Below are 69,919 nucleotides of genomic sequence, written 5' to 3'. Positions count from 1 at the left end.
GGGGTGTGGAGGGTTTGTTGGGTGTGTTCAGCACTGGGGCAGGACCCAGACTTGGGAGTTGTGGGAAGGCTTCTCCCTCTGCCTGGGACATGAGGCCCTGCTGTCTCTAGCTCCATGGTCGCTGCTCCCATGCAATCCTCCTGTTAGGAGATGTTGCCCAGAATTACTTGCAGGCCTTTCTGCAATTGCTAAGTTTCACAGGCCAGGTGTAGGTGCTACCTCGGCAGAGGCTGATGTTCTCTTGGGACAGTAACTGGTGCGTAATGGGCGTTTTGCTGCACTGTGATTGTTGTGAGGCCCCGGGGTGAATCAGGCCGGCCGCTCAGGAGCTGGCTGAGCCTTGGGGGAGGCAGGGGCAGCTGCAGGTGGCAATAGCCGCATGGCCGGGCTGCGGGCAGGGAGGTCACGGCTGTCTGCGAGAGCTGGGCCAGGAGATCCCCAGTGTCAAATCAGCTCTTGGTCAGTAGCTGCCAGGCCAGCAGGAGCCACGTGGCTCAGCTGTTGATGATGAGGTCACTTGTGCCGGAGTCCCTGATAGGCCAGCAGCAGGCAGAGGGGTGTGGAAGCAGACTGTGAGGGCTCCTTGATCAAAGTACCTGGTAGGGCAGCAGCATGTTCATGACAGGGCATGTTATTTCAAGGAAAATTGTGTCTCTGAGGCCCTTAGACCATCAGCAGGCACCTGGTGGGGGTATGGACTTATGAGGTCACTTCTATCTGAGCAGCTGCTAGGCCAGGAGAAGGCCCATGGCTTGGATGGTGGTGGTGAGGTCACTTCTGGGTTTGGTGAGTGTGCCGGGAGGAGGGATTGACACCTGCAGAGCTCTACAGCAGTATAGAGATGCAACTAATAAATCAAGCAGAAGCAGATAATATTCCACACCATCTGTCACAAATGTTATCCCACTGCCTCATCATGAATTAGTACTGCTATGTTTAAAATGTGGATGATGTTCACTGGTGAATGTAGACGTGGACTTTAACCATGCACTTCTTCCTAAGTACAGGCTTACAGCCTGCTGCCGGTGGGTGAGGGAGTCCAGCTAGAATTTTTACGCTGCTAAATGAGTGAAGTGCTGGTGTGAGCAGTGACATTGGCAATCTCTGATTTTATGTGTTGGTGTGCTGTGGAATATTCTTCCCCATCAAAATACCAGGGGGCTTCCGAGATTTTTCTCCCAGATCTGAAGGATATCTCTGTCCTTGGATTCCTGGAGGTGGGAAGTGAGCAGGGCAGGGCTGTTCGGGACTGTTCAGAGGAAGTCCCCGTTGGAAGGTCTGGGAGGACTGGAAGGTAATGGAAGGGCTGGAGAGTTGGTCTGTGTGTGTTTAGGGGCCCTGGGGGTGCCCTGGCTGCTGCCCTGTGTGGTGCTGTGCCCTGTGTGTCCCTGCTGCAGAGGCACGTGTTGGCTCTGGGAGGCGAGGGGTCGGAGGTTCGGTGTGTCACAGTGGTGGGGTGCCCTGTGCTCGGGATGGGTGGTGGCTCCAGTGTCTTTGTACTTATCATGAGAGGAAGTGTCTGGAGAGAGCAGCGCTGTGCGTGGGGAGTGCTGCCAGGCTGGGGAGCTGGGGAGCCCTTGGAGGGGAGGAGGTGACTTGGCTCGCAGGGCCCAGGCTGCCCTGGTGGCCAGAGCCAGGGATGCTGGCAGCCTGCTGCCTTCTGTGCACTGAGGTTCAGGCCTGGATTTTCCTCTGCTCTTGCCAGGATCTGCAGCCAGATATCCCACACAGACTGTGAAATACATAGAAATAAGGAGATTAGAGTATTTGGAGTACAAGAGGTCATCTTTCAGAAAGGGTTCCTTGTTGGAGATTCTTGAATTTAACACTTCTGGGATCTGTCCAACCATTTCTTTTTTAGGCTAGAGGCATAGCAGTTGCCTCCCTCTCCTATTAGCAAAGGCTACGGGGGGATACTGCCTGTATGCCTAATTGTTGCAGACACTCTTTTCTTCTCATGTGGCAGGATACTAGAAACGCTTTGCTAAAAATTCAGTAGTATCCCCCAATTAACCCTTACTTAACCACCCAATTATTCCCCCCCTTCAATCCAGTGAATTATAGCTGGGGGGAGAGGGTCTTGAGCTCTTCCTGCTGCAGGCCTCACTGCTTTGGGGCTCTCTGCTCTGCTCTGCACACTGTGCACTGCCCTGAGCTCTGAAAAAAAACATCCAGGGGCTGACAGCCAGCAGGAAACCTCGGAGAACAGTTTAGATCACATGGAACTTAACAAGGAAGAGGTCTTGGCACAGTGCAGCTCTCAGAGGCACCCTTTCAAGCAACATTGCCACAGTCATTAGCTTTTAAAGTGGGTAAAATAAGGGAAACCTCCAAAGATAAAAGATTTCCTCAGAAAATAATTGGCTTTAAAACCACTTCTCCCAGGTGGGCATACCAGAGTGAGTAGTGATGCTCAAGCACTTCCCTGCAAGTCAGCAGGAAACACTTCATGGGTTATAGTTGAGAATCAGCTTGCACAGCTGAAGTTGTTTGATGCAAATAACTTGAAAGCCCCCTCAGAATTATGTTCCTCACCTTTCCACATGCTCCTCAGCTGAGCATGTTCTGCAATGTGTCACTGAGCTGGTTGAGGCCTGCAGGTTCTGGAGCTTTTGCCAGGATCTCCAGCTGGAATGCTGACTAAATCCCAGTGTGTCTCCTTTCTCCTAGAGAGAGAAAAAAGAAACCCACATAGCTGGGTCATCATGTCCATCAGGAGGCTGAACGGCCAGCAGCTGGCAGTGAGCTTGGAAGGGGACTGTGAGGTTTTTTGTACCTCATCATCTGCTGGGCCAGTATCTGATGAGTATCTGATTAGAGAGCAGGCCCATCTCCTGCTGACACAGAGCCTGCAGGCACAGAGCCCTTGCCCTGCTGCCAGCACTACCCTAATGCAGCCCAGGAAGCCATGGGCTGCCTTTGCCATGTGGATGTGTTTCTGGCTTATGCTGCTGTGTGCTGCCTCCCAGGGCCCCCAAGTAGGTCCTTCTCTGCTGAGCTGCTTTCCAGCCAGTCAGCACTCGGTGTGTCCTGGTGCCAGACATTGCATTTCCCTTTGTGAAACTTCATGAGGTTTCTCTGTACCCATTTCTCCAGCCTGCTGAGGTCCCTCTGAATGGCAGGACAAACATCTCCTGTATCATGCCTGTACTGCAGGAGAGGATTGTCTCTCAGAAGCTTGTACACTCTTAGGAAACACAGGACCATGCAGGTGACTGTGAGGTCACTTTTGTGTCCGCAGGTGATGGGCCAGGAGCAAGCACATGGGTGGGAAACTGTCTGGGAGGTCACTTCTGCCAGAGTGCCTGATAGGCCAGCAGCAGGCCCATGGCTAGGATGCTGATTTTGAGGTCATTTCTGCCTCAGTACTGGATAAGCCAGGAGCAGGCATATAGCTTAGATGATGTTTATGAAGACACTTCTGCCTGAATACCTGATTGGATGGCAGCAGGCACAGGGCTGGATCATGTCCACCTGAGAAGCTGACATGTCAGCAGCAGGCACCTGGGCTTGGATGATACAATGAGGGACCTGGTATCTGACAGGCTGATAGGCTCTAAAGTTCAAAGGCCAGTTTGAGGCACATCATTGCCATGCAGGTGAGTGTGAGGTCACTTCTGTGTCTGCAGGTGATGGGGCAGGAGCAAGCACATGGGTGGGAAACTGTCTGTGAGGTCACTTGTGTCTCAGTACCTGATAGGCCAACATCAGGCACATGGCTTGGATGTTGATTGTGAGGTCACTTCTGTCTCAGCATGTGACAGGGCAGCCCCTGGCTCATCCGCAGAGAAGGTGTTTGTGCAGTCACTTCTGCCTGAGTACCTGATAGGCCACTTGCAGGCACATGGCTTGGGTGTTGTGATGTCACTTCTGCCTGAGTACCTGTTTGGATAGCAGCAGGCATATGGCAAGTCCAGTCCTTCTGAGAAGCTGAAAGGCCTGCTGCAGGCAGGTGGGCTTGGAAGAGGGCTGTGAGGTTACTTGTAAAGGATCAGCTGGTAGGCCGAATGAAGGCTGACTGGTGGGGACACTATGATGAGAGCAGTTATTTCTCAGAAGCACCTCGGATGGTAGGAGGCATGTCACCGTAAAGGTGAAAGTGATGTCACTTCTGTCTGTGCAGGTGATGGGCCAGCAGCAGGCACATTGCTGGGAAAGTGGTGGTGAGGTCACTTCTGTCTCAGGCTGTGATAGACCAGCAGCAGGCTCATGGCTGGGGCATGTGCATGTGAGGTCCCTTCTGCCCAAGCAGCTGGTATACCAGTAGTAGGCACGTGGATTGGATGCTGATTGTGAGGTGAATTGTTTGTGAATGCCTGATAGGCCAGGAGCTGGCCTTTGGCTTGGTACTGTCTTTGCCAAGTCCCTTCTTCTTGATGACCTGATTGGATAGCAGCAGCTCATTTGCTTGGATGCTGCTTGTGCAGAAGGGTCAGCAGCAGGCCCCCTGGCTTGATAGATGATTGTGAGGTGACTTCTGTCTGAGCAGCTGATAGGTCAGCCTGTGGCTCAGGCCTAAGGCAGGTGTTTGTGAGGTCACTTCTGCCTGGGGATCTGATTAGACAGCAGGCACACAGCCTGCTGACACGGAGCCTTCAGGCAGAGAGCCCTGGCCCTCCTGGAACGCTCTTCCTAATGCAGCCCGGGAGCAGCTTTTGTCACGAGGACACTTCTCTGCCTCACGCTGCTTCATGTTGTCTACCAGAACCCCCAGGCCCTTCTCTGCAAAGCTGCTTTCCAGCCAGTCAGGCCACAGCCAGCATGTCCTGGTGCATGGGGTTATGCTTCCTCATGTGCAAGATGTTGCATTTCCCTTTGTGGAACTTCATGAGGTTCCTCTGTGCCCATTTCTCCAGCCTGCTGAGGTCCCTCTGAATGGCACGGCAAACATCGATTGTATCATGTCTGTATTTTAGGACATCATTGTCTCTCAGAAGCTTGTAGGCCCTTAGGAGACACAGGACCATGTAGGTGACTGTGAGATGACTTCTGTGTCTGCAGGTGATGGGCCAGGAGTAGGCACATGTGTGGGAAACTGTGTGTGAGGTCATTTATGCCTGAGTGTCTGATAGGCCAGCAGCAGGCATGTGGGTTGGAATTTGATTGTGAGGTCGCTTCTGACCTCACTTAGTACCTGACTGGATGGCAGTACGCGCATAGGTGGATCATGTCCATCCAGGAAGCTGACATATTAGCAGCAGGCACCTGGGCTTGCAAGATGATGGTGAGGGTGCTGGTTTCTGACAGGCTGATATTCTCACAATCTCAAAGGCCAGTTTGAGGCACATGGCTGTGAAGGTGACTGTGAGCTCACTCCTGTCTCTGCAAGTGAGGGGCAAGGAGCAGGCACATGGGTGGGACCTTGCAATCAGCACGGCAGCTGTGTCCACTTTGCATGCCTCTACCAGTCCTTCCACCCCTATCTCATCTTGAGTGGGATGAGTGGTGGTGTGATGTGCTTCTTGTCCTCAGAATGGCTCCTTCCAGATGCTGGCCAGTGAGGTTCCTGTAAAAGAAGTGACCTCACCATCAACATCACAGCTGTGTCACCTTTGCCTTCCTCTTCTGCTGCCCTCTTCTGAGGCCTCCTGTCTTCTGGACCCCACATTCAACATCCAAGCCATATCCCCTTTATTGGCATCTCCCTCTCCCCTGTTCCCATGGGATTACACACCTGTGGTGGACAGCTCATGTGGCAGGATGAAAATGGGCTCCTGGAGAAGGCAGGCTGGGACAGTGAGGAGGTGGAGGTGTGCTCTGTGCAAAGGGGTGTCTGGAGTGCACAGGGCTCTGCCTTGGAGATGGTGACGAGCCAGTCCAAAGCACTGCATCAATGGATCATAAGTCAGGTGGAAAACGGGCTGGACCATTGGGCCAAAATGCTGTGGTCAGTGGCGCAAGGCCCAGCTGGTGACTGGTTGCTAGCAGCATCCCTGAGTGATTATCAACACATGGGGCAACACTGTTGAATGTCTTCATGAATGTCCTGGTGCATGGGATGGAGCACATTCTCAGCATGTTTGTGGACTATCTGCAACTGGGGCAAGCCCCTGAGCAAGTTCCTGTAGTTCCCTCTGAGTGAGTAGGGGGTAGGAGTAGGTGATGTCCAGAGGTCTCGTCCACCCCAAGTGCTGTGATCCAGTGAATCTTTCCCTGGAGAGCTCTGTAAAGATAGAATAGTGAGAGGAAGAAGAAAGGACAGGAGGCATAAGACGACAGAGGAAATACATGCTTTTAAATAAAGTAGTTCCTCTGAACAGAGTTTCTCCATTCAGCGTGCTGGTAGCAAATGTATTGGGATGAATGACTGGACACAAATACATCTACTCAAAGAGAAGGAGTCAATACTGCATTGCATGCACTTGGTGCTGCTAATAAGAAGGAAAGAAAAGACTCATTACAACTGATAAAAAAAATATTTGAACTTCTGGAAATGAGTATGTGTTCTTTTCAGTTTTTGCACAGAGTTATTTTTTGGACAGGTTTCAACTTATGGCTAATAATTTCCATTCAGGCCTTTATTTGTTTGCCCACATACAGAGGCTGTTGCTGCCTGAGATGCCTTGAGGTCTGTGTTCCTCGAAAGGGAAGTGCAGACAGCTGGGTTAGCCAGAGACATCTGCACTGAAGGGGTCTGGCATGGGGTGAGATCAGTCTCACCCTTGTTGTCACCTCAGATGGTGTCACACTTCATTGACGGCACAAGGAATGAAAAGGGAGTGTGGCTAGATTCACTGAGATACCTATAAGATGTCACTGTAACAGAGGTATGTTGAGATTTGTGCAAATTTGGACATCCAAAAAAACAGTGTTTCCTTGAAGCTGGTCACCCTCCTTTCTTCTGTCGGTCGAGAAAGCTCGCCATCTCAGAGTGTGACTCTCTCCGTGCAAAGAGTGAGGGGTGGCACGGACAGCCGTGGGCAGGGGGTGGGTTTGGGGGCCCTGGGTTCTGTGTGAGGCACAAAAATATCTTGTTTAATGATGAAAGCCATGTTTTTGTCTGAAAAGGAAAGTGATTTCAGAACTGGGCTGGGATGCAGTCACAGGGTCATGGACATGTGGTGTCACTGCAGGTTGCCTGGTGCCCTCTGCCCAGCCTCCCTCTGCAGCTCCCAGGGGCTCCGGTCTCCCGCAGATCCCCTGCAAGCGCTGCCAGGCCCAGGCAGGTGCCTCAGAGACACCGGGGCCTCTCCAGGTGCCACTGGGTGCTTGTGGTTGGACATCTGAGCTCTGCCTGGACAGGTGATGAACTGTTTTCAACGTTAAAAAAGAATATAAGCCCACTTTCATCAGCTCAAGTGATTGACTAATTTTAATGTCGATGTTATCCTACGATGAAATAGTGGAAATCTTCAGGAAGGATATTAGTCTTGGGAGAAGAAATGTTGATAAGCCCTTGACCTTGTGTTTCCACTTCTCTGTCTATTAGGCTGTGGATGTAATCTCAGTAATCTCTCATTATTTTTCCACATGCCCTGATTAACTTGATCATCTCTAAAGTCAACTTTGCATCAGATTATCCGGGCATGTGCAGTTTCCATAGTTTCCCAGTTTTCTTCTTCCCCTCATTCTTTATCCATTCAGATACCTCTCAACTCTCCAGTTGCTGCTTTACACTTCAGGGAGTCTAAAACTTGCCTCTACGTTCAGGAGTCTAATTGTCTCTTCAGCCAACTTCAGCCTTTCCTATATATCTGTCAAAAACATTTCAAGGAATGTTATTTCTTGTAGACTGTGGACCTCACCTGAGGCAACCTGGACTTGGCATACAGTTGAGGAGTGCATTTTATTTCTTATGACACTGGATTGAGTTCATTTTTGTTTGATTGCAATTGAGACATCTCTTTGCAGCTAGTTCTCTATGGAAAGCAGGTAGGAATTGATGCACATGAGCTGTAACATTTAGCTACAGCCTTGAGTGGAAAAAGGTTAGATTTTTAGCAAGAGTGCTCTAAGTCCCCAGTGGCTGATGAGGGAACTGGCAGGGCTGGGGAGGTGGGGAGGAATCTTTTCCATGCATGTCTAACATCAAGGATGCTGCTTTTCCTACATGTCCAGACTTCAGTAGGAGACACTCTGGATCAGTATCAGTTGGAGAATGTCATATCACTCTAATTTGTAAGATGAAAAATACGGAAAAAACTTTAAAACCAGAAATTCTTTCTTTTTCAATACACTCCTGAAACCTCTCCAATTAACCACACAAGAATTGAAGTGCTGAAGAAAATTATGGGAAGAGTCATGGCTCCTTAGGGAGCTATGCATTTTAATGACCCCTCGGGTGTATTTGGTGCTGAGTCCATGAACCTCACAGGCTGAGAGGAGACTGAACAAACCTCTCAAGAAGTTGAAGTCAGAAGAAAATCCCAAAGTTTCTTGGAGTGTTAATGGGTCCCACTGAGGGCCATTAGCAAGAAAGCCTCCCCAGGGGCTGATTAGAGCAGAAAGTTGGAGGCCCTGATTGCAGGCAGGCAAAGGCAATGTGCAGGTGGCTGTGATGCCAAGTCAACCTGATGTGTGTTATCAAGCAGAGCAGCCAGGCACTGACAGCCAGCTCCTGGGTAGGGTGATCCTTTCCCCCATGTGTTGCCCAGGGCTGTTCCTGGGGGCAGTGCACAGGTCAGGGTGTGCAAGGCCAAATGCAGGACAACGATACAGCACACCTTGGGTCCCTGGGGGAAGGCAGGCAAAGAGGCCCTGGTGCCATAAGAAAAAAGTTTCTTCTCATAGGCCTCAATGGCAGAGACACCAGCCATAGCCAAGAGGACAAAGACCTCAGTTCTGTTGGAGGCTTTCAGCCTTGGCATTGCCCTCTGTCATCTCCACCACAGGCTGTCCTAAGCTGTCCCAAACCTGCACCTGTTTCCCTGCAGGCAGTAGACACCCAGCCTGCTTCCCCACCTTGCTCTCATACTGGGACTTCTCAGTCTTTACTGATGTGTCTCTGTCCTCGTTGGCTGTTCTTTGAAATGCAAAGCCAGGGGCTGATCACAGACTCCCTCTGGGTGACCTGTTGCACCACAGCACTACCCTTCAAGTGACATTTCTTCTTCCAGACATCCAGTCTGTACCTTTCATCTGCAGTTTGTGGCTGTTTCCCCCTTTTGTGCTGTTTCCCACTACCAAGAAAAGCTCCATCATCTCTGAAATCACTCTTCAAGCAGTCACAGGCTACGCTACCCCTGTATTCCCCTTATCTCTAACACTTCACCAAGCTAAAGAAGCCCAGGTCCCTCAGCCTCTCCTTACAGGCCATGTGCCTGAGGACAGAAACCCCATCTTGGCAGACCTCCTCCGGACTCTCTCCAGTTGCTCCCCATTCCTCCAGCACTGAGCAGCCCACACTGGGACACACTGTTCCAGATGTGGCCACTCCAGTGCTGAGTTAAGGGGGATAAGAAGTGCCCTTGCCCGGGTGGCTATGCTCTTCCTAATGCAATCCTGTATGCAGCTGGATTCATCTGTGGTGAGCACACATCAGTGGCTCATATGGCATCCCTCGTAACGTCCATGCCCTTCTCCTCGGGGTCACTCCTCTGCCAGTCAGATCTCTGCCAGTCCTGATGCGCGCGTTGTTCTGCCCTGCTGATGAGCCTTTCAAACAGGACAGGACGTGGGGTATACCCCTGCATACTCCACCTTTACCTGGCTTCCCAGTAAAGCATGACCATTCATGAAAACTCTTTGAGCTCGATCATCCAACTTGCCCCTCTGGATGTCTGCAGCGCATCCACTGCCCTCCTCTCCTCCACAACTGCAGGTCTTTTATCACAGAAGGCAATCAGGTTACTGAGGAATGATTTACCTTCAGTTAATCCATTCTGACTGTTCCCAAGCATCTTCTTCATGTGCCCAGAAAGGTGATTGGAGAGGCTCCATGACACATGCCTCACCAACAGGACGCTGAATGGCCTGCAACTCCCTGGTTTATCCTTGTGGCCTTTCTTGAAGATGGGCACAGCATATTCCTTTTTCTGTTCACTGGGACCTCCCCGATCTCCACAACCTTTCAAAGATGACAGAGAGCAGCCTTGCTCTCATAGCAGCCAGCTCTCTCCATGTCCTTGGATGCCAGCCCTCTAGTCCCACAGACTTGTGTGGGTTGAGTTCTAGAGACTTTGGCTCTGCGGATTGGTTTTCTCCTCAGGACTCCTGAATCAAGGCACAACAGCTCGGGAGACCTTGCTGATGAAGGCTGAAGCCAGGAAGGACTTCCTCAGACCTATCTACATTTGCTTTTGCTAGAATCCCTGCCCCTTTCAGCAATGAGCCCATATTTCCTTTTTGATTCTTTTACTGTCACACTGCACTGAAGCAGTAGCAGCTCTTCTTCCTGTCCTTCACATCCCCTGCAAGTGTCTCTGTCCCAGGGGAGCTTTGGCTTCCTTAACACCATCCCTACTTTACTGGACAGTATTTCCAAATTCCTCCTTTCCAGCCTCTGCCTTCTTCCCCTTTCCATAGGCTGCCTTATTACCCTGGAGCTCACGTGGGAGCTCCCTGTTTAGCCACGCTGGGGTCCAGAGATGTCTACTGATTTTACAAACTGTTTGTATGGAGCATTCTTGTGCTTGAAGGGTGCTGTCCTTAATGACCTGGTGGCTCTCCTGAGCTCCTCTGCCCTTCCGAGCTGCCTCCCTTGGTCCATCCCATGGAGGAGCTCCATACATCCAAGATGCCCCTTCACATACAGGGCATCTCCCTCCTGATCTTCCCTGGTGGCCTCTCCTGAAGAACTTGTACCCTGCCATTGAAGACTCCATCCTGCGAGTGATCCCACCACATCTCTGGTATTCCAACCAGGTGGCAGTCCTGTGACAGCTTGTGCATCTCCATTTGTTCCTGCCTCCACCCCAGGTTGCATGTGCTTGCATACATTTTGGCCCTGGGCCTGGGCAGCCTGTGACTCGGGCAGCCTGTGACTCAGGCACCCTGTGCTCATCATTCGCCTAGTCCCTGTTCATATCATCTGGCAGGGTGAGAAGACGTTCAGGGGGAGGACAGCTAGAAGGATTTGAGAGGGCAGAGACTGGAACGGAGACCTTGGTGTGATGGGCCTCCCTTTTATGCAGCACACTTGGATGTAGACTGGATGGACTTTCCCTAAAGGCAGTGGTGAGATTCATTTGTTTGGGCACAGGCAGGAAACCCAAGATGCCCCAGGGCACTTGCCCAGCATGCACTCCAAAGGGGCATAGTCTTCCTATAGGTCCCATGCTGTATCTGCTAGAGACATGGTTGTGCTGGACACCCCAGACATCTGAAATGGCCCTGCAGGCTGATTTCTATGTCATTAAATCAAGTGTCTGCACTGAATTACGATAGCTGTTTGTAACATTGGAATCTTCATATGTCTCAGCTTCCTAGTGAGTGGTGCTCTTAATTGTAGTAGGCATCTAGTATCATTTCAGATATCCACTAAATTCCCCAACTGGCCCCCACCTGATGCTCTAGGAGGATGCAGGTCTGCCAGTTGCTCCATCAGAGCAAGCAGACACTGGCACATGCCTTCAACCACCTCTGTGTGAGCAACTGACTCTCATCCTTCATCTCCAGTGATTACAATGGGAGCTTAGACAAGGAGCTCACATCCAGACACCTCCGTTGTGCTCACTTCATTTTTGGCAAAGGCAATCCCACCTCCTCTGTGTTTGTGGAAGGATCTGATCCCACTGCAGCCCAGGAGCTTCTAAACCAGCATGTGATGTCCAGAATGACTCATCTGAATCAACACCTGAACCATGTGTCAATGAGCTCCCTTCTTGTCCCTGTCTAGGTGTCCTGCCTAGTGAAGAGATGTGAACTGGGGCTTCCAGAGTGGGACGTTTCCATCTCTCATAGACAGCCATCCTCTGAAGAAATAAGTTGCAATGTTGGAATCCATCTCTCTCCACTCTTTAGAAAAGGACAATAGGTGATTATTTTAGTCTACCTGAGTGAACATTTCCCAGGAGGAGGGAGCACAAGGGGGAGAGAAAGTCATGCCTTCAGCTGGGCCTCTGCTCCTGAGTGGGGCCAGGCTCCTGGGATGGAGGGAGCTCATGGCAACCTGGCAGCACTGCCCAGACACAGCTGTGTGCAGGAGCAGCTCCTCTGCCAAGAGCAGCAGGGCTGCGGGCACTGCCGGCTGCTGCTGACATGAGCTGAGAGAAGGCAGAGAGAAGTGCAAGGCAGTGTGGAGTGGGAGGACAGAGGAGAGCTGCTTGTGGGAGAAATCTTCACAGCCCTTGACACGGTAAGTCTCTGGCTGCAGGGCGATGCTACTGAGGTTCTTGGAGGGGTCTTCTGAACCCTGCCCATCTGCTGGATCACTCTTCTGGTTCCTCTAGTGCACAGCAAGAGGGGGAGATGCTTCAGAGCAGAGATTCCCTGCCACACTGTCACAGGGACAGGGCATCCTGCTCCCTTCTGCCAGGGATGGCTGCAGGGCTGTGAAGCCTGGGTGTGCACATATGTCTGACCAGGACTGTAATTCAGGGCAGTGTCCCTGTGCCCCAGAGTGCTGTGTGCCTGCGGCAGTGTCTTTGCCTCCTGCGAGGGTCAGCACTCAGCCTGCCCAGGGAGCTCCCCATGGCATTACGGGGAGAAGCTCTGGGTTGGAGGAGAGACCCCCGGCAGGGCAGGTTCATTCTCCTGCTGAGAGGGTGCTGCCTGGACCAGGGCTGCTCACAGCTCTAGCTCACCCTGAGCACAGTCCTGAGGGGACTATTCAAGAGGGAGCTCAGGCACGGGCTTCTTAAAATGGAAGGAGCTTCCCTTTCAGGGTGCATGCCTTCAGTTCCCTAACTTTTGCAGGGAGACGAAAGGAAAGAGTTTTCTGCTTTGACAAAGAACTGGGACTCCTAAACCTTCACTCTCAGAAATCAGTAGGTCTATGAAAAAACAGAAAAAGTCCCTTCATCCTCACCCAGCCTACAGACAGCATTGTCACCACCTTTATGGCATTATCAGGGTTTATGTGATGTGCTCCTTCAGACTTCTGAGCACAGCAATGCGCCTGGCCAGTGCCCTGTCCCGGGAGGCTTCTGTAGGGCAGAACTGAGCACACAGAGGGTGGAACAGGGTCTGGGAGCACTGACCGGGAAAAGATGTTGGGACAGAGAAAGAGCTGCCAGCAGGGACAGCTCCAGGCAGCAGAGACAGGCAGGGAAGGAGAGGGAACTGCTAAGAGAATCATCGTGGGAGGATGGATTTGGGCAAGTCATGGTGACTTCCTCTGCTGCAGATACCTTCCTTGGAGCAAGCTCCCTGTGTCTCCTCTCTCACCCAGCAGAGCCTCTGCCCTCACAGTCATGGGGTCCAGGGCATGAACCACCTCCTCTGCAGCCAGACCTCTGCCAGAGGAGAGGAGCCTCTCTCCTACCACGGGCCCATTTTGTCCTGCCTGATGAATGTGGCCATCTGCAAGGGGGCATGCCCAGATGGGTAAGATGAAGGCTTTCCCAAGTGCCTGTCTGTCTGTCTCTCCTTGCCTCTATTGGCAGCAGGATCACAGTGTTGCTCCTTGTTTCCCCTGCTGTCTGTGCTGCTCATGTTCCTCTCTTGGGCTCTCTGGGGTTGGTGGATTTCGGCTGTGGTTCAGACACCAACACTGCAAGTTGGGGAACAGCGGGGTCTGCATGGGAGTGAGCTGTCCCCAGCCTCCTTGAAACCTGTGGGGCTGGGAAATGAGCTGACCTTACCATGCTCTTCATCACTGTCTCCATGTATGGCCTGAGAGAGAACAGATTGGAACTCTTCCCTTAAAACCTGAAATCCTCCAGTCTCAGCTCAGTGTGTTTTCTTTCTGAGAGGAACGTCTGAGTGTGATTGTCCTTCGGTTGAGAGAGGTGCAAGCAGAGGTGGGTAAGGGGCAAGACTCATTGACAGACCACATCCCGTGACTCTGTACAAAGTCATAGCGAGCCCTTTTTCCCCCTTGCGATGCACAAGTGCTCATGCTGAGAACAATCAAGATGCCAAAGATTTCTGCCCTGTCAAGGAATGCTCCCACAGTGAGATGGAGGCATCTAAAAACTAAATCCACCTATGACTAGATCTCTGCTGCAGGTCGTTTTTGGTAAAAAAGAGGTGTCTAAAAGTGGAACAGCCCTTCCACATAAGGGTTGGACATACTCTGCTGCAGGATGTGTGCATCAGATCTAGTCACCTCCCACTCCCACTACGGTGCCTGGAAGTAAAGCACAGATGATAAACTGACCTGAGGAGAGGGTCCATCTCATTGGGACAGAGACATCTAGAAAGGGTCAGCTCAGCCCCTCCTTCACTTGCCTGTCTCTCTCCCTTACTCGAGTGGGATCTGGTGTGACTGATTCAGATACGGACACCTCTGTACATGAGGGCAAGGTTGGGCCAGATGAATGCCTCTGAGAGAGAGCTGGCATGACAGCTGTATTCATCTCTCATTCCAGTAAATAGAGAATATTCCCACTGTGTCCCTGGACCAAGTCCCCTTTCTGCATGTCACGGTGACCATTTTCTGTTATCCCACCAAATACATGCAGGTGACTGACACCTCCATTTCCATCCTCTAGCAGAGCAGAACTGAATCCTCTGGAGACCATGGGCATTACATGTCATGTTCAGTCAGCATGAACCAGAGCTCCAGACAGAACGCTGAATGAACGTGAGGTACAGAGAAAATGGGGGGATTTCTATTACAAATGGAATGGGTTTGGCTCAGAGAAGACTGTTGTAACTTGCCAATGTCTTTTCCCCCAAAGCTGAGAGGGAGCAAATGTCCAACGGTAGCTCCTTCAACAACTTCCTCCTCCTGGCATTTGCAGACACACGGGAGCTGCAGCTCTTGAACTTCTCACTCTTCCTGGGCATCTACCTGGCTGCCCTCCTGGGCAACGGCCTCATCATCACAGCCATAGCCTGCGACCACCGCCTCCACACCCCCATGTACTTCTTCCTCCTCAACCTCTCCATCCTCGACCTTGGCTCCATCTCCACCACTCTCCCCAAATCCATGGCCAATTCCCTGTGGGACACCAGGGCCATTTCCTATGCAGGATGTGCTGCCCAGGTCTTTTTCTTTGTCTTCTTTATGTCAGCAGAGTATTCTCTCCTCACTGTCATGGCCTATGACCGCTATATGGCCATCTGCAGACCCCTGCACTACGGGATCCTCCTGGGCAGCAGAGCTTGTGTCAGAATGGCAGCAGCTGCCTGGGCCAGTGGTTTTATCTATTCCATGCTGCACACTGCAAACACATTTTCAATACCACTCTGCCAAGGCAACACAGTGGACCAGTTCTTCTGTGAAATCCCCCAGATCCTCAAGCTCTCCTGCTCAGACTCCTACCTCAGGGAAGCTGGGGTTCTTGTGGTTAGTGCCTGTTTAGGCTTTGGGTGTTTCATTTTCATTGTGGTGTCCTACGTGCAGATCTTCACTGCTGTGCTGAGGATCCCCTCTGAGCAGGGCCGCCACAAAGCCTTTTCCATGTGCCTCCCGCACCTGGCCGTGGTCTCGCTATTCATCAGCACTGGCCTGTTTGCCTACCTGAAGCCCCCGTCCCTCTCCTCCCCAGCTCTGGATCTGGTGGTGGCTGTTCTGTACTCGGTGGTGCCTCCAACTCTGAACCCCCTCATCTACAGCATGAGGAACAAGGAGCTCCAGGATGCCCTGAGGAAAGTGATTTCATGGCCATTTTTCAGCAGTGGTAACACTGGCATTTCTCTCCAGAAGTGACTCCCATGGTATCCCATACCAGGACTGAGCACTGTTTGTTCACTATTGTTACTATGATTAGTAGTATTTGTTATCATGTTGCTGCACAAATGCTTGGATTCATTTGACCTTTACTGAGACTCCTCTGTCTCACCTGGTGCCCATATAGAATTGTTTCCAACACTGGGTCAGAGCTGACTCCCTCACAGTATCTCTGAAATAAAGTAGATTCTTCCTGGTGCAGAGCTTGAAGGCTGGGCTTCCTCCAAAGCTGCTGTCAAGAATAGGCCCAAGGAAATCATGACCAAAAGGGCTGCTGCTGATGGGGTTCTCCATGGGTTCAGGAGCAAAAAGCTCATAGTCATGTAATGATCTCTTAGAGACCAAGGGCTGGATTTAGGACTCACCCTTTGGTGTCCACTGACAGTGGAGGGGATGAATGGTCACAGATTCACATAGCCAGAGCTGTGCCACACGTTAAAGCACAGTGTCAGATGCCTTTCCTTCTGGAGGGGAAGCTGGAGGTGCCAGGAGAGCTCAGAAGCTCTCCGGGGACAGCATGTTCTATGGGTGGGCAGTGAGAGGAGCCTCACAAAGTGAGAGGCCCACCAAGGTGGAGTCAAAGATAAAGTGCCAGAACAAGGTTTCCACAGGCAAAAGAGAGGCAGTGGGGACCCATCTGGCACAGGGAAGGGAGCCTGGAGAGCGATTCATGTCACTCTCTGTGAAATACCATGGGTAGGATCTAGAAGCACACCTGGACACAACTAGTTCCCTTGGAAATGCTCCACAGTCCTTGCAAGCACCTGCCACATCTGCAGCCCCCCTGCAGGGATTAGAGGCTGTGATCCCCATTTGGTTGGGTCTGCTCCCACCCTGACCAGCACGGCCAGTGCAGAGTCACCTCATGGCCCTGTGGCCTCACAGCCTGCTCATTCTGCAGAGCAGTGCCAGCAGCTTGGGGCCCTGCAGAACAGGGGAGGGGGTGTGGGAATGGCCAGCAAGATCAGAGCAGTGACTGGGAGAGATGAGAAGGAAGTGGAACTGGGCTTGAAAGTGTCTTGGAGAGAAAAATGCAGACGCACATTTAAAAAAAACCAAACAAACGTTCAGAGTGTGAGTACACTAAAGCGAGTTCACAGTGCAGATCCAGAAGTCCTTGCTGTCCTGACCCTCCCCATGGCCTGGGCAGTGCCTGAAGAAGGATTAATGCTCCCCACCCTCCCAGCTCAGAGTGCCATCGTCCCTCCTGGCGGGTGGCACCAAAAAAAGAAAGGCTGGAACCCTTTGTGGGAGCCTGCATTGAAGGAAGCAGGACCCAGAAGCCATATCAGTTTGCTGCTGTCCCTCAGGCCAGGTCCCCAGCACATGACCTTGAGCCAATCTCCCTCACCCTGCATGCTGGTCCTCACCCCAAAAGTCACATCCAGAAAGGGGTCCATGCCCAGCTGGAGGACTGGGCGCCCTGCTGTGAGCTCTGGGAGGATGAGCCCTCTCCTGGGTCCTCTGCAGGGCTGGCAGGGAGCATGCAGAGGAGGTCCTGGGGCCACCTACTCGGCCTGTAGACCATCCTCCTCCCATGGGAGACCTCAAGCAGGGTGCTTCAGGGCAAAGATCCAGCACAGCTTGTTGCATGAACAGAGAGGAGAAGCTGTCCCAGGAAACTCCTCACATACCCAGTCCCTGGTACCAGCCATCTCCAGCACTGGCCATTCCCTGTGGTCCTGGTGAGGGCTGATCTTTGAATGTGAGCAGCTCCGTCTGCCTGCTGGGCTCAGCACCTGGGTGGGGGGAATGGCCACCCTGCCTGGCCTCTCCCTGGGCCCAGACCCCAGCAGACCCTGGAGCATGGCCTTCTGCTAACCCTGGGGGACAGGATCAGGGCTGGGCAGGGGCTGGGGACTGGTGGGAGGCTGCTGGGCAGGAGGGCCTTGGGGGAGGGGGCACTGAGGGCTGTCATGGGAACCATGCTGGGGGACATTTCCCCACCCTGAACGCACCCTGTCCTGTGCGGTGCCTGCACAGTGGGGCCATGGGGTCACATGGAGGGCAGCAGGGCTGGGCCAGCGCAGGGACAGGAGGGAGACAGGAGCCACGACACTCCAGAAGCTCCCGACAGTCCTGGAGGGGAACCACTGCTGCTAGCAGAGTCGGGGATTTCTCGAGGGCTGCAGCCACCGGCACAGGCTGCCAGGACTCCCAGACCCAGCACAGGTGGTTGGAGCCCGGTAATGCAGCTCACGGTGCCCTCCGTCCTGCGTCACTGTCCTCTCTCAGGTGCACTGTCAAGTGTGTCACTCCCTGCACAGGCAGGGAGAGGAGCTGCTGGAGGTCTTGTGTTCCCACCCCTGCTGATCTCGGCTCTGCCCTGGTGTCAGCCCACAGGCTCTGCCCTGGGTCATGTCATGTCTCCCTGCACTCTCCTCTGAGACCATGTAGAGACTTGCAATACATAGCTCTGCTTGGAGCTGGCCACCACAGCCCACCTGCACAGGGCCTGGAGATCCCAGCAAGGCTGTGCTTGGAGCTGAGGCTGTGATTGTCCTTAGTCAAAGTAGATGGGATGGTCTGGCTGGTGGCCAGGAGAGGAAAGGACAAGAGACAGCAAGGAGAAGATGCAGTAAAGCAAATTTCAAAAGAGTTTAACAAAAAAATAAGAAAGAACGATGATAGCTGAGCAGCACTGGGGCAGGGGCCCAGGGATTTTTAAAAATTCTCCTAGAGAAAGCACTTAACAACCTGATCTAACTGTAAAGTTAGCCCAGCTCAGAGCAGACTGTGGTCCCAGAGATCTCCAGCAGTCTCTCCCAACCCAAATCCTCTAGGAGGAAGGGGCTGAAAGGAGGAGACCCCACTCTGTTCCCAGCAGACCTCCTGCCTGGGGCTGGAGGGTGCCCAGCAGCAAGGCAGGCATGCCTGGGGGTCTGGTGCCATTGGGCTGGTGGCCTTTGGACCAACCTGTCTGTAAGGGGCTCAGGAGCTTCTCCACCTCCACGCTCATGGCAAAGTCAGTGTCCCAGCTTGTTCCCTCTGGAGAGCTGAGGATTTAATTCTCTGGAGAAAGCAAAAAAGAAACCCTTTTATGCATGAGACTTCTACTATGCTGTCAGCTCTCTACTGTCCTCTCCTGCTCTATCAACCCAGAAGTCCTTTGGCAGGGGCATTTTTTGGTTTCTGACCCTCTCTCTGGCCCTGCTGTGAGCAGCAGGTTGGACTACAGGCCTCCTGTGGTCCCTTCAACCTGAATTATCCTAAAAGCCTGTGACCTCAGGCCCCATTTCAAGCACAGAGCAAATGTTTCTGGGACAGGAGTCATTTGTGCTTTATGTGACCATCTAAAAGAAGGCAGGTGAACACCTCCTCCTCCCTCTTGACTGTAAGGGCAGCCTGGGAGGCACTGCCTCAGGCATGTCTACCTTACCCCAGAAATTCCTTGCATCTGCCTTTAACCACCTGAAAGTCCATTGCCTGGATCCCTCAGTGGTGAGGGGAGAAATGCAGGCTCTTCTGCCTCTAAGCAGATGGTGCCATCCTACCCTTTCCTTCTTGCCTGAAGCTGAGCCTGGTTGGGGATGTGAATGTGAAGGTTGTCTGTCACTGCAGTGACCATGAGATGGTGGAGAGGTAGGAGGAATAGCAGAATCACTGCCCTGGACTGCAGCAGAGGATCAAGATGATCCTTGTCAGGATCCCAGGAGTGACTGCCCTGGAGGGCAGAGGAGCCACGTAGCCCTCTTGGATCTTCAGGAACAATGTCCTCAAAGCATAGGAGCACAGGAAAATCTGCAGGAAAGTCCACCAGGGTCTGGCCTGAGGCTGCCACAAATGAACAGGGACTTTGCGATTTTGGACTTGAAAAGGCAGAAGGAAGTGCACAGAGGGTTGGAGGGGGAATGGGCTACCCAGGAAGAAGACACAGACATTGCCTGTGGTGGAAGGGATGGAATTAGGTAAGCCAAAGCTCAGCTGGAGCTGGAGCTGGAGCTGGAACTGGAACTGGGAAGGGATGGGGAGGGCAACCAGAAGGGCTTCTGTAAGGATGTTGGCAGCACAAGGAAGGCAGAGAGCCAAGGAAAATGTGGTCTTCCTGCTCAGTGGGGCAGGGGACCTAGTGACAAAGACAGGGGAAAGGCTGAGGTGCTCATTGCCTCTTACCTTGTCTTTTACTGGTATCATCTACTGCGAGGCCTCCCTGGTCCCAAAGTCCTTTGGCAGTGTCTGTGTTAGCAAAGCCTCACTCATGGCAGAGGAAGCTGCAGCTGGGGAGGACTTTTGCCCAGTGGGCACACACAAGTCCATGGCACCAGATGGGAAGCACCCCGGGGTGCAGGGAGAGGTGGCTGGAGTCACTGCAATGCTGCTCCCAATTGCCTATGAAATGTCAGGGTGATCAGGCAGGTTCCTGATGACTGGGAAAAGGCAGACATTGCATCCATTTTCAGGAAGGGCAAGAGGGAGGATCTGGGGAATGACAGGCTGGTCATCTTCCTCTCAGTCCCTGGGACGGTGATGGAGCAAATCCTCCTGGAAACCATCTCCAAGCATATGAAGGAGAAGGGTTGGAAGAGGCAGCATGGGTTGAGCAAGGGGAAATGGAAACCATGCCTGACCAACCTGATTGCCTTCTATCATCAGATGAATGGCTTTGTGCACAGGGGAAAGCAGGGGATTTTGTGAACCTTCTCTTTAGTGATGCCTTTGCCACAGTCCCCCATAGTGTCTTTATAGGCAAATTGTTGAGATCTGCCCTGCATCCATAGGGAAGGTGGCAGATTGGCTGGACCATCAGGCTGAAATGCTGTGCTCAGTGGTACAAGTTCCAAGTGACAGCTGGTTACTAGCAGCATCCCTCAGTGATCAACATGTGGGGCAGGACTGTTTAACCTCTTCATTAATGGCCTGCACAGTGGATGGAGCACATTCTCAGCACCTTTGTGGACAATGCATGACTGGGGGGAGCCCCTGGCAAGCTCATCTAGTTCCTTCTGCATTGACCAGGGGGTTGGGACCAGATGACATCCAGAGGTCTTGTCCACCCTAAGTGCTGTGCGATTCAGTGACCTGTTCCCTGGAGAGCTCTGTAAAGAGAGAAGAGGCAGAGGAAGCAGACAGGAGAGGGAAGCAGAAGAAGAGGTCTGAAACATGTCCATTTAAATAAAGTAGTTCCTCAGAACAGAGTTTCTCCATTCAGAGTACTGGTGGCAAATGTATTTTGATGAATAATGTGTATATATATACATATATATACATACATATATATATGTATGCTCACACAGACAGACTAATTCCTGTAGTGCATGAACATGGTGCTGCCAACGAATAAGAAAGAAAAACTATTTGGCAATGGTGAAAACTCTGTGAAGTTTTGAAAATGAGGATTCTTTGTCAATTATTGCACTGAAGATGTTTTAGAGACTCCTTTGAAACCTTGCTTTAACATGGGTATGTTGAGATTTGTGCAAATTTGGCCACCCAAAACCAGAGCATTTCCTTGAAGCTGGGCACCCTGCTTTCCTCATCAGTCGAGCGAGCCTGAGCGAGAGTGTGACGTGCTCTGTGCAAAGAGTGAGGAGTGGCATGCACAGCCGTGGGCACTGGGTGGTTTTCTGAGTACCGGGCTCTGTGTGAGACCCAAAAATATCCATCTATGACTAGATCTCTGCTGCAGGTCATTTTTTGTAAAAAAATAGGTGTCTAAAAGTGGAACAGCCCTTCCACATAAGGGGTGGACATCATCTGCTGCAGGATCTGTGGATCAGACCTAGTCACTTCCCACTCCCACTATGGTACCTGGAGATAGAGCACAGATGGTAAACTGACCTGAGGAGAGGGTCTATCTCAGTGGGACAGAGACATCTAGAAAGGGTCAGGTCAGCCCCTCCTTCACTTGCCTGTTTCTCTCTCTTGCTCAAGCAGGATCTGGTGTGACTGATTCAGACACGGACATGTCTGTTCATGAGGGCAAGGTTGGGAGAGATGAATCCCTCTCAAGGGTCTTCTCTTTCAGAGACAGCTGGCATGAGAGCTGTACTCATCTCTCATTCTGGTAAATAGACAATGTTCCCACTGTGTCCCTGGACCAAGTCCCCTTTCTGCATGTCATGGCATCCATTTTCTGGTATCTGACCAAATATGTGGGGCTGATTGACACCTCCATTTAGACCCTACAGCAGAGCAGATCTGACTCCTCTGGAGATCATGGGCAGAGGTCCCTGCATGGCATGTCATGTTCAGTCAGCATGAACCAGAGCTCCAGACAGAACGCTGAATGAATCTAAGGTACAAGGAAAATGTAAGGTTTTCTATTACAAATGGAATGGGTTTGGCTCAGAGAAGACTGCTGTAGTTTGTCACTGTCTTTTCCCCCAAAGCTGAGCGGGAGCAAATGTCCAACAGCAGCTCCCTCAACGAGTTCCTCCTCCTGGCATTTGCAGACACCCAGGAGCTGCAGCTCTTGCACTTCTCGCTCTTCCTGGGCATCTACCTGGCTGCCCTCCTGGGCAACGGCCTCATCATCACAGCCATAGCCTGCGACCACCGCCTCCACACCCCCATGTACTTCTTCCTCCTCAACCTCTCCCTCCTCGACCTTGGCTCCATCTCCACCACTCTCCCCAAATCCATGGCCAATTCCCTGTGGGACACCAGGGCCATTTCCTACTCGGGATGTGCTGCCCAGGTCTTCCTTGTTTTCTTCTTCTTTGGAGGAGAGTATTCTCTCCTCACAGTCATGGCCTATGACCGCTACGTTGCCATCTGCAGACCCCTGCACTACGGGACCCTCATGGGCAGCAGAGCTTGTGTCAAAATGGCAGCAGCTGCCTGGGGCAGTGGTTTTCTCAATGCTGTCCTGCACACTGCGAACACATTTTCAATACCACTCTGCCAAGGCAACACAGTGGACCAGTTCTTCTGTGAAATCCCCCAGATCCTCAAGCTCTCCTGCACAGATGCCTACCTCAGGGAAGCTGGGGTTATTGTGGTTAGTGCCTGTTTAGTCTTTGGGTGTTTCATTTTCATTGTGGTGTCCTACGTGCAGATCTTCACTGCTGTGCTGAGGATCCCCTCTGAGCAGGGCCGCCACAAAGCCTTTTCCATGTGCCTCCCGCACCTGGCCGTGGTCTCCCTGTTTGTCAGCACTGGCATGTTTGCCTACCTGAAGCCCCCCTCCATCTCCTCCCCAGCTGTGGATCTGGTGGTGGCTGTTCTGTACTCGGTGGTGCCTCCAGCAGGGAACCCCCTCATCTACAGCATGAGGAACAAGGAGCTCAAGGATGCACTGAGGAAACTGGTTCAATGCCAGCACCAATAACTGTCCCAGGGTATTTGACATCAGGCATATCTGTTGTTCATTTCTTTCTTACTTACTTCTTTTCTGTTACATTCTTGTAAAGGAAAGAAATGTTCTGATTCATGCTCCTTGTCCTCAGGAGTCTCTCATTTGAATGTGACCCAGAGAGCATGTTGGAGCAGGAAGCCAGGCTTCCCCCTTCATCAGCAGAGGTGGGGGAACCTCAGAGCCCGCTAGTCTGAGCTCCCTCGCATGCCCTCAGTGCAAGGAGAAGCATTTCTGTTCGCAGTGTGTCTTTCAGCGCTGACACCAAGGGAGCTCAGGGGGACACACAGAGGCTCAGACAAGTAAAGACGGGGCGACACCATGGGTCCCATGACCATTAGGCAAGCTCTGTTTCCGTAGCCACAGCCAGGCTGTGATCTCACCACCCTCTTAAGCAAGGGTGGCAGCTGGCTGTCCCCGTGGGCTTGTCCCTTTCCTCTACAGTGCTCCAATGCTCACAGAGGAGTGGGAGTGGAGGGGAGGAAGATCTCAATGCAGCCTGTGGGGACCGGCGCTCTGCTCCTTAGGACCATCCTCCCACTGCCAAAGCAGGCATTTCCTTGCTGCAGCCTTTGTGTGAGGGCTGCAGCTTTCCTGGCGACATGTCCACCAACAGCAGCAGGACTTTCTTTTTCAGAGTGGTTCTCATTTCCACACTGCCCTGCTGTACTCTAGTGGGTGTATATGGTCCAAGAGTTCTCCTAACCTCGTGGCAGTAGGGTTTTGTTGCCACGTGCATTCCTGTGAGTACAGGCAGACCAGGTAATGGGTGCCTTTAAAATAGAAGGGGATCTCCTCAGACACGGGCCTCAAGTCTGGCTTCTCTTCAGAAGATGGAGTTAAAAATACACCCAAGGGATTGAACCACAGACGGGCCTGCTGTTCTGCCTGTGTTCTCCGTGGGCTGCAGAGGATGAGCTCAGAGTCCCACTGTGATTTCTTAGGGACTGAGGACTGGATTCGTGGCTCATTTCTCAATGACCAGTGACCAGTGGAGATGGAGAATGGTCTCTGAATTGCCTGCCCGGGGCTGTCCCATGGGTGACAGCGCTGATGAGAGATGCCCATCCTTCTGGAGGGGAATCTGAAGCCCCAGGAGAGCTCAGGGGATCTCCAGGGTCAGCGTGTGCCTGGGGTGGGCAGGGAGTGGAGCCTCACAAAATGAGGGATGGTCCATGGTGGAGTAACCAGAAGGGAAAGCACTGAAACCTGGTACGCATGGGGAAACGAGGGCTCTGCAATTGCAGGAGAGGCAGTGGGGACCCAGGAGTCCCAGGGAAGGGGCCCTGGAGAGTGATTCCTGCACCCTCAGTGAAACACCACAGGCTGGAGCTAGTGCCCACCCAAACACATCTCCTGCCATTGCAAACACCTGGGGTCACTCTGAGCACAGACACCCACCAGCAGTGTCAGTGGTTTTGAGCCCTGTCTGGCTGAGTCTGCTTCCTGCCCTGACCAGCATGGCTAGTGCAGAGTCAGGAGTCACCCCGTGCCCCCACAGCCCACTCGCCCTGCAGAGCAGCACCGCCAGCCCGTGGCCTTGCAGGGAGCACAGGGCAGGGGTGCAGGAACAGCCAGGCCAGCACAGACACATCTGCCTGGGGAAAGGCTCTCTGGGGAGCAGGGATGTCCCAGGAGAAAAGCAGGGCAGCATCCAGAGAAAATGAGAGGGAGAAGCAGGTTTCTCTGTGCACCAGCTTGGGGCAGGCTGCTCTGTCCCCAGGGCAGCAGGAGCTGCTGGAGGGGCTGCAGGGCCAGGGCTCTCGCTGTGCTGGGCAGCGGGGTGGGCATGGAGGGGCTGCAGGCAGAGAGGGAGGGGGATCTGCTGGTCACAAGAGCAGGGGAGGCAGAGAGTGACCGGCCTCATTGCGGGGCCTCATCCTCCTTGCCAGGGAGCTGCTGCCCTTGTCCTTGGGCCTGGCCTGAGCTACGCTGTGGACATGCCTGTCCTTGGCCCTGCACCTCTTGGGTGCTGACCAGATCCTGTCCCCATCCTGCTGACCCAACTCCCCATCTCTGCCTCAGACCTGTGTCCGACTATGGTCAGGAAAGCCTTGGCAAGGGAAGCTGGGACCCAAGCAGATCCCAGAGAAGGTTGTAAGTAAAAACATTGGCCGTACAGGCACAGCAGCAACTCTTGCCTGACAACCAGTTAAAGGGGAGCTGGGAGCTGAGGGTGCTGGCAAGGCAGGCAGGGCAGTGACCCACCAACGAGAGGTGCCGTCCCGCTGTGACTGGACAAGAGGAGCAGAGCAGGTTTGGGGATGGTAACCAGGGTCAGGTGCAGTTCAGAGATCACAGACAAGAGCGTAGGGCTCTAAGCAGCCCTGCTGTGCGTGGGAGGTTGGACTGGAGACCTCCGGGGGTCTGATCCCACCATAACTCCTCTGCAACTCCATGAATGGAAAGACACCGGGCACAGGGACAAGATCTGCCTTTCCATGGGCTGGACTCCCAGCAGGCGAGGGGCAGAGCCCTTGGCCAGCCCCATGCTCCCTCGTCCTCTGCTGCTGAAGAGGACAGGGCCTGTGTCCACGACAGGGCCCCACTTGTGGCCCCACTGCAGGCTGCTCCCCGCAAAGGGTGAAACCCTGCTGTTCCCAGCACAGAGCTGATGTTGAAGCAGCCTCAGCAGCCTTGGGCCTACGTGGTCCAGCCATAGGGCCCTGAGCAGGGCTGCTCACCCTGCCCCACTGCCACCCATCCCCCCATGATCCCCATCCCCCATGCCCTTCCCACCCCCAGCCTTTGCAGTTGCATGAGCCTAGGTCTGCCCACTTGCCTTCACCACTGTCATGGCTGCACTGAAGACCATGAGAATCCCATGCTCCTACCCTTGAGCTGGCATCCACCCCAAACCTGGAGCCAGGATAGCCAGAAAGGCATCACCCATCCAGTGCCCCGGCCATGCAGGCGAGGGCAGGGGTCTTTGTCCCAATTTCCCTGCTCCTCCCCTGCTCCCAGCACCGCTGCTGCTGTGCCCATGTCAAACCCTCCTGCTGCCAGACTGCCCCAGGGCCCAAGGCAGCTCCAGCTCCCTCCAGGGCTGGGCTGGAGCCTTTCAGGAGGGGGCTGAGGTGGGGCTGGCACTGCCAGGGTGGGTTGGGAGAGGGCAGCTCCCCTCTGCCATGCTGGGGCTGGGGCTGAGGATGGGGCTGGGCACAGCGTTGCCCTGGGGAGCTCCCTGAGGAGCCGCTCCGGGGGATCCTCCACCTCTGCCCTGGCAGCAGCACCAGTGCTCAGGGCGCCGGGGTGGAAGTGCGCAGAGGGTGGAATGGGCATGGGCTGCCCAGGGGGAGCATCAAGACCTTGTCCGTGCATGCAGGGATGGAGTGAGGAAAGCCAAAGCTCGGCTGGAGCTGGAACCAAAGACCTCAGATGTGGAAACGGCTAGGGTATTCTTAAATGACTCTTAAATGATCCCCTGGAGTCTGAGGGGTCAAAGCACCCAGCCCCTGCCCAGCCCAGGCTGTGCCCAATGTGAGGATGATCCCCTGGAGTCTGAGGGGTCAAAGCACCCAGCCCCTGACCAGCCCAGGCTGTGCCCAACGTGAGGGTCAGCAGACAGCTGTGCTTCAGCGTCTGCGGGGTCTGGTGCAGAAGAGAGGCCATGCAAGGCTGGTCTTTTCCCCTCCATCGGAATACAGAGACCTGCAGGAGGATGGAGCTGGCCATGGACCACCCCACAGCTGGGTGAGCAGCCAGTGCTGGAAAGGGGTGATGTGAGGGGCTGCTCTGGGACGATGGCCCTGCAGCAGCTTCCCCACTGTGTCCAAGCAACACAGGGAACAACCTGGGCTCTTCTCTCCTGCACCCGCCATGTCCTGCTGCCTTTCCCAGCAGACCTGCATTTGCCTGCAAGCACATGGCTGCGTGCTCCCACACTGCCCTTCACACGCAGGAGCTGCCTGCTGGCATTTGTCCTCTCCTGGGCCCTTTCCAGACCAGACCAGACCCTCCCCAGCTCTCCCCACCTCCCCTGCCCTCTCCCCAGCCCACCCAGCACAGCAGACCAGGCTGGGGTGGCCCCACAGCAGTGCCTGTGGCAGGGGGCTGCAGAGCTCTGGGCACTCACCCCACAGCCCCAGCCCCTCTGCAGGCCACAGCAGCTGCTGGGGGGCACAGAGGGGTGTCAGCCTCCCCATCAGCCCCACACCTGGGGGCCAGCAATGGCACAAGGAAATGGAGGCCGGTCACTCCACGTCTCCACTGCTCTCATGACCAGAGATCCTTCACCCTGGCTGCCTGCAGCCCCTGTGGGCAGCCCCTCTCCCCAGCACAGCACAAGAGTCCTGGCCCCGGGGCTCCTCGGGCAGCTCCAGTGACAGGGCAGCCTGCCCGGAGCTGACACACACAGAAACAGGTTTTCATTTATTCCCCTCTGCAAGCACACAATTGCTCCTTTGTTCTTCTCTGGAGATGTCCCTGCTCCCCAGAGAGCCTTTCTTCAGGTCAGTGTGTCCGTGCTGGCCTGATCGGCCATTCCTGCACCTCTGCCCTGTGCTCCCTGCAGGGCCCCCAGGCTGGCGGTGCTGCTCTGCAGGGCAAGCAGATGTGCAGTGGTCCTGGGTGACTCCTCACTGGCCGTCCTGGTGAGGGCAGACCCAGCTGGACCAGCATCATTGCACCTGACAAACCCTCCCCAGGGTCTGTAGCTGTGGAGGGTCCTTGGAGCAATCACAGGGCATTTCACATTGCTCAGGATGGGTTCAGAGGTGTCGTTAGACCCAGCCCACTGCCTCTCCTGAGACTGCAGAGCCCTGATTTGGTGCATTCCCTGGTTTGGCCCTTTACCTTCGGGTGACTACCCCTGGTTTGGGGGGTCTCCACTCACTGCCATCCCAGGCAAACGCTGCCCCTGGAGATGCCCTGTGCTCTCCGGGTGGCTCCATATTGCCTTCCAGAAGGATGGGCATCTGTCACCAGCGCTCTAATGTGTGGGACAGTCCCTGGCAGAGACCTCTGGACCACTCACCCTCTCCAGGGGCACTGGGCACCCACAAGTGAGGGCTCCATCCAGCCCTCCTTCCCTCGCACATCACCCTCTGCGCACATCCCCCTTAGCCAAAGGAAATCCCAAGCACAGCAACAGGACCTTTTTGGGTGCAATTCCCTGAGTGCATTCTTGGCTCCAGGGTGGGAAGAAGAGCCTTTTGTTCAGGTACACTACTAAGGAGATCCCCTTTTATTACAGAGATGCTACTTGGGAGGCCACCTCTGACACAGTGATAGGCAGATTTACAGAAGGCCTCTGGGTTAGACAGATGGGTTTTGCGACTTTGGAGAAGTGGGAGGAATTCAAAGTTGTGCACAAATGTGACTATCACAGACAGAATGCACAATGCACAAGAGCTGCTGGAGATAAACAGGGAATTGCTTGTGAGGAGAGATGGGCAGCTCATTGCTGCTGAACTAGTACCAGCTGAAAGAGTTTCCTCACTGCCTCCTGGATCTCCTTGTTCCTCATGCTGTAGATGAGGGGGTTCAGTGTTGGAGGCACCACCGAGTACAGAACAGCCACCATCAGATCCAGAGCTGGAGAGGAGAGGGAGGGGAGCTTCAGGTAGGCAAACATGCCAGTGCTGACAAACAGGGAGACCACGGCCAGGTGCGGGAGGCATATGGAGAAGGCTTTGTGCCGGCCCTGCTCAGAGGGGATCCTCAGCACGACAGTGAAGATCTGCACGTAGGACACCACAATGAAAATGAAACACCCAAAGAATAAACAGGCACCAACCACGAGAAGTCCCACTTCCCTGAGGTAAGAGTCTGCGCAGGAGAGCTTGAGGATCTGAGGGATTTCACAGAAGAACTGGTCCACTGTGTTGCCTTGGCAGAGTGGTATTGAAAATGTGTTAGCAGTGTGCAGGAGAGCATTGAGAAAACCACTGCCCCAGGCAGCTGCTGCCATTTTGACACAGGCTCTGCTGCCCATGATGGTCCCGTAGTGCAGGGGTCTGCAGATGGCAACAAAGCGGTCATAGGCCATGACAGTGAGGAGACAATACTCTGCTGAACAAGAGAAAAAGAAGAAAAAGACCTGAGCAACACACCCTAAGTAGGAAATGGCCCTGGTGTCCCACAGGGAATTGGCCATGGATTTGGGAACAGTGGTGGAGATGGTGCCAAGGTCAAGGAGGGAGAGGTTGAGGAGGAAGAAGTACATGGGGGTGTGGAGGCGGTGATCACAGGCTACAGCTGTGATGATGAGGCCGTTGCCCAGGAGGGCAGCCAAGTAGATGCCCAGGAAGAGCGAGAAGTGCAAGAGCTGCAGCTCCTGTGTGTCCGTGAATGCCAGGAGGAGGAACTCGTTGAGGGAGCTGCTGTTGGACATTTAATTCCCCTGGACACAGGGAGATTCTCTAAGGAAGAAGAGACGTTGACTAGTTAGGACAGACTTCTCTGAGCAAAACTTTCTCATAACCTCCCCCAGACACACACACATTACCTCTCCCTGTCTCGGTAGTACTGTCACTGAGCTCCATGGCTTGAGCTGTGGTTTGTGCTGGCTGAGTTTGCCATGAGGAGCCGGGGCCTATGCCCATGGGATCCAAAGGAGTCAGCCCTGACCTACAGTACCGTGTACATGGAAACAAGGGTAATCAAAATTTATATTCCCAGTTCCAGTCATATTTAATCCACTCATAATATTTTAAGGCTTGTTTTCTTTAGCTGGCTCTGTCACATCTTGGAGGTAGAAATCCTCAGCATTGCTGCTGCACTCAGAGGGACCAGCTGTGATTCCAGAGAGGCAAAAGGATTCTCTCTGGCTTTAGTGCAGAGGCAGGAGAGCTGGCCTGTCTATCTTGTTCCCAGCTGCCCTGTGCTCCCACATCAGAGGTGGAGGATAGTTGTACTCGTGTTACCCGAAAAAGAAACAACACTGCAGAGAGCAGAGGAATCCACTTCCAAAGTGCCCATCAGCACTCTTTCTGAGGGTGTGTGAGGCAGGTCTCAGCCCTCCCCTTCCAGCCAGCAACACATCAGGCTCCTTCCAGCTGCCCACATCCAGCCATCCAGCAGCATGTCTGTCGCCTCAATATCAAGGTGGCTTCTCCCTGGGGCACCTAGATAACACCCAGCTGCAATGGGAGAGCTGGGCCCTTCTGGAGGGTAACTGCAGCCCAGCCAGACACCCCAGGGAAATGGCAGAATGTCCTAAGGATGGGGTGTCCTGATGAGAGAGAGTGCACACATTCCCAGCCCCCCACACTGCATTGCCCAGAGCCCCACAGGCTAGAGGGGCACTTGGGCACCTCACTGTCAAGGACACGTCTGCATGGTAGGACACGCAGGGTTAGTGTCTGAACTGCATGAGAAACGGCCCTGCCCAGAGAGTCCAAGGGGGAGGACAAGGGCAGCATGGGCAGGTGGGAAACACGGAGCAATAGCATGATATTTGTGCCCAGGGAGGCAGGGACAGGCAGGCACACAGGGTCACTCAGGAGTGTCTCCTCTCCTGCATGTCCAGCTGCCGAGGAAACGACTCCTGCCCTGGAGCCCACAGCCTTGAGAGGAGGTGCTGGAGTTTGTGGATTTCTCTCACACTTTGAGCATGACTCTGCTGCCTGGAGCCGTCCCTGCGGGCAGCTGTTTCTCTGTCTCCACGTCTCTCCCCTGCCAGTGCTCACAGACCCCATCCCACCCGCTGGGTGCTCAGCTCTGCCCTGCAGAAACCTCCCGGGGGCAGGACACTGCCCAGGGCACCTCCGTGTTTGCAGGTGCTACGGAGCAGGGGAGACAAACCTTGCTGAGGCTGGAAAGGTGCTGCTGGCTCTGTCTGCAGGCTTCAGGGTGGAGGAAGGCATTTGCTGAGTGCCTCCCAGAGCTGCTCCTCTCTCAGTGTCCCTGTTTTGGAGCCTTTGTCCCCTGCCGAAACCTGACAGACGCATTGCTATTTCACCCCACCCAAAGAGAAAAAAACTGACAACACACTCATGACACCTCCTTCCCTTTCGTGGTTCTCCTGCCTTGACCTTCCTTTTGGAAAGTCTCCTCCAGAAATGTCCTGGGAGTGAGCTGGAGCTGAGAGCAGCCCTGACCCACACAGCACCCTCTCAGCAGGCGAATGAACCTGCTCTGCTGGGGCTTTCTCTTCCCACCCAGAGCTTCTCCCCACAGCACTGTGGGGAGCTCCCCAGGCAGGCTGAGTGCTGACCCTTGCGGGAGGCAGAGTCACTGCTCCAGGCACACAGCACTCCAGGGCGCAGGGACACTGCTCTGGATCACAGCACTGCACAGACCTGTGAGCACACCCCAGCTTCACACCCCCGCAGCTGTCCCTGGCAGAAGGGAGCAGGATGCCCTGTCCTTGTGAGGCTGTGACAGGGAATCTCTGCTCTGAAGCATCTTCTCCTCTGCAAAGGAGAAACCGGGAGAGCAATCCTTAAAAAAAAATCATGTGACTGGACAGGTTTCAAGACCTTGCCAGGAACCTCAATAGCATTGCCCTGCAGCCAGAGACTTACCGTGTCAAGGGCTGTGAAGATCTGTCCCACAGTGAGCTCTCCTCTGTCCTCCCACTCCACACTGCCTTGCACTTCTCGCTGCCTTCTCTCAGCTCATGTCAGCAGCAGCAGGCAGTGCCCGCATCCCTGCTGCTCTTGGCAGAGGAGCTGCTCCTGCACACAGCTGTGTCTGGGCAGTGCTGCCAGGTTGCCATGAGCTCCCTCCATCCCAGGAGCATGGCCCTCGCTCAGGAGCAGAGGCCCAGCTGAAGACACAAATGTCCCTGTCCCTTGTGCTCCTTCCTCCTGGGAAATGTTCACTGCAATAAACTAAAATAATCACTGATGGTCCCTCTCTAAACACTGAAGGAAGACTGATTCCAGCATTGCAATTTGTCTCATCAGAGGGTGGTTATCTGCAAGAGGTGGAAACGTCCCATTCTGGAAGCCCCTATTCCCATCTCTTAGCTAGGCAGGACACCTAGATGGAGACATAAAATAGAGTTTGTTTTTCTGTTGTTCAGGTATTGTTTCAGATGAGTCAGTTTGGGCTTCTCAGGCTGCTTTAGAATGGCGAGGGATTCAGATCCTTCCTGTGAGCTCCACAAAAATACGCAGGAGGTGGGATTCCCCTTGCCCAGGCAGAAGTGAGCACAGCAGGGATGTCTGCATGCAAGATCTTGGTCTATGCTCCCATTATAATCACTGGACATGGAAGGTGGGAGTTAGCTGATCACACACAAACACCTGGAGACATTGGAAGAGACAGAGGTGGTCCAAGACTGGACGGGCTGCATCCAAGGCATGTGCCAGTGTCTGCTTGCTCTGATGGAGCAAGTGTGACATCTACATCCTTCTGGAGCATGACTTGGCCAGGTAGGGAATTGCCTTGGCTGCGTTAAATGGTACTAGATGCCCTCTGCTACCAGAGCTCCACTCACTAGGAAGCTGAGACACAGGCAGATCCTGACATTGCAAACAGTTGATGCCATCCAGTGCAGGCACTTGATTCAGTGACAGAGAAATAGGCCTGCAGGGCTATGTCAGATGCCTGGGGGGGTCCAGCACAACCACGGATCTCTAGCAGATACACCATGGGACCTATAGGAAAGCCCTGCCCCTTTGGAGTGGTTGCTGGGCGAGTGCCCCATGGCAACTCAGGTTTGCTACCAGCGCCCAAACACCTGGATCCTACTACTGCCTTTAGGCCAAGTCCATCCCATCTACAGCCAAGTGTTCTGCATAAATGGGAGAGGCATGTCACAAGGTCCCTGCTCTAGTCTCTGCACCCCTAAAAGCTTCTAACTTTCCTCCCCCTGAACCTCTTCTCACTCCCAGATGATATGAACAGGGAATGGGCTAATGATGACCTCAGCATGGCTGGATCACAGGCTGCCCAGGCCCAGGGGCTTTTTCAGTTGCACCTTGTCCTTCCTGCAGATCAGTTCACCTCTGTCACAGGCCCCATGGTGCTGTGAATCAGCTCAGGCAGCAAATCTCTCTCCTGGCATTCCTGCACAGCCCAGCTCTGTTTCTCCCTGGCCTTGGGCACTGCAGGGTTTGCTCTCTTAGTGGGAAGCTCCTTTCACCATTACATTGCCACCTGCTCTCTATGCCAGCACAGCTCTGCTCTGAAGTGGGGCCATTGCACACATGGTGTCTTTGGCTCTTGGTAACAGGTTTCACCATTACAAATCTGTTCTCTGTGCCACAGCTGAGGCTCTGCAACCGAAATAAACACAAGTGCATGCAGCCAGGGGCACAGAGATGAACAGATGGAGATGCACAAGCTGTCACAGTACTGAAACATGGTTGGAATAACTAAGATGTGGTGGGACAGCTCGCATGACTGGAGGGCTGTGATGGCAGGGTACAAGCTCTGCAGGCAAGACGGTTAGGGAGGATGAGCACAGGGGATGCTATTTGTGTGAAGGGACAGTTCAGATGTATGGAGCTCTTGTACGGGATGGCTAAGGGCTCCAGAGGAGAAAAACAGCCCGCAGTAGATGAGGGTTGAGTGAGAGATGACTTGCAGGAACTCAACCCATACAAGTGTCTAGGACTGGACGGGCTGCATCCAAGGTCACTGAGAGGGCTGGCCTATATAATAACAAGGCCAGTCTCTACCACCTTTTTAAAGGTTGCATAGACCAGGGGAGGTCCCAATGAGCAGAAGAAGAACTGCATTGTGCCCCTCTTCAAAAAAGGCCACAACCCAGGACAAGCCAAAGGGCAACCCAGGGAGCTGCAGGCCCTTCAGCCTCACTTTAGTGAGGAAAACGTCATGCAGCAAATCCTCTTGCATCACATTTCTGGGCACATGAAGAATGTGCCTGGGAGCAGGCAGCATGGACTTACTGAAGGTAAATCATTCCTGCGCAAGCTGATTGCCTTCTGTGATCAAAGACTTGTGATTGTGGAGGAGCAGAAAGTACCAGATACCATTTACCATGATTTTAGCAAAGTTTTGGACACTGTCTGCATAAATATTCTTGAATACAAGTAAGGTTTTACGATAAGATGGGTAGAGAACCGGGTGGGTAAAAAGCTGGTTGGATGATCGAGCTCAGGGGGGTTTTTTTGAATGGGTCATTCTTTACCAGGAAGCCAGGTAAAGGTGGAGTGTGCAGGGTCTACACTGGACCTGTCTATTCTGACAGGTTCATCAGTGACCTGCAGCATGCAACTCTCATCAGGTTTGTAGATGACATCTAATCAGGAGGAAGAGGCAAGAAGATTGGGCTAGAGATCTGCTGAGGTCCCTTCCACCCTGAAGGAGTCCATGATTCTTCCCACTCTTGATAGTCTCTTGTTGGTGCCTGGGAAAGGATGCAGGTTCCCTGTGACAGTGGAAGTAGGCCAGCTTTGTTGTCCTCCTCCAGGCAGAATTACTCAGCTGCAGGGCTTCTTGGCAGGAATCTTCAAGACAGCCCTGATCCATCCTTTGCTTCATGATTATTTTACTTTTTTTTTTTACCTTCCCCCCTTCTAAGTCTGTCTCTTTTAACATCCTGATCCCTTCTCATACAGTGCACACCTGCTTACCCTTAACCGACTGCTCCTGTTTTGGTTTGCTTTTGTTTTTGTTTTTGTTTTTGTTTTGTTTTGCTTTGTTTTGACACAGAGGAGCTTCAGTCCCAAAGGCTTTTAAGAAACTCGGGTGATTCGGACAACAGATATCTCATGAAGATTTACAAGAGAAGTGTCAGGTCCTGTGCCCAGGCAGGAATAACCCCATCCATGAGGAGAAGTTGAGGGACCTGGACTTCTTTAGCCTGCTGACGTGGAGGTGAAGGACAGTAGAATAGAAGCCTGTGACTGCTTGGAGGGTGGTTTCAGAGATGATGGAGCTTTCCTGTTTCATGGGAAACAGCATGAGAAGGAGAAAAAGCCACAAGCTGCAGCTTGTGGGGTTTAGATATGACATTAGGAAAAGCAAATGTCACTGGTAGGGTAGTGCTGTGGTGCTACAGGTCACCCAGAGGGAGTCTGTGATCAGCCCCTGGCTTTGTGTTTCAAGGAAAATCAAGTGAGGACAGAAAGACATCAGGAGAGGTAGGAAGATCCCGAGGTGAGAGCAAGGTGGGGAAGCAGGCCAGGTATCTACAGTCTGCAAGGAAACAGGCACAGGCGTGGGAAAGCATAGGACAGCCTGTGGTGGAGATGGCCAAAGGCACTGCCAGGGTTGAAAGCTTCTAACAGAGCTGAGGTCTTTGTTCTCTTGGCTATGGCTGGTGTCTCTGCCACTGAGGCCCACAAGAAGACACCATTCCTTAAAGCACTGTGGCCTTGCTGCCTCCTTGTCCCCTGGGAGCCCAGGAGGTGCCGTATCATGGTCCTGCACTCGGCACTGTACACCCCCACCTGTACGCTGGCCCCTCAGGAGGAGCCCTGAACAATGCACGATGGAAAGGATTGCGGCATATGACGACACGGATCTCAGATAGGGTGGTGCAAAGATCCTTTATTGAAAAACACAACGGCCGGTTATACAGCAACCAAGCCCAGCCAGTCCTCCTTTCGAGTGTCTCCTGAACATTGTGGCATCTCGTGATAGGTAGGAAGACATATCCTGATCCCAGGCAGGCAGGCAGGACAGGCCCACCGAGGCTGTTGGCACGTAGGCAGGAAGACACATCATGATCACTGGCAACTCACATGCACACATTCTGGCCACAGATCATAGTTACCACATCATCACTTTCTACCTTAGAGATTCTCTGCTGTCTTACACAGCATCATCCTATCTTGCTCCCCAACAAAGGATCACCCTACCCAGGGCCTGGCTGTCAGTGCCTGGCTGCTCTGCTTGATAACACACATCAGGGTTGACTTGGCATCAGAACCACCTGCACATTGCCTTTGCCTACCTGCAATCAGGGCCTCCAACTTTCTGCTCTAATCAGCCCCTGGGGAGCCTCCTTGGTAATTGCCCTCAGTGGGACCTGTTAACGCTCCAAGAAACTTGGGATTTGCTTCTGACTTTAACTTCTTGAGAGGTTTCTTCAGTCTCTTCTCAGCATCTGCGGTTCATGGGCTCAGCACCAAACTCACCCGAGGGGTCATTAAAAACCCCTAAGGAGCCATGCCTCTTTCCATAATTTTCTTCAGTTCTTCAAGTCTTGTGTGGCCAATTAGAAAGTTTTCAGGTGTGTATTGAAATTAGGCAGATTTCAATGAGCACCTGAAAACAAAAGATGTCAGCCTCTGAAGCTTTCTTTATACTTCAGTTTTCAGAATAAACGATACCCACATTCTCCAATTCAGACTGACCCACTAGGTCTCCTAATCAAGTCTGGACATGCAGGAAAAGCAGTATTTTTGATAGGAGACATGTATGGACAACCTTCCTCCTCAGCTCCCCAGCCCTGACAGTTCCCTCATCTGCCACTGGGGACTTAGAGCACTCTAGTTAAAATCTAAGCTTTTTCCTCTCAAGTCTGTAGCTGAAGGTTACAGCTCACGTGCATCAATTCCCACCTGCTTTCCTTAGAGAACTAGCTGCAAGCAGACACAGAAGGATTTGTCTTAATTGCGATCAAACCAAAATAAGATTTGAAACAGCTTAATAAGAGACTCTCCTCAAGTGTATGTTAAGTCCAAGCTGCCTCCAGTGAGCTTCACTGCCCACGAGAAATAACCTTTCTGGAAATGTTTTCAACAGATAGATAGGGGAAAAAAAACCCACCACCACCAAAAGACAGAACAAAGGAGCTGGCTAAAGAGACAATGAGACTGCCGAAGGATGAGGCAAGCTTCAGGCTCCCAGAGGCTGAGAGCAGCACCTGGAGAGTTAAGAGGTATCTGAATGATAAAGAGCAAGGGGAGGAGGAAAACTGGGAAATTATGGAAAGTGCATACGCCCAGATCATCTGATGCAAAAAGATGCCTTTAGAAATGGTTAATTTAATCAGGACACATGGAAATATGTGAGAAATCACTGAAATTTCGTCCACAGCCTAATAGACAGAGCAGTGGAAACACAAGGTCAAGGACAGATCAGTTTTTCTTCTCCCCAGATTAATACCCTTCCTGAGGATTTCCACTCTTTCATCATAGCAAAACATTGACATGAACATTAGCCAATCATGTGAGCTGATGAAAGTGGGGTCATAATTTTTTCAACGTTGAAAACAGCTCTTCGCCTTTCCAGGCAGAGCTCAGGTGTCCAGCCACAAGCACCCAGTGGCACTTGGAGAGGCCTCGGTGTCTCTGAGGCACCTGCCTGGGCCTGGCAGCTCTTGCAGCTCGCATGTGGGAGACCAGAGCCCCTGGGAGCTGCAGATGGAGGCTGGGCAGAGGGGACCAGGGCACCTGCAGTGGCACCACATGTCCATGACCCTGTGACTGCATCCCACCCCAGCTCTGAAAATCACTTTCCCTTTCAAAAAAAAAAAAAAAAAAGATTCTCCCCAGAAGACCAGCGTATCAAAAAAGAGCCAAACAAAACAAGATAATAAGAAAAAGAAAGTAAGAACATAAAGAAGTTTCAAAAGCTGAGAAGTGTATCAAAACATATTTTTTGCCTGAGATAATTTATCCAGTTTCTTTCTTGTTTCATTTTTATTCACAGTTTATAAAGATTTCTTTCATAATACGGCCTACACTATTAAAAATACTGTTTTTATATCTTGCATGAGTCCAGTGCCCCTCAAACCACTTCCTGTCCAGGATCCTTCTTGGTGCTCCTTGCTCTTTGCACACAGCAAGTCACACCATGAGGTGGCCCACTCTCACAGCTGATAGAGGAAAGCAGGCTGATCAGCTTCAATAAAATGCTCTATTTAGCAATTGCCTCATTTGCACCAATCTCAATGTACCTGTGTTAGAGTGATATCTTAAAGGAATCCGTAAACATCTAGCCACACTCCCTTTTCATTCCCTGCATTGTCAATGAAGTGTGACACCATTTCAGGTGACAGCAGGGATGGGAATTGTCTCACCCAGTGCCAGACCCCTTCAGTGCAGATGTCTCTGGCTAACCCAGTTGTCTGGACTTCCCTTTCTAGTCAATGGAAAGAAATAAGTTGTCCAACTGAGAGATCTGGAGATGCTTCTGGTGACCAGCCAAAGCTCCAGAAAGGTTCCCATAGTTCCTGGGTCACATTTCCCAGCACTGCATGGGAACACAGCTACACAGGGCATCTCAGGCAGCAGTGGCCTCTGTATCTGTCTATAAGGGTCTAAATGTAAAGTTCTCGTCATAGCCTTAAATGTATTCAAAAAACAGCTCTATGCAAGAACTGAAACTAATCTTTGTTTTCAGAAATTCAAACATTCTTTATCAATTCTAATGAATATTGTCTTTATTTTTGATTGGTAACACCATATACATGTACTACAGAAATTACTCTATGTGAGTTTACATTTGTATAAATATGTATATGTTATTCTTCATGATACACTTCCTGGCAACACTCTCAATGGAGAAACTTTGTTCTGAGAAACTACTGTATTCAAATTAACATGTCTCCTCTCCCTTCCTCTGCTTCTCCTCTCTTCCTCTACCTAGTTTGTCTTTACAGAGGCCTCACGGCCCCTCTGCCCTCCAGGGAAGTCTCCTGTTGGATCCTGCCAAGCAGATCCTGAATAAGCTGAAACACCTACCAGAATGTCACCCAGACTGCTGTGTCCTCTTATCCTTCCTACAAGGTCTCGACTGGCTTATCACCTGCTCCAAGGCAAAGCCCTGTGCACTCCAGCCACCCCTTTGCACAGAGCACACCTGCACCTCCTCGCCGTCCCAGCCTGCCTTCCCCAGGAGCCCAGTTTCATCCTGCCACGTGAGCTGTCCCACCCTGTGTGTGTAAATCCACAGAGATAGGGGAGAGGGAGGTGCCAGTAAAGGGGACACGGCTGGGATGTTGAATGTGGGGCCCAGAAAAGAGGACGACTCAGAAGAGGAGCAGGGAAGAAAAACATGGAAGTGACACCTTTGCAGTTTTGATGGTGAGGTCACCTCCTGTAGAGGAACCTCATGGGCTGGATTCTGGTAGGAGGCACTGTGAGGACAAGAAGAGAATCACACCACCTCTCATCCCACCGGAGATGATAGATGGGCAGGAGGATGGAGAGAGGCAGGCAAAGGGGACATGACTACAGTGTTGATTGTGAGGTCACTTCCACTGCAGCTGCCTGATTGGCCCTCAGCAGATGTGCTGGCCAGCAGGCTTTGTGATGTCACCCAGCACCTCAGAGAGCCCACCCAGCAGCAATGACAGCCCTGGGGAGGGGAGGGGGTGATGCAGGTGACAGGGACCCATCTGGGTGCTGATTGTGAGGGCACCTCTGTTGCAGCCACCCCACCAGCCCATGGCCGGCAGGCAGACAGGCACGGCTCACGGCCACCCTGCTCAGGACTCGCCCCCTGCAGCGGACCTGCCACCAAGCAGTGCACAGCTCCTCACTGAGGGCAGCTCCGAGCCAAGTGTGCTGCCCCCGTGGCCCAGAGACACCATGGACATTATCCGGAGGCTTCCTTTGGCACCTCAACCTTCCCAGTGCAGTGCATGATGGATTATGATTACCAGCCAGAGGGGTTTTTTTATAGTGTGCTACCAAGAAGGGGTCATCCTGCAGGCTCCAATGTACAATTTGATGATGGGTGGGTGAGATGAACTGTACAAGGCCTGCTGGGACAGCCCTGGACCACTCCAGAAGGAACTGACCCTCACTTGCTTTTATCCACACCTCACTGCCAAGAGGGCACCTTTGTCCAAATTAGCCTCAGATCCACACTTGGGATGTCATCTCACAGGGGGTTCACTTGCAAGGAAGAGTCCACAAGTGAACCAAGACCCAGGTTGTGTACGAGCTGATCAGGCAGGAGCTTCAGAACCTGCAGGCCTCAACCAGCTCAGTGACACACTGCAAAACGTGCTCAGCTGAGTTGGACACCTGAACTGTCAGGTCACAAATGACTCCCTCAGAGCAGAGAGGAGCATGTGGAAAGGTGAGGAACTTAATTCTGAGGGGCCCTGCAAGTTATCTGCACAAAGCAACTTCAGCTTTGCAAGCTGGTTCTCAGCTATGACCCCTGAAGTATTTCCTGCAGACGTGCAAGAAAGTGCTGGAGCATCACAACTCACTGTAGTCACTGCACATCTGGGAGAAGTGGTTTTACAGGCCAATTATCTTCTGAAGAAATACTTTGTCTTTGGAAGTTTCCCTTGTTTTTCCCATTTTAAAATCTAATGACTGTGGCACTAATGACTGACCGCTTGAAAGGGCACCTCCGAGTGCTCCACTGTGGCAAGACCTTTTCCTTGTTAACTGTGTGGGTGAAAAAAGTCCCACATGATCTAACCTGCTCTCTGCGTCCTCCCACTGGATGTCAGCCCCTGGATGTCTGGTTTTAGAGCCCAGGGCAGCGCGCAGGGAGCAGAGTGCAGCAAAGAGCCCCAAAGCAGTGAGGCCTGCAGCAGGAAGAGCCCAAGATCCTCTCTATAGTTCAGTGGATTGGAGGGGGGTTAATTGGATGGTTAAGTAAGGGCTAATTGGGAGATACTACTGCATTATTAGCAAAGAGTTTGGAGGGTTCTGCCACATGAGAAGAAAAGAGTGTCTGCAACAGTTAGCTATATGGGCAGTATCCCACCGTAGCCTTTTCTAATAGGAGAGAGAGGCAACTGCTCTGCCTCTAGCCTAAAAAGAACACCTGTGGTTTATAGAGTTCAGAAGTGATAACTTCAAGAATCTCCAACAAGAAAGCCTTTCTGAAACACAACCTCTTGTACTCCAAACACTCTGAACTCCATATTTCTATGTATTTCACAGTCTGTGTGGGATGTCTGGCTGCAGATCCTGGCAAGAGCTGAGGAAACTCCAGGCCTGAAACCCAGCGCACAGAAGGCAGCAGGCTGCCAGCATCCCTGGCTCTGGCCACCAGGGCAGCCTGGGCCCTGCGAGCCAAGTCACCTCCTCCCCTCCAAGGGCTCCCCAGCTCCCCAGCCTGGCAGCACTCCCCACGCACAGCACTGCTCTCTCCAGACACCTCCTCCCACGCAGAGCAGCACCAAGACACTGGGGCCACCACTCGTTCCCACCACAGGGCACCCCACCACTGTGACACAACCCAAACTTCTCCAATTAGCCATACAAGACTTGAAGAAAATTACGGGAAGAGACACAGTTCATCAGGGCTTTTTCATTTTAATGATCCCCGTGGTGTATTTGGTGCTGTGTCCATGAACTATAGCTACTGGAAAGAGATCGAATGAAATGTTCAAGAAGTCAAAGTCAGAAGCAAAGCCCAAAGTTTCTTTGAGTGTTAGTGGGTCCCACTGAGGGCCATGAGCAACAAAGACTCCTCAGGGCTGATTTGAGCAGAAATTTGTGATCACCAGCTACAAGCAGGCAAAGGCAATGTGCAGATGTTTCTAATGCCAAGTCAACCTTGATGTGTTTGATCAAGCAAAATGGGCAAGGATGGACACCCAGCCCCTGGGAAGGCAGATCCTTTCCTCCCACGTTTCCCAGGGCTCTTCCTGGGGGCTGGTTGCAGGTGGGGGTGCAACAATGCTGAGTGCAGGACAATGATACAACACCTCTTGGAGTCCCCTGAGGGGCAAGTTGCCTTCAGGCTTGCCTGTGCCCTTGACTGTCTCCACCACAGGCTGTCCTACACTGTCCCATGCCTGCTGCTGTGTCCCTGCACACTGTAAACATGCTTCCCCACCTTGCTCCCACTCCAGGATCTCCCTCCCTTTACTGGTGTCTCTCCATCCTCACTGGCTGTTCCTTGAAACACAGAGCCAGGAGATGATCACAGACTCCCTCTGGGTGATTTTGGCAGCACAGCACTACTCTTTGAGTGACGTTTATTCACATTAATGTCCAGCCTGAACCTCCCAAGTTGCAGTTTGTGACTGTTTCCCCTCCTCATGCTGTTTCCCACTACCAAGAGAAGCTCCTGGGAGCCCCACCCTGGGACACACTACTGCAGCTGTGGCCACACCAGAGCAGAGTCAAGGGGGATAATGGCTCCCCTCGTCTGCTGGCCAAGCTCTTCCTAATGCAGCCCATGGACCTCTGGCCTTATTTGCAATGAGTGTGCCCCACTGGCTCGTGTGGGATTTCTCACGATGCCCAGGCCCATGTTCTCAGGGTCACTCCTCTGCTGGTAAGGGCCCATGCTGCCCTGATGCATGGAGTTATCCTTCCCCAGGTGCAGGACTTGCCCCTTCTCCTTGGAAAACTTCCTGAGGCTTCTGTTGGACAAACCCTCAAGTTTCTGAAGGTCCCCCACACTGAAGCTCTCTTGTGTCAGCTGTTAATGTGTGTGTGTGCAGATGGCTCCCCTGACTTGTGGTGACTCCAGCAGGATAAGAGCGTGAGGAACTGCAGGACACTACACATAATAAAAGGAGGTATTAGTTTAATGCAACTGCTGGCACTGGTAGGAATTACTGTGCTGACAGTAAAGCACAGTAAAAGCCAGATGAATGCCCAGAAAAGCCCAATGAATGCACAACGCAAGCAAAATGAGGACCAGTGGGCACAGGGTAAGCAGAGGTGGGCTGTTTGTGTGGACGAGCATGAGGATGATAAAAGGGAAGATCCTGAAAGGGGGGAAAGGAGGGGGGAAAGCAGGGGGTGAAATAAAGGAGATGATCAGGGCTGTTTGGGGGTACCTGTGAAACAGTCCTACACCTGAGCAACACTGACTGGAAGAGGACAGGACTGCTGCAGTTGTTCTGACCATACTTACGTCTGGCTTACTTCTGTGGTCACAGAGGGCCTAAGTGCTTTCCCTACCATCAACAAGGGAAGACCTGGTGTGGAAAGAAATGCAAGATGATTCAGGCTGGAAAGGACCTCAGGAGGTCTCCAACCCAGCTTCCTGCTCACAGCAGGGTCAGCTCTCAGATCGGACCAGGTTGCTCAAGGCTTTATTTATTTAGGCCTTGAAAACCTCCAAGGATGGAGATGCTTTTTGGCCCGGAGGGCACAGCCTCTCTGGGCAACCTGCCCCAGTGCTTCACCATCTCAATAGCTAAAATTTTTTTCCTTATCCCCATCCCGTACCTCTTTTGTTGCAACCAATGCCCGTTGGCTCTCACTTCCCGTCATTCACAATGGTGAAGAGTATTGTGTTGTAACGCAGCAGGTATTGTATGCTGTGAGGAGGGTCCACTCTGGACAAGCAGCTGTTCATAATTAAACTTTGACCTTAAAACCTTTCAGGCCCAAGAGGAAACCTCCCACCACTAGGAGCGGCTGGCTCTGGGGAGGCCAAATCTGGTGCTAACCCACATGCAGAAAAGGAATTCAAAACTGCAAGAATTGCAGTGGCAATAGCCAGAGATGACAGAATCACTGAATCATTCAGGCTGGAAGGGACCTTGGGAGGTCTCTAGCCCAATCTCCTGCTCACATCAGGATCAACACTGAATTCACACCAAATTCCCCAAGGCCTTGTCCAGCTGCATCCTGTAAGCCTCCAGGAACAGAAAGTCCATAACCTCGCTGGACCCTTCTTCAAATGCTTCATCACCCTCTTTGATTTTCTCCCTTACATCTAAATTTTAACCTCACTTGTGTCAGCTTATAGCCATTGCCTCTCATTCTTCTGCCATGAGTCGCTGCAAAAACCTGCTTCTTTATTGGTGGTAACCTTGAGCTAAGAAGCTGCTATGAGTCCCCAGCAAAGCCTTTCCTTTCCCAGCTGAACAAGAGATGGGAATAGGGCCTTCCAGAGTGGGACATTTCCACCTCTCATAGTCAGTCATTCTCTGATAAAACAAGTTGCAATGTTGGAATCTGTCTTTCTCCACTCTTTAGCAAAGGACAATAGGTGATTATTTTAGTCTACATGAGTGAACATTTCCCAGGAGGAGGGAGCACAAGGGACAGGGAAATTCAAGCCTTCAGGTGGGCCTCTGCTCCTGAGCGAGGCCAGGCTCCTGGGATGGAGGGAGCTCATGGCAACCTGGCAGCACTGCCCAGACACAGCTGTGTGCAGGAGCAGCTCCTCTGCCAAGAGCAGCAGGGCTGCGGGCACTGCCTGCTGCTGCTGACATGAGATGAGAGAAGGCAGAGAGAAGTGCAAGGCAGTGTGGAGTGTGAGGACAGAGGAGAGCTCATTCTGGGAGAAATCTCCACAGCCCTTGACACGGTAAGCCTCTCGCTGCAGGGCAATGCTACTGAGGTTCCTGGAGGGGTCTTCTGAACCCAGTCCATCCTATAACTGATAGATTGAGTCATGAATTCAGTGACCTGTGGCAGGACAGGTTCATTCTCCTGTCAAGAAGGCGATGCATGGGTCAGGGGTGCCACCAGCTCGAGCTCACGCACAGGTTATGTCCGAAGGGTCTTTTCAGAGGAAGGTCAAAAAAAGGCTAATTGAAAGGGAAGGAGTTTTCCTTCTAGTAAAAGCTCATGAGTACTACAGAAACTATAAAAAATACATCCTAATTTTGGCAAGGAGAAAAGAGGAAAGAGCCCTCTGGTTTGCAAGCAATGTGTACTCCCAGACCTTCACTCTCAGAGATCAATAGGTCTGTGAGAAACTCCAGCAAACCCCTTCAGCCCCACCTCAGCCGACAGACAGCACCAGCAGCACCTTTATTGCCTTTTAAGAGTTTTTCTGACCTGCTCCTTAGGATCTGTGAGAACAGAGATACCTGTGCCCAGTGCCCTGTCCTGGGCAGTTTCTGTAGGGCAGAACTGAGCACACAGAGGGTGGGATGGAGTCTGTGAGCACTGGCAGGGAAAAGATGTTGGGACAGAGAAAGAGCTGCTGGCAAGGACAGTGCCAGGCAGCAGAGATGGGCAGGGAAGGAGAGGGCACTGCCAACAGAATCATCATGGCAGCATGGATTTGAGTCTTGGACAGTCTCTGCAATGCAGGCAGCTTCTTCTGAACAAGCCTCCCATGTCTCCTGCTCCCACCCAGCAGAGCCTCTGCCCTGACAGTTATGGGGTCCAGGCCATGAGCCGCCTCCTCTGCAGCCAGACCTTCAGCAGAGGAGAGGGGCCTCTCTCCCGCCATGGGCCTCTTTTGTGCTGCCCGACAAAGGGCCTGAGAGTGACTGCCCTGTGATGTCACCGTCTGTGAGGTGACATGCCTGGCTGGGTAAGCTGAAGGCTCTGTGCAAGAGCGGGATCTGCATGGGAGTGAGGTGTCCGCAGCCCCCTTCTAGCCTGTGCAGCTCCAGGAAGTGCAGTCTGTGGGGTTAGGAATTGAGCTGACTCTCCCTTAAGGAGAGACCACCTTCAGTCCTAATGTCCTTTGACCATTTCCCTGTCATGTCCCGCCAGACTTTGAGCCGCCCTCCAGAAGGGCACTGCTGCCTCACAGCATCTCTGTGATGTCCGAGAGACCCATGAAGAAGCTGCAGAGATACTGAGAGTATGGAGATGGTGTTGGGAAACTGTATCTGGGCAGCTGAAAAGAGCCCTGTGTGTCCTTGCCTAGAAGGGGAGTGTGGAGACCTCCTTCTGGCCGCCTGAGAAAGGGAAAGACGGTTTGACATCTGTGGTTTTGAAACTGGACTCATCTGCTCCTAGCAGTGGCAGGTTTCTTTTTAGGGCAACATATGAGAGTTACCATCCCCCAGCTCAAAGAGGTGTGAGCACAGGACAGCTGGGAACAAGACTAATAGACAGAACAGCTGTCCTCACTCCTTAACAAGTGGCAGTGAATCTTTTTGTTTTTAAAGACTCACGATAGAAATGCTGAGAATTTCTGCCTTTGAGGAACACTCCCCGCAGGTGACAGGGCCCTCTCAAAGAAAATAAACCTAAAACTCTGTTTCTCAACCCTCATTCTTTAGAGAAGGTAGTGAAGACACTGAAAAGCCCTTCCACAGGATGAATAGATTTTATTTGAGAGAAATTATGAGAGTCAGACCTCTTTACCTGCATTCCCACTACTGTACAGCAGGACTGATTCCTCTGGAGCCCATGGGCAGAGGCTTCTGCTCCTCACAGCACACTCAGCCAGCATGAACCAGACCTCAAGCAAAGTACCTGCCCAGTGATCCTCCCAAAAAAGAGAGGCAGAGAGGCAATGTAGTGTTTTTCTTATGATTTCTTTTTCCTTGGAAGATCTCCCCTAACTTGCCAATGTCTTTTCCTCCTTAGACAGTCCCCAAAGCCCAGTGAGACCAAATGTCCAACAGCAGCTCCTTCAGCAAGTTCCTCCTCCTGGCATTTGTGGACACCCGGGAGCTGCAGCTCTTGCACTTCTCGCTCTTCCTGGGCATCTACCTGGCTGCCCTCCTGGGCAACGGCCTCATCATCACAGCCATAGCCTGCGACCACCGCCTCCACACCCCCATGTACTTCTTCCTCCTCAACCTCTCCATCCTGGACCTTGGCTCCATCTCCACCACTGTCCCCAAATCCATGGCCAATTCCCTGAGGGACACCAGGGCCATTTCATACTTGGGATGTGCTGTTCAGGTCTTCCTGGTTGTCGTCTTGTTCATAGCAGAGTATTCTCTTCTCACAGTCATGGCCTATGACCGCTATGTCGCCATCTGCAGACCCCTGCACTACGGGACCCTCATGGGCAGCAGAGCTTGTGTCAGAATGGCAGCAGCTGCCTGGGGCAGTGGTTTTCTCTATGCTGTGCTGCACACAGCTAACACATTTTCAATACCACTCTGCCAGGGCAACACCGTGCAGCAGTTTTTCTGTGAGATTCCCCAGATCCTCAAGCTCTCCTGCTCAGACTCCTACCTCAGGGAAGCTGCGGTTAGTGTGGTTACTGCCTGTTTAATGTTTGGGTGTTTCGTTTTCATTGTGCTGTCCTACGTGCAGATCTTCACTGCTGTGCTGAGGATCCCCTCTGAGCAGGGCCGGCACAAAGCCTTTTCCATGTGCCTCCCACACCTGGCCGTGGTCTCCCTGTTTGTCAGCACTGGCATATTTGCCTACCTGAAGCCCCCCTCCCTCTCCTCCCCAGCTCTGGATCTGGTGGTGGCTGTTCTGTACTCGGTGGTGCCTCCAGCAGTGAACCCCCTCATCTACAGCATGAGGAACAAGGAGCTCAAGGAGGCCCTGAGGAAACTGGTTCAATGGGTCCAATGTCAGCACCAATAACCATCCCATGTGCACCTGCTCCTCATTTCTAGGGTATTTGGCATCATAGCTATGTGTTGTTCATGTCTTTCTTTCTTGTTTTTCTTGGTTACATTCTTGTAAAAGAAAAAAAAATACTTTTCTTTGTGCCACTTGTCCTCAGGAATCTCTCATTGGTATCTGACCCAGAGATGGGGTTGAAGCAGGAATCCAGGCTTCCCCCTTCATCAGCAGAGATGGAAAAAGCTCAGAGCCTGCTAGTCTGAGCTGTTTGGATGCCCCCAGGGCAATGAGGAGAGTTCCATTGCAGTGTCTCTTTCGGCACTGACACCAAGGGAGCTCAGGGGCACAGAGTCAGGCTCAGACAAGCACCGGCAGAGTGAGACCACAGGTTCTGTGTCTGTTAGGAGAGCTCAGCTCCGCTGGTCACAGTCAGGGTGTGATCTCACACCTCTCTCCTGCAAGGGTGGCAGCCGGCTGTCACTGCAGGCTGATCCCTTCCCTCTACAGAGCTCCAACACTCAAAGCAGAAGGGGAGTGGAGGGGAGCAGAGTTGACACAGCCTGCGGGAACAGACCCTCTGCTCCTCAGGAACGTCCACACACTGCCACAACAGGGACTTCCTTGCTTCAGCCTTCACGTGGGGGCTGCAGCTTTCTTGGAGACACATCCAGCAAGAGCAGCAGGGCTTTCTCTTTTCAGGGCCTTTCCCAGTCTGGCTTTTCTTCCAAAGACGGAGACAAAAATACACCCACAGAAATTGCACCATAAAAGCGCCTGCTGCTCTGCTTGTGAACTCCATGGGATCTGGGGCACGAGCTCAGAGTCTCCGTGTGAACTGTTAGGGACCGAGGGCTGCACTCAGAGCTCATTTCTCAGTGACCAGTGCCAGTGGAGATGGGGAATGGTGTCTGAAATGTCTGCCTAGGGCTGTCCCACAGGTGACAGCGCTGATGAGAGATGCCCATCCTTCTGGAGGGGAATCAGAGCCCTCAGGAGAGCTCAGGGGATCTCCAGGGACAGCGTGTGCCTGGGGTGGGCTGTGATTGGAGCCTTACAAAGTGAGGGATGGTCCATGGTGCAGTAACCAGAAGGTAAAGCACTAAATCCAGGGATGCATGGGGAAACGAGGGCTCTGCAATTGCAGGAGCGGCAGTGGGGACCCAGGAGTCCCAGGGAAGGGGCGCTGGAGAGTGATTCCTGCACCCTCAGTGAAACACCACAGGCTGGAGCTAGTGCCCACCCAAACACATCTCCTGCCATTACAAGTGCCCTGGGGTCACTCTGAGCACCATCCATGAGTAGAGACCGCTGCCAGCAATATCACTGGTCCCTGCCCAGTTGGGTCTGCTTCCTGCCCCAAACAGCACAGCCAGTGTGGAATAACCACGTAGTCTCACAGCCCGCTCGCCCTGCAGAGCAGCACCACCAGCCCATGGCCTTGCAGGGAGCACAGGGCAGGGGTGCAGGAACAGCCAGGCCAGCACGGACACACTGACCTGGGGAAAGGCTCTCTGGGGAGCAGGGATGTCCCAGGAGAAAAGCAGGGCAGCATTCAGAGATAGGAAACGAGAAGGAGAAGCAGGTTTCTCTGGTCACCAGCTCAGGGCAGGCTGCTCTGTCCCTGGGGCAGCAGGAGCTGCTGGAGGGGCTGCAGGGCCAGGGCTCTGGTGCTGTGCTGGGCAGCGGGGTGGGCATGGAGGGGCTGCAGGCAGACAGGGAGGGGGATCTGCTGAGCACAAGAGCAGGGGAGGCAGAGAGTGACCAACTTCATTGCAAGGCCTCCTCCCCCATGCCAGGGAGCTGCTGCCCTTGTCCTTGGGCTGTGCCTGAGCTATGCTGTGGACATGTCTGTGCCTGGCCCTGCACCTCTCAGGTGCTGACCTGACACTGTCCCTCTCCTGCTGACCTGACTCCCTGTCTCTGCCTCAGACCTGCCCCCTCACTACAGTCAGGAAAGCCTTGGCAAGAAAAGCTGTGACCTGAGCAGATCCCAGGGAAGGTTGTAGGTACAAAAGGTGACCCTAGCTGCATAGCAGCAACTCCTGCCTGACAGCCAATTTAAAAGTGTAAGGAGAGCTTTGGATTTGGGACCTGTACCCAGGTAACACTGCACAGAAAGTCTTAGCTGGGCAAAAAAGTGAGCCAGGCACTTGGGCCTGATTTTATGATGCATAGTTATGACCACAGGTTTTTCTGTATCACAGCTCAAGTGTTCATGAACCATTTGTGACAGGGTTCCTGCCGGGAAGAGTATGTTGTCAGGAGCACCAAGAGCGGGAGCAGACCTGGTTTGGGGATGGTAACTGGGGTCAGACACAGTCCAGCAAAGGCCAGATAAGACTGGAGGGCTCCAACCAGCCCTGCTTTGTGTGGCAGGTTGGACTGGAGACCTCCAGAGATCCCTTCCCACCAAAACTCCTCTGTGACTCCATGCATTCCTGCTCCTTGGCCTCTGCTCTGGCACAGGTGGCACAGGGACAAGAGCACCTGGGGCAGGGCAGAACGAGCCTGGTTGGGAGAGTGTCAGGGGGAAGATCCAACGGCCCCTGGCTCAGCCTTGGGCTTTGGAAAACTCCCTCATGCACCTCGAGAGGCTCCGTCTGCCTCTTCCACCCTGCCCTGTGCTCCCCTCCCCTCAGCCGAAGCGGAGTCCAGCATTGCCTGGGCACTCTCTTCCTCATGGGGAGGAGAGGGAGGGCCTTCACCAGTGTTAAAGAATAGCGAACTGAAACTATCTAGAGGTAGCCGCTTAGCACAACTTTTATAAAACTTGCTTAGCATGAGGAGCTTAATTTGCTGAAGTCTTAGGCCGCACTTAGATAAAATAATGAACTTTTACTTAGTCCAGTAAGAAAAGGCCCTCAGAGTTGGTTCCAGCTGGGAAGATAAGGAAGTTACAAGCAGTCTGCATTCCTGCGTCTCACACTCCCAAAGGGAGGGTGTCTGCAGCAATGCGTCTCACACTCCCAAAGGGAGGGTGTCAAGGCTTTGAAATAAGACCAGTGCAGGGCATTAGGACCTTGAGGGACAAAGCCTTAGCTCACTGCTGGGGCAGTGTTGTTATGATTTAGAATCTCCTCCTCCTCCTCTTCCTCAGGACCTTAAGACACAACAGTAAGACCCAAGAAAAACAGAGGTACAACCATCATCAGAGACTGCAAAAAACCAAGAATAAGGAGAAAAACAGCTTACCTCAGAATGACGATGAGACCCAATGAGGAGCAGGAGACCCCAGACCAAAAAATTACTATTGATCTAACTACTGCATGAGGGGTGGGAAATGTAAGCTGAAAAAACTATAATTGCCCAGGATTTGTTTATGTTAGGGTCCCTCTTCGGAGGCACCCAGCTTGAGCTGTAATTACTGCATATGCATCATTAATATTTAATTATTTATTTTGTTTTGAGTTGGCTCCAAACTTTTCTGCGGGAACCTAGGGTCGGGCCCTGTTATGGTGGCCGACAAGCCTATTTTCTGTAACATATACAATAAAAAAAGAAATAAAAAATCCATTCCAATTGATAAAATTGCATAGAGTTATTTTTTGAATAGGTTTCACCTTATGACTAGTAGTCAGTGTTCAGGCCTTTATTCATTTGCCCACAGATAGAGGCTATTGCTGCCTGAGATGCCCTGGGGTGGCTGTGTGCCCATGGGGAGCTGGGAAATGTGAACCAGGACCTACGAGAATCTTTCTGGAGCATTAGGTGGTCACCAGAAGAAGTCTCTCAAGACCTCTCAGTGAGACAACTTATTTCTCTCCCTTGACTAGAAAGGGAAGTCCAGACAATTGCATTAGACATGTGCACTAAAATGGCCTGGCATTGTGTGAGATCAGCCTCATCTCTATGTCACCTCAAATGCAGTAGCACGTCATTTGCCGTGCAGGGAAGGAAACGGGAGTGTGGCTAGATGATTAGGGATTGCTTTTGGACATCACTCTAACACAGCTATGTTGAAGTTTGTGCAGATTTGGCCATCCAAAGATGCAGCATTTCACTGAAGCTGGTCACCCTGCTTGCCTCTATCAGTCGAGAGAGCCCGACACCTCAGTGTGTGACTCACTCTGTGCAAAGAGTGAGGAGTGGCATGGACAGCCCTGGGCTGGGGGTGGTGTTGGTGCACTGGACTGTGCGAGGCACAAAAATATCTGTTTTAATGGTGCAGGCCTGATTATAAGAGAAAGGTCTAGAAACAGTCAATAAAAAATGAAACAAGGAAGAAATTAAGAGGATGATCCAAAGCGAAGGAATGTTTGGTTGCAGTTTCCAGGTTTTAACCTTCTCTGTGTTCTTATGGTCCTTCGCTTTGATTTCTTTAATATAGTGGTGTTTTATGGGGACTTCGTGTTTTTTCTTTGTTTTTTTTGTTTTCAGAAGGAAAGTAATTTTCAGAGCTTGGGTGGGAAGCAGTCACTTGGTCATGGACATGTGGTGCCACTGCAGGTGCCCTGGTCCCCTCTGCCCAGTCTCCCTCTGCAGCTCCAAGGGGCTCCGGTCTCCCGCAGGTCCCCTGTGAAAGCTGCCAGGCCCAGGCAGGTCCCTCAGAGACACCAGGGCCACTCCAAGTGCCACTGGGTGCTTGTGGTTGGACAGCTGAGCTCTGCCTGGAAAGGTGAAGAACTGTTTTCAAGATTTCAAAAATATGACACCACTTTCATCAGCTCAAATGATTGGCTAATTTAAAGTCAATGTTTTCCTGTCATGAAACGGTAGAAATCTTCAGGAAGGGTCTTAACCTGGGGAGAAGAAATATTGATCTGCCCTTGACTTTGTGTTTCCACTGCTCTGTCTATTAGGCTGTGGATGAAATATCAGTGATCTCTCACATATTTCCACATGTCCTGATTAAACTGATCATTTCTAAAGTCCTCTTTGCATCAGACGATCTGGGCATATGCACTTTCCATAGTTTTCCAATTTTCCTCCCTCCTCCCCTTGCTCTTTACTCATTCAGATACCTCTCAATTCTCCAGTTGCTGCTCTGAGCTTCTGGAAGCCTGAAGCTTGCCTCGTCTTTCAGCAGTCTCATTGTCTCTTTAGCCACCTCCTTTGTTCTACTTCTTGTCTATCCCTTCCTATCTATCTGTCAAAACCATTTCAAGGAAGGTTATGTCTTGTGGGCAGTGGAGCTCACTGGAGGTAGCTTGGACATACAGTTGAGGAGTGTCTTTTATCTTTTATCAAACTGTTTCAAATTTGATTTTTGTTTGATCACAATTAAGACAAATCCTTCTGTGTCTCTGCAGCTAGTTCTCTAAGGAAAGCAGGTAGGAATAGGTGCATATGAGCTGTAACCTTCAGCTACAGAATTGAGAGGAAAAAGGTTAGATTTTAACCAGAGTGCTCTAAGTCCCCAGTGGCTGATGAGGGAACTGGCAGGGCTGAGGAGCTGGGGAGGAAGGTTGTCCATACATGTCTCCTATCAAAAATACTGCTTCTCCTACATGCCCAGACTTCATTCGGAGACCCAGTGGGTCAGTCTGAATTGGAAAATGTGGGTATCGCTTACTCTGAAAACTGAAGAATAAAGAAAGCTTCAGAAGCTGACATCTTTTGTTTTCAGGTGCTCATTGAAATCTGCCTAATTTCACCTGAAATCTTTCTAATTAGCCACACAAGACTTGAAAAACTGAAGGGAATTATGGAAAGAGGCATGGCTCCTTAAAGGGTTTTTAATGACCCTTTGGGTGTATCTGGTGCTGAGCCCATGAAACACAGTTGCTGAGAAGAGACTCAACAAACTGCTCAAGAAGTTACAGTCAGAAGCAAATCCCAGGTTTCTTGGAGTGATAACAGGTCCCACTGAGGGCCATTACCAACAAAGCCTCCCCAGGGGCTGATTAGAGCAGAAAGCTGGAGGCCCTGATTGCAGGCAGGCAAAGGCAATGTGCAGGTGGCTGTGATGCCAAGTCAGCCTGGATGCGTGTTATCAAGCAGAGCAGCCAGGCACTGACAGCCGGCGCCTGGGTAGGGTGATCCTTTCCATCCTGCATTGCTCAGGGCTCTTCCTGGGGGCAGTGTGCGGGTGGGGGTGTGCAATGCCGAGTGCAGGACCATGATACGGCACCTCCTGGGCTCCCAAGGGACAAGGAGGCAGCAAGGCCACAGTGCTTTGAGGAATGGTGTCTTCTCATGGGCCTCGGTGGCAGAGACTCCAGCCATAGGAAGAGGACAAAGACCTGGCTGTGTTGGGAGGTTTCAGCCTTGGTAGTACCCCAGGCCATCTCCACTGCAGGTTGTCCTATGCTTTCTCACACCTGTGCCTGTTTCCCTGCAGACTCTAGACACTCAACCTGCTTCTCCACCTTGCTCTCACCCCAGGATCTCCTGATCTCTCCTGATGTCTTCCTGTCCTCACTTGCTTCTCCTTGAAACACAAAGCCAGGGGCTGATCACAGACTCCTGGGTGACCTGTAGCACCACAGCACTACCGTACGAGTGACATTTCCCTTGACCTCCTGGCTGTGCTGCTGGTCAGACAGCCCATGATGCTTCTGGCCTTCTTTGCTGCCAGGCAACACTGCTGGCTCATGTTTTGCCTCCTGTCCACCAGGACCCTCAGGTCCTTTTCCACAGAGCGGCTCCCCAGGCACTCAGGCCCCAGCCTGTAACACTGTGGGGTGCTGATTAATCCCAGGTGCAGGACCTGGCATTTGTCCTTGTTGAATTTCGTGAGGTTCCTGACAGCCCATTCCTCCTGCCTGTCTAGCTCCCTCTGAGTGGCAGCCCTCAAGCATATGACTGCCCCTCTCCCCCACCTCCAGTTTGGGGTCATCCACAAGTATGATGAGTGTTACCTCCTCCATGTAACTAGTACAGATGATAAACAGGACAAGTTCCTGTGGAGAGATCAGTGGTGCTGCACTTCTCCCTGTCCTCCAAGAAGAGTGCTACCCATTTACCATTGCCCCCTGACCATCCAAGCAGCTTTTACGCATCTGGTTGTCTACTCCTCTGGACTGTAACGTTCTAACGTGCATGCAAGAATATTGTGGGAGGCAGTGTCAAACACCTTGCTGAAGTCTGGGTAAAAGACATTTACTCTTCTCCATCCACAAATGCAGTTATTTATTCATAGCAGGCAATCAGGTTGGTGAGGCACAATCTACCCTGGGTAAATCCATGCTAAGTGTTCCCAGGCACCTTCTTCTCCTTCATGTGCCCAGAAATGTGATCTGAGAGGATTCTTTCCATGACTCACTCCTCACCAAAGTGAGGCTGAACTGCCTGTAGCTCCCCAGGTTGTCCTTGTGGCCTTTTTTGAAGATGGATGCAACATTTGCCTATATGCAGTCATTAGGACTTCACTCCATCTCCACAACCTTGCAAAGATGGTAGCGAGTGGCCTTGCAGTGACAGCAGTCAGCTCTCACAGCATCCTCGTATGCAGCCCATCCAACCCCACTGACTGGTGTAGTTTGAGTTCTCACAAGGAATCCCTCACTAACCTCATCCACCATTGGCTCTTTTTCTCCTCTGGAGTCCTGACTCAAGGCGCAACAGCCCAGGAGACCTTGCTTGTGGAAAGGGAAGCTAACAAGGGCTTGAGTTCCTCAGACCTATCTGCATCTGCTGCTACAAGATTCCCTGTCCCATCTAGCAGTGAGGCCACATTTCCCTTTTTATTCTTTGATTCTTACTGGAGCAATAGCAGCTCATCTTCATGCCCTTGACGTCCCCTGCAAGTGTCAATCCTAGGGGAGCTTTTTCTTCCCTAACACCATGCCTATGGTGCTGGACAATATTTCTAAATTCCTCCTTGGCCTCTCCCTTCTTCCCCCGTGCTGTATGCTGCCCTAGTACCCTGGAGCTCAGGTGTGAGGTCCCTCTTTAGCCATGTTGGTCCCCTGAGGTGTCTGCTAGTTTTAGCAAGTATCGGGATGGCCCATCCTTGTGCTTGGCAGGTCTGTCCTTAACGACCTGCTGGCTTTGCTGAGCTCCTGGGCCCTTCAGAGCTGCCTCCCCTGGGATCCCCCACCAGTCCCCTGAACAGGCCAGGAAGTCTGCTCCTCTGAAGTCCAGGGTCTGTACTCTGCCACTGTCCTTCCTCACTCCCTCCAGGGTTTGGGACTCCACGTTTTCATGGTCACGGTAGGCAAGGCTGGCACTATCCTATCCCTGATCAGTTTCTCCTTATTTCTAGCTTCCAGATCCAGGAAGACATCACCCTTATCTGGCTTGTGCATCTCTTGTGTATATTTGGGCTGCAGAGCCTCAGCTGTGGCACAGGGAACAGATTTGTAATGGTAAAACCTGTTACCATGAGCCAAAGACACCATGTGTGCAATGGCCCCACTTCAGAGCAGAGACATGCTGGCACGGATAGCAGGTGGCAATGTAGTGGTGAAAGGAGGTTCCCACTAAGAGAGCAAACCCTGCAGTGCCCAAGGCCAGGGAGAAACAGAGCTGGGCTGTGCTGAAATGGCAGGAAGGGGTTGGCTGCCTGAGCTGACTTTGTATCACCTTGGGGCCTGTGACAGGGGTGAACCAATCTCCAGGAAGGACAAGGTGTCACCAAAGAACTCCCTGGACCTGCATGTCCTGTGATCCAACCAACCTGTGGACATCACTAGCACAGTCCCTGTTCATATCATCTGAGGGGGTGAGAAGTTTTTCATGGAGAGAAAAGCTAGAAGGGCTTGAGAGTGCAGGGACTACAGTGGAGACCTTGGTGTGATGTGCCTCCCATCTATGCAGCACTGCTGGATGTAGATAGGACGGCCTTGCCCAAAGGCAATGGTGGGATCCAGTTGTTTGGGCACTGGTAGGAAACCTGGGAGGCCCTGGGGTGCTTTCCCAGCAACCACTCCAGAAGGACATGGCTTTCCTGTAGGTTCCATGCTGAGTTTGCTAGAGATCTGTGGTTTTACTGGACACCCCAGGCATGGTACATGGCCCTGCCTATGGCCTATCTTTATGTCACTGAATCTACTGTCTGCACTGAATTGCATTAGCTATTTGCATTGCACAGATCTGCTCATGTCTCAGCTTGCAAAGTGAGCAGAGCTCTAGTTGCAGTAGGCATCTAGGGTCATTTCAGATGGCCAAGGCAATTCCCCACCTGGCCCCCACCTCATGCTCCAGAAGGATGTGGGTGTCATAGTTGCTCCATCAGAACAAGCAGACTCTGGCACATGCTTTGGGCCACCTCTGTCTCCTCGGCTGTCACCAGGTGTTTGTCCAGCTGACTCCCACCCTTCATCTCCAGTGATGACAATGGGAGCTTAGACAAGGAGCTCCTATGCAGACACCTCTGTGGTGCTCACTTCAGTTTTGGCAAAGGGAGTCCCACCTCCTGCGTGTTTTTTTGTGGAGCTGACAGGAAGGATCTAAATCCCACTCCATCCCTGGGCCTTCTAAACCACCCTGAGAAGCCTAAACTGACTCATCTGAATTAACACCTGAACCATGAGTAAATGAACTTCCTTCTTGTCCCTGCCTAGGTTCCTGCCTAGTGAAGGTACAGGAATAGGTGCTTCCAGAGTGGGACATTTCCGCTTCTTGCAGATAACCATCCACTGATGAGACAAATTGCAATGCTGGAATCAGTCTCTCTCCACTCTTTAGAGAGGGACCATCGGTGATTATTTTAGTTTATTGCAGTGAACATTTCCCAGGAGGAGGGAGCACAAGGGACAGAGAAATTCAGGCCTTCAGCTGGGCCCCTGCTCCTGAGTGTGGCCAGGCTCCTGGGATGGAGGGAGCTCATGGCAACCTGGCAGCACTGCCCAGACACAGCTGAGTGCAGGAGCAGCTCCTCTGCAAGGAGCAGCAGGGCTGCGGGCACTGCCTGCTGCTGCTGACATGAGATGAGAGAAGGCAGAGAGAAGTGCAAGGCAGTGTGGAGTGAGAGGACAGAGGAGAGCTGCTTGTGGGAGAAATCTTCAGAGCCTTTTGCATGGTAAGTCTCTGGCTGCAGGGCAATGCTAGTGAGATTCCTGGAGGGGTCTTCTAAATGGAGCCCATCCAATGATTGGATTTTTAAGGATCACTCTGCTGGCTTCTCCTTTGTAGAGGAGAGGGAGATGCTTCAGAGCAGGATTCCTGCCACAGCATCACAGGCACAGGGCATGCTGCTCTCTTTTGCTGGAGATGGCGGCAGGGGTGGGAAGCCAGGGAGTGCTCCAGAGACTGCACAGGGCTGTGATTCAGGGCAGTGTCCCTGTGCCCCAGGGTGCTGTGTGCCCAGGGCAGTGACTCTGCTGCCTGCGAGGGTCAGCACTCAGCCTGCCCAGGGAGCTCCCCATGGCACTGCGGGGAGAAGCTCTGGGTGGCAGGGCAGGTTCATTCTCCCCCTGAGAGAGTGCTGTGTGGGTCAGGGTCACAGTTGCTCACAGCTCCAGCTCACCCTGAGCACATTCCTGAGGGGACTTTTCAAGAGGGAGCTCAGGGCAAGGGCTACTTGGAGTGGAAGGAGCTTTCCTTTTAGGGTATGTGCTTTCAGTTCCCTACTTTTTGCAGGCAGATGAAAGAAAAGAGTTTTCTGCTTTGACAAAGAACTTGGACTTCTAAACTAGTGCTGTGAAAAACCTCAACAAGCCCCTTCATCCTCACCCAGCCTACAGACAGCATCGGCATCACCTTTAAGGCATTATCAGGCTTTATGTGACCTGCTGCTTAGCACTTTGGAGCACAGCAATGCCCCTGGCCAGTGCCCTGTATCGGAAGGTTTCTGTAAGGTAGAACTGAGCACACACAGGGTAGGATGGGATCTTGGGACAGAGAAAGAGCTGCCAGCAGGGACAGCTCCAGGCAGCAGAGATGGGCAGGGAAGCCCAGCAGAGCCTCTGTCCTGACAGCCATGGGGTTCAGGGCATCAGCCACCTCCTCTGCAGCCAGACCTTTGCCAGAGGAGAGGTGCCTCTCTCCTGCCACGAGCCCATTTCATGCCGCCCGACAATGGGCCTGAGAGCAATTGTCCTGCAGTGTTGCTGTCTTCATGGTGCAATGCCCTGCTGGGGAAGGGGAAGGCTTTCCCAAGTCCCCCTTTCTCTCTCTCCCTCCTTGCCTCCCTTGGCAGCAGGATCATCTTGTTGCTCCTTGTTTCCTCCCCTCTCCAGGCTGCTCCTGTTCTTGCTCTTGGGCTCCCTGGGCTTGGGGGTTTTCAGCTGCAGTTCAGACACTGATGCCGCAAGCTGTGCAGCAGAGGGATCTGCTTGGGAATGAAGTTGCCCCAGACCCCTTCTAACCTGTGGAGTGCCAGGAAATGCAGTCCGTGGGATTGGGAATTGAGCTGACTGTCCCTTAAGGACAGTCCGTCTTTATTCCTAATGGTCCTTTGACCATTTCCCTGTGGTGTCCTGTCAGGCTTTAAGCTGCCCTCCAGAAAGGCACAGCTGTCTCATAGCATATCTGTGATATCTGAGAGACCCATGAAGAAGGTGCAGAGATGCTCAGAGTATGAAGGTGATGGTGGGAGGCTGTGGACGGACAGCTGAAAAGAGCCCTGTGTGTCCTTAGTTAGAAGGGGAGTATGGAGACCTCTCTCTGGTGCCTGGAGAAAGGGAGAGAAGGTTGGAGATCTGCACTTTGAAATGGGACTCCTCTGCCCTCAGCAGGGGCTTGTTTGTTTTCAGAGTAACATCATCGGCCAGCTCAAAGAGGTGTGAGCACAGGAGAGCTGGGAATGAGACTAATAGACACACTGGCTGTCCTCCCTCTGCACCAAGTGACAGAGGATGCTCTCCTCTCAGGGGTCACAGTAGAAATGCCAAGGATTTCTCCTTTTAAGGGGCACTACCCAGGGGTGACAGGGCATCTCAAAGAAAAACAATATTAAGAAAATACCCAAAACTCATTTCTGCAACCCTCATTCCTTAGAACTGGGAGTGAAGATGCTGAAAAGCCCTTCCAAAAGACGAGTGGATTTCATTTGACAGAAATTGTGAATGTCAGAGCTAGTCACCCCCATTCCAATGAACCCTCTTCAGGTACGGCAGGACGGACTCTACCGGAGCGCGTGGGCTAATGTCCCTGCTCCTCATGACACTCTCAGCCAGCACAAACCAGAACTCAAGCAAGGGAAGTGGGCAAAGGGCTTCCCTATAAAGAGAGAAGCAATGTGGGATTTTAATGAGAAATTGAATGTTTTATTAATTTATTTATTTTCCTTTAAAAGTCTCTCCTAACATGTCCCTCTATTTTTCTCTTTGGACAGTCCCCCATGCCTAGTGGGAGCCAATGTCCAACGACACCTCCTTCAACGAGTTCCTCCTCCAGGGTTTCGCAGACACACGGGAGCTACAGCTCTTGCACTTCTCGCTCTTCCTGGGCATCTACCTGGCTGCCCTCCTGGGCAACGGCCTCATCATCACAGCCATAGCCTGCGACCACCACCTCCACACCCCCATGTACTTCTTCCTCCTCAACCTCTCCCTCCTCGACCTTGGCTCCATCTCCACCACGGTCCCCAAATCCATGGTCAATTCCCTGTGGGACACCAGGGCCATTTCCTACCCGGGATGTGCTGCCCAGCTCTTTTCCTTCTTTTTCTTAGGTTCAGCAGACTATTATCTTCTCACAGTCATGGCCTATGACCGCTTTGTCGCTATCTGCAGACCCCTGCACTATGGGATCCTCATGGACAGCAGATCTTGTGTCAAAGTGGCAGCAGCTGCCTGGGGCAGTGGTTTTCTCAATGCTCTCCTGCACACTGCAAACACATTTTCAATACCACTCTGCCAAGGCAACACAGTGGACCAGTTCTTCTGTGAAATCCCCCAGATCCTCAAGCTCTCCTGCGCAGATGCCTACCTCAGGGAACTTGGCCTTCTTGTTGTTAGTCTTTGTTTAGCTTTTGGGTGTTTCATTTTCATTGTGGTGTCCTACGTGCAGATCTTCACTGCTGTGCTGAGGATCCCCTCTGAGCAGGGCCGGCACAAAGCCTTTTCCACGTGCCTCCCGCACCTGGCCGTGGTCTCCCTGTTTGTCGGCACTGGCATGTTTGCCTACCTGAAGCCCCCCTCCCTCTCCTCCCCAGCTCTGGATCTGGTGGTGGCTGTTCTGTACTCAGTGGTGCCTTCAGCAGTGAACCCCTTCATCTACAGCATGAGGAACAAGGAGCTCAAGGATGCCCTGAAGAAACTGATTCAATGGGCCCAATCTCAGCACTGATAACTGTCCATTTTGCATCAATTCCTCAGGGTATCTTCCATCAAATCTGTGTGTTTTGCATTTCTTTCTTTCTTATTTTTCTCTTTTTGCTTTAAAAAAAAAATCAGGTTCATGTTACGTGTCGGGGCAGGACGGACGAGGGAAGCAAGAGGCAACCCAGTATGGGCGATAAACAAGCTTCAACTTTATTGGTAACAAGCACAGCTTATATAGCTCATTCGACTCTCGATTACATACTTGGCGCACATCCATTGGATAAGAATTGTACACGCCCTCCTGACAAGTCTCTTGGCCGACTGCCAGGGACTTCTAGTGTCCGTTAGTGGTGTGCTGTTTGTTACCTACACTGTGCTGTAACTAAAGGTCAAGTAAAGTTCAAAACCTCTGTAATTTTCCTCAAGCTAGCACCTATACAAGCATCTCCATAGAACTGTGTCGCTGTTCCTCAAGCCATTCCCCAACAGTTATGTCTACTCAAGAATCTCTCATTTGAATCCGACCCAGGGACGGTGTTGAAGCAGGAAGCCCGGTTTCCCCCTTCATCAGCAGCGACTGGGGAACCTCAGAGCCCCCTAGTCTGAGCTCCCTCGGATGCCCCAGTGCAATGAGGAGAGTTTCCCTTTGCAGTGTCTCTTCTGGCGCTGACACCAAGGGAGCTCAGGGGCACAGAGTCAGGCTCAGACGAGTGCAGGCGGGGTGAGACCATGGGTCCCATGTCCCCTGGGTCACAGTCAGGGTGTGATCTCACACCCCTCTCCTGTGAGGGTGGCAGCCAAGTGTCACCGTGGGCTGGTCCCTTCCCTCTAAAGCACTCCAACACCACAGGTGGAGGGGGAGGGGAGGGGAGGGGAGTCAGGCAGCAGCTTGTGGGGACAGACCCCCGTGCTTGGCAGTATCATCCCCCCACTGCCACAGCAGGCATTTCCTCACTGCAGCCTTCCTGGGGGGGCTGCAGCTGCCCTGAAGACACATCCACCCACAGCAGCAGGAATTACTCTTTTTAGAGTTGTTTTCTTCATTTCCATGATGGCCTTCTGTGCTCTGTGGATATGACGCAGGAGTTCTCATAACCTGGTGGTGGTAGGCTTGTGTTTCCACGTGCATGTCCTGGAAGTACAGGCAGGAGCAGGCAATGGACACCCTTATGTCAGTCCTGGCCTCCAGAATAACATTTCCACAATAAAAGGGGATCTCCCCTGTGACGTGCCTGAAGTCTGGCCTTTCTTCAGGAGATGGAGTCAACAATATGCTTGAGGGGTTGGATCACTAAGAGGTCTGGTGTTCTACTTCCGTACTCCATGGGCTCAAGAGGATGAGCTCAGAGTCCCTGGGTGATCTGTTAGGGACCGAGGGCTGCACTCAGAGCTCATTTCTCAGTGACCAGTGCCAGTGGGGATGGGGAATGGTGTCTGAAATGTCTGCCTGGGGCTGTCCCGCAGGTGACAGTGCTGATGACAGATGCCCAACCTTCTGGAGGGGAAATGGAGCTCCACGAGAGCCCAGGGGATCTCCAGGGTCAGCGTGTGCCTGGGGGTGGGCAGTTAGTGGAGCCTCACAAAGTGAGGGATGGTCCATGGTGGAGTAACCAGAAGGTAGAACACTAAATCCAGGTATGCATGGGGAAACGAGGGCTCTGCAATCCCCAGAGAGGCAGTGGGGACCCAGGCGTCCCAGGGAAGGGGCCCTGGAGAGTGATTCCTGCACCCTCAGTGACACAGGCTGGAGCTGGTGCCCCTCCAAATACATCTCCTGCCATTGCCAACATCTTGGGGTCCCTCTGAGCACTGTCCATGGGCACAGACAAGTGCCAGCAGTATCAGTGGTGGTGACCCCTGTCCAGCTGGGTCTGCTTCCCACCCCAACCAGCACGGTCCATGGCCCCACAGCAGGGCTGCTCCATGTGGGAAGCGGAGCCAGGAGCCGAGGGTGCCAGCAGGCAGGTGGGGCAGGGACCCACTGATGAGAGGTGCCGTTCTGCAGAGCCTGGACAAGAGGAGCAGAGCAGGCTTGGGGATCCTAACCAGGGTCAGGCACAGTCCAGTGATGGCCAGATGGGACTGGAGGGCTCCTACAGCCCTGCTTTGTGTGGGAGGTTGGACTGGAGACCTCCAGAGGTCTCTTCCCACCAAAACTCCTCTGTGAATCCATGAATTCTCAGCCTCTACTCTGGCACCACTGGCACGGGGACGAGAGCACCTGGGGCAGAGCAGAATGAGCCTGGCTGGGAGAGCATCGGGGGAAGATCCCAATGCCCCTCCCTGGCTCAGCCTTGGTGTTTGGAAAACTCCCTCATGAACCCTGAGAGGCTCCATCTGCCTCTTCCAACCTCCCTCTGCACCTCTCCCCTCAGCCAAAGTGGAGTCCAGCATTGCCTGGGGACTCTCTTCCCCATAGGGAGCAGAGGGAGGATCTTCACCAGCCCCACGCTGACTTTTCCACCCCCAGCTTTTGCAGTTGCCTGCGCCTGGGTCTGCCCACTTGCCTTCACCATGGTCACAGCTGCACTGAAGCCCATGAAAATCTTGGTGCTCCTACTTTCGAGCTGGCATCCACCCTGAACCTGGAGCCTGATCAGCCACAAAGGCATCACCCATCCAGTGCCCTGGCCCTGAAGCCGAGAGCAGAGGTCTTTGCCTCAATTTCCCTGCTCCTCCCCTGCTCCCAGCACTGCTACTGCCGTGCCCATGTCAAACCCTCCTGTCACCAGACTGCCCCAGGCCTGAGGCAGCTCCAGCTCCCTCCAGGGCTGCACTGGAGCCTTTCAGGAGCAGGCTGAGGTGGGGCTAGCACTGCCAGAGTGGGTTGGGAGATGGCAGCTCCCCTCTGACATGCTGAGGCTGGGGCTGGGGCTGGGGCTGGGCACAGCGTTTCCCTGGGGAGCTCCCTGAGGAGCCGCTCCGGGGGATCCTCCACCTCTGCCCTGGCAGCAGCAGCAGCACTCAGGGTGCTGGGGTGGAAGTGCACAGAGGGTGGAAGGGGCACGGGCTGCCCAGGGGAGCCTCGAGACCTTGTGTGTGCATAAGGGGATGGAGTGAGGAAAACCAGAGCTCAGCTGGAGCTGGAACCAAAGACCTCAATGTGGAAAGGGCTGGGGTATTCTTAAATGACTCTTAAATGATCCCCTGGAGTCTGAGGGGTGAAAGCACCCAGCCCCTGCCCAGCCCAGGCTGTGCCCAATGTGAGGATGATCCCCTGGAGTCTGAGGGGTGAAAGCACCCAGCCCCTGCCCAGCCCAGGCTGTGCCCAATGTGAGGGTCAGCAGACACCGTGCTCCAGGATCTGCTGGGTTCTGGTGCAGAAGAGAGGCCATGCAAGGCTGGCCTTTTCCCCTCTCTCAGGATACAGAGACCTGCAGGAGGATGGAGCTGGCCTTGGACCACCCCACAGCTGGGTGAGCAGCCAGTGCTGGAAAGGGGTGATGTGAGGGGCTGCTCTGGGACGATGGCCCTGGGGCAGCTTCCCCACTGTGTCCATGCAACACAGGGAACTACCTGGGCTCTTCTCTCCTGCACCCGCCATGTCCTGCTGCCTTTCCCAGCAGACCTGCGTTTGCCTGCAAGCACACGGCTGTGTGCTCCCACACTGCTGTTCACACGCAGTAGCTGCCTGCTGGCATTTGTCCTCTCCTGGGCCCTTTCCAGACCAGACCAGACCCTCCCCAGCTCTCCCCACCTCCCCTGCCCTCTCCCCAGCCCACCCAGCAGAGCAGCCCAGGCTGGGGTGGCCCCACAGCAGTGCCTGTGGCAGGGGGCTGCAGAGCTCTGGGCACTCACCCCACAGCCCCAGCCCCTCTGCAGGCCACAGCAGCTGCTGGGGGGCACAGACGGGTGTCAGCCTCCCCATCAGCCCCACACCTGGGGGCCAGCAATGGCACAAGGAAATGGAGGCCAGGCACTCCATGTCTCCACTGCTCTCATGACCAGAGATCCTTCACCCTGGCTGCCTGCAGCCCCTCTGGGCAGCCCCTCTCCCCAGGGCAGCACAAGAGTCCTGGCCCCGGGGCTCCTCAGGCAGCTCCAGTGACAGAGCAGCCTGCCCGGAGCTGACACACACGGAAACAGGTTTTCATTTATTCCTCCCCACAAGCACACAGTTGCTCCTTCGCTCTTCTCTGGAGATGTCCCTGCTCCTCAGAGAGCCTTTCTTCAGGTCAGTGTGTCCGTGCTGGCCTGATCAGCCATTCCTGCACCCCTGTCCTGGGCTCCCTGCAAGGCCCTGGGCTGATGGTGCTGCTCTGCAGGGCGAGCAGGCTGTACGGCCCCAGGGTGACTCCGCACTGGCTGTGCTGGTGAGGGCAGACCCAGCTGGACCAGCATCATTGCACCTGACAAGCCCTCCCCAGGGTCTGTAGCTGTGGAGGATCCTTGGAGCAATCACAGGCCATTTCCAACGGTTCAGTGGTGTCCTTAGACCCAGCCCACTCCCTCTGCTGAGACTGCAGAGCCCTGATGTGGTGCATTCCCTGGTTTGGCCCTTTATTTTGTGTGACTCCACTTGGTTTGGGGAGTCTCCACTCACTGCCCATCCCAGGCACATGCTGCCCCTGGAGATCCCCTGTGCTCTCCATCCAGGTGGCTCCATATTCCCTTCCAGAAGGATGGGCATCTCTCACCAGCCCTCTAATGCGTGGGACAGTCCCTGGCAGAGACCTCTTGACCACTCACCCTCTCCAGGGGCACTGGGCACCCACAAGTGACAGCTGAATCCAGCCCTTATTCCCTCAAACATCACTCTATGAGTGCTTCCCCCCTTTGCCAATGGAAAGCCCAAGCACAGCAACAGGGCCTTTTGGGGTGCAATTCCCTGGGCACATTCATGGCTCCAACTTGGGAAGAAGAGCCCATTATTCAGGCACAGGACTAAGGAGATCCCCTTTTATTGCAGAGATACTACTTGGGAGGCCAGCTCTGACACCATGATTTACAGATTTACAGAAGGCCTCTGGGTCAGACGCACAGGTTTTCTGCTCCTGGAGAAGTGGGATGAATTCAAACATTTGTGTACAAACATGGCTATCACAGGCAGAACTCCCAAAGCACAAGAGCTGTCTGAGGTAAACTGGGAATTGCTTGTGAGGAGAGATGGGCAACTTATTGCTGCTGAACTGGTACCAGTTGAATCAGTTTCCTCAGTGCGTCCTTGAGCTCCTTGTTCCTCATGCTGTAGATGAGGGGGTTCACTGCTGGAGGCACCACCGAGTACAGAACAGCCACCACCAGATCCAGAGCTGGGGAGGAGATGGAGGGGGGCTTCAGGTAGGCAAACAGGCCAGTGCTGATGAATAGCGAGACCACGGCCAGGTGCGGGAGGCACATGGAAAAGGCTTTGTGCCGGCCCTGCTCAGAGGGGATCCTCAGCACAACAGTGAAGATCTGCACGTAGGACACCACAATGAAAACAAAACACCCCAAAGCTAAACAAATACCAACCACAATAAGTCCCACTTCCCTGAGGTAGGCATCTGTGCAGGAGAGCTGGAGGATCTGGGGGATTTCACAGAAGAACTGGTCCACTGTGTTGCCTTGGCAGAGTGGTATCGAAAATGTATTAGCAGTGTGCAGGGCAGCATTGAGAAACCCACTGGCCCAGGCAGCTGCTGCCATTCTGACACAAGCTCTGCTGCCCATGGTTGTGCTGTAGTGCAGGGGTCTGCAGATGGCAACAAAGCGGTCGTAGGCCATGACTGTGAGAAGACAATATTCAGCTGAAATGAAAACAACAAACAAAAATATCTGGGCAGCACATCCTGAGTAGGAAATGGCCCTGGCGTCCCACAGGGAATTGGCCATGGATTTGGGGACAGTGGTGGAGAGGGAGCCAAGGTCGAGGAGGGAGAGGTTGAGGAGGAAGAAGTACATGGGGGTGTGGAGCTGGTGGTCACAGGCTACGACTGTGATGATGAGGCCGTTGCCCAGGAGGGCAGCCAGGTAGATGCCCAGGAAGAGTGAGAAGTGCAAGAGCTGCAGCTGCTGCATGTTTGTGAATGCCAGGAGGAGGAACTTGTTGAGGGAGCTGCTGTTGGACATTTTGCACCCTCGGGGCATGGGGGACTGTCCAGAGAGAAAAGGCCAGCGAGAAGTTAGGACAGACATTTCAAGAAAAATGAATAAATAAATAAAGCATGCCATTTCTCATTAATAGCATCACATTGCTTCTCTCTTTACTGAGGCCCATCTGTGCAGTTCCCTTGCTTGAGCTCTGGTTTGTGCTGGCAACATGTTGTGAGGAGCAGGGACCTCTAACAAAGGGCTCCAGAGGAGTCTGTCCTGCTGCACAGTAGGGAGTACATGGGAATAGGGGTGAATAGCTCTGATGCTCACAATTTCTTTCGAATGAAATTCACTCCTCATGTAGAAGGGCTTTTCTGCATCTTCACTCCCAATTCTAAAGGATGTGGGTTGCAGAAGAATGTTTCTGGGTTTGGGGTTTTTTTTAATATTGTTTATTTTCTTTGAGATGCCCCTGTCATACCTGGGAGGTGTTCTTTGAGGAGAGCAATCACTAGCATTTCTACTGTGAGTCCTGAGAGGAAAGGCTTCACTATCACTTGGTGCAGAGCGGCAACAGCTAGTCTGTCTATTAGCCTTGTTCCCAGCTGTCCTGTGCTTGCACTGCTTTGTGCTGGAGGATGATCACTCTCATGTGCTACCCTAAAAATACAAACAGCCACTGCTGAGAGCAGAGGAATCCACTTTCAAAGTGCAGATCTCCAAAATTTCACCCTTTCTCAGGGCCCCAGAGGGAGGTCTCCACACTCCCCTTCTAGCCAAGGACACACAGGGCTCTTTTCAGATGCCCATTTACAGCCTCCCACACTATTTCCATACTCGTTGCATCTCTGCACCTTCTTCACTGGCCTCTCAGATATCACAGAGATGCTATGAGACAGCTGGGCCCTTCTGCAGAGCAGCTTTCAGCCTGAAAGAACAATGCAGGGAAATGGTCAAATGCCCTAAAGACGGTCTCTCCTTAAGGGAGAGTCAGCTCAATTCACAACCCCATGGATTCCATTTCCTGGAGCCGCACAGGTCTGAAGGGGCCTGGGGCAACCTCATTCCCATGCAGATCCCTCTGTTGCAGAACTTGCAGCAGCGATGTCTGAACTGCAGCTGAAATCCCTCGACCCCAGGGAGCCTGGGAGAAGACCAGGAGCAGCATGGACAGGAGTGGAAATAAGGAGCAACACCATGATCCTGCTGCCAAGGGAGGCAAGGAGAGAGAGACAGAGGGGCACTCAAGAAAGCCTCCACCTTACCCAGCTGGGCATGCCACCTCACAGACGGTGACATCGCAGGACAGTCACTCTCAGCCCCTTTGTCAGGCAGCACAAAATGAGTCCAGGGCAGGAGAGATGCCCCTGTCCTCTGCTGGAGATCTGGCTGCAGAGGAGGCAGCTCATGGCCTGGACTCCATGGCTGTCAGGGCAGAGGCTCTGCTGGGTGGGAGAGGAGACATGAGGGGCTCCGGAGGAAGGTGTCTGCACTGGAGGGACTGATCATGACTTGCCCAAATCCATCCTGCCATGACAATTCTGTTAGCAGTTCCTGCTCCTTCCTGCCCATCTCTGCTGCCTGGAGCTGTCTCTGCTGGCAGCTGTTTCTCTGTCCCAACGTCTTTTCCCTGTTGGAGCTCACAGACCTCATCCCACCCTCTGTGTCTCAGTTCTGCCCTACAGGAACCTCCCGGGACAGGGCACTGGCCAGGGGCACCTCTATGCTAGCAGGTCTCATAAACCCCGATGAGGCCATAAAGGTGATGTTGGTGCTGTCTTTATGCCGATGTGGGGAATGAAGCAGCTTGTTGGGAGTTTCTTGTAGACCTACTGATCTCTGGAGGGAAAGTTTGGGAGTCGTAGTTGCTTGCCAAACCAGAAAACTCTTCCTTTTCTCTCCCTGCCAAAATTTGGAAACTGAGACACAGACACCAAGAGGAAAGCTCCTTCCCTTTTAAGTAGCCTTTTTTTCACCTTCCTTTAAAAATACTGCAGACATGTTGTGTGCATAAGCTAGAGGTGTGAGTGGCCCTGACCCATGCAGCACCCTCTCAACAGGAGACTGAACCTGCCCTGCTGGGAGTTAATCCTCCCAGCCAGAGCTTCTCCCCGCAGTGCCCTGAGGAGTTTTCTGGGCAGACTAAGTGCTGACCCTCACAGGCACCAGAGTGACTGCCCTGGGCACACAGCACCTTGTGGCGCAGGGATGCTGTTCTGAATTACGGCCCTGGGTAGACCTGTGTGCACACCTTGGCTTCACACCCCAGCAGCGTCCCTGGGAAAAGGCAGCAGGAGACCCTGTCCCTGAGATGGTGTGGTAGGGAATCCCTGCTCTGAAGCAACTCCTCCTCTGCCTCCACACTGCAGAAGCCAGGAAAGCTATCCTTAGAAAACCTATCGGTTGTGAGATAGGAAGGGTTTAGAAGACCCCTCCAGGAACCTCAATAGTGTTGCTCTACAGCCAGAGACTTACTGTGTCAAGGGCTGGGAAGATTTGTCCCACAAGGAGCTCTCCTCTGTCCTCCCACTCCACACTGCCTTGCACTTCTCTCTGCCTTCTCTCATCTCATGCCAGCAGCAGCAGGCAGTGCCCGCAGCCCTGCTGCTCTTTGCAGAGGAGCTGCTCCTGCACACAGCTGTGTCTGGGCAGTGCTGCCAGGTTGCCATGAGCTCCCTCTGTCCCAGGAGCCTGGCCCTCTCTGTCCCTTGTGCTCCCTCCTCCTGGGAAATGTTCATTGGAATAAACTAAAATAATCAGCTACTGTCCTTTTCTAAAGAGTGGAGAGAAACTGATTCCAACATTGCAACTTATTTCATCAGAGGGTGACTATCTATGATAGGTGGAAATGTCCCACTCTGGAAGCTCCTATTCCCATCTTATAACTAGGCAGGACACCTAGATAGGGACAAGGAGGGAGCTCATGCACACATGCTTCAGGTTTTCATTCAGATGAATCAATCTGGGCATTCATGCCTGTTTAAAAGCCCCCGGGCTAGAGTGGAATTCAGATCTCTCCCATGAACTTCACAAACACACAGGAGCTGAGATTCTCCTTCCCAAGTTGAAGTGTGCACAACAGAGCGGTCTGCACATTAGCTCCTTGTCTACACTCCCATTGCAATCACTGGAGGGGGAGGGTGGGAGTCAGTTAGCTGGTGACACCTGGTGACATTTGAAAAGACAGAGGTGGTCTGAGGCATGTGCAGTGTCTGCTTGCTCTGATAGAACAACTGGGAGACCCACATCCTTCTGGAGCATGAGGTGGGGGCCAGGTGGGGAATTTCCTTGGCCATCTGAAATGACCCCAGATGCCTACTACAACTAGGGCCTCACTCACTATGAAGCTGAGACACAAGCAGATTCCAATGTTACAAGCAGGTAACGTAATTCAGTGCAGACACTTAATTTAATGACATAGAAAGAGGCCTGCAGGGCCATGTCGGATGCCTGAGGAGTCTAGCGCAACCACATGTCTCTACCACATACTGCATGGCACATTCAGAAAAACCATGTCCCTTTGGAGTGGTGTTGGGCAAGTGCCCCAGGGCACCTTGGGCTTCCTTGCTTGTGCCCGAATAAATGAATTCTACCTCTGCCTTTGGGCAGTCTCTACTGTCTGCATCCAAGCGTGCTTCATATACAGGAGAGGCACATCACACCAAGATCTCCGCTTTCGTCTCTGCACTCTCAAACCCTTCTAGCTCTCCTCCCCTGAACCGCTTCTCACCCGCTCAATATGATATGAACAGGGACTGGGCTAATGATGACCTCAGGGTCACTAGATCATAGGCTATCCAGGCCAAGGAATTCTTTAGTGGCA

The 69,919-nt window shown here is 52.8% G+C and overlaps 4 protein-coding genes across 4 annotated transcripts; 3 read left to right on the top strand and 1 right to left on the bottom strand.

The window, feature by feature from the left end:
- Positions 1 to 14,737: 14,737 nt before the first annotated feature.
- LOC112997181 (olfactory receptor 14C36-like) lies at positions 14,738 to 15,697 on the top strand. Its single transcript, XM_026123056.2, has one exon. The coding sequence runs from the start codon at positions 14,738 to 14,740 to the stop codon at positions 15,695 to 15,697; it is 960 nt and encodes a 319-aa protein (XP_025978841.2).
- Positions 15,698 to 22,442: 6,745 nt separating this feature from the next.
- LOC135326240 (olfactory receptor 14A16-like) lies at positions 22,443 to 22,901 on the top strand (the record flags this gene model as incomplete). Its single annotated transcript, XM_064504089.1, has 1 exon — positions 22,443 to 22,901. A coding segment is annotated over one exon (459 nt), but the record flags the coding sequence as incomplete, so codon positions are not given.
- Positions 22,902 to 28,503: 5,602 nt separating this feature from the next.
- Positions 28,504 to 28,965, bottom strand: LOC135326247 (olfactory receptor 14A16-like; the record flags this gene model as incomplete). The annotated part of the gene is made up of 1 exon (XM_064504096.1): positions 28,504 to 28,965. A coding segment is annotated over one exon (462 nt), but the record flags the coding sequence as incomplete, so codon positions are not given.
- Positions 28,966 to 46,072: 17,107 nt separating this feature from the next.
- On the top strand, positions 46,073 to 47,008 carry LOC135326234 (olfactory receptor 14A16-like). The gene has a single exon (XM_064504084.1). It carries the CDS (start codon positions 46,073 to 46,075, stop codon positions 47,006 to 47,008), a length of 936 nt encoding a protein of 311 aa, XP_064360154.1.
- Positions 47,009 to 69,919: the final 22,911 nt, after the last annotated feature.

This window comes from Dromaius novaehollandiae, unplaced genomic scaffold (genome assembly GCF_036370855.1).
Source record: "Dromaius novaehollandiae isolate bDroNov1 unplaced genomic scaffold, bDroNov1.hap1 HAP1_SCAFFOLD_37, whole genome shotgun sequence".
NCBI lineage: Eukaryota > Metazoa > Chordata > Aves > Casuariiformes > Dromaiidae > Dromaius > Dromaius novaehollandiae.
Note: the sequence above shows the minus strand (reverse complement) of the source record. Positions and strands in the feature narration are given on the sequence as shown.

Bases quoted from the DNA above. Each gene is read 5' to 3' on its own strand.
- LOC112997181 (XM_026123056.2), top strand. From the start codon at position 14,738: ATGTCCAACGGTAGCTCCTTCAACAACTTCCTCCTCCTGGCATTTGCA.
- LOC135326234 (XM_064504084.1), top strand. From the start codon at position 46,073: ATGTCCAACAGCAGCTCCTTCAGCAAGTTCCTCCTCCTGGCATTTGTG.